At 30.1% G+C, this 72,089-nt stretch overlaps 3 protein-coding genes, 2 long non-coding RNA genes and 1 other non-coding gene across 9 annotated transcripts; 3 read left to right on the top strand and 3 right to left on the bottom strand.

The window, feature by feature from the left end:
- The first annotated feature begins 1,672 nt into the window (after positions 1-1,672).
- LOC100815051 (patatin-like protein 6) lies at positions 1,673-6,687 on the top strand. Its single transcript, XM_003556183.5, has 4 exons — positions 1,673-1,941; positions 2,067-3,315; positions 4,244-4,560; positions 6,350-6,687. Exons 1-3 carry the CDS (start codon positions 1,826-1,828, stop codon positions 4,511-4,513), a joined length of 1,635 nt encoding a protein of 544 aa, XP_003556231.2. The 5' UTR covers positions 1,673-1,825; the 3' UTR covers positions 4,514-4,560; positions 6,350-6,687.
- Positions 6,688-16,274: 9,587 nt separating this feature from the next.
- Positions 16,275-26,316, bottom strand: LOC100814518 (chorismate synthase, chloroplastic). Of its 4 annotated transcripts, XM_003556182.5 has the most exons (13): positions 25,983-26,316; positions 25,086-25,236; positions 24,782-24,858; positions 24,638-24,696; positions 24,459-24,542; positions 24,270-24,362; positions 22,985-23,065; positions 21,696-21,827; positions 20,232-20,334; positions 19,996-20,090; positions 19,827-19,892; positions 17,061-17,145; positions 16,275-16,779 (listed from the first exon to the last, which is right to left on the bottom strand). In XM_003556182.5, the coding sequence occupies exons 1-13, from the start codon at positions 26,116-26,118 to the stop codon at positions 16,634-16,636; spliced, it is 1,308 nt and encodes a 435-aa protein (XP_003556230.1). In that variant the 5' UTR covers positions 26,119-26,316; the 3' UTR covers positions 16,275-16,633. The 4 variants fall into 4 exon arrangements, with proteins under 4 accessions (XP_003556230.1, XP_040869306.1, XP_040869308.1 ...); XM_041013372.1 differs by having other exon boundaries at positions 24,270-24,542; XM_041013374.1 differs by lacking the exons at positions 16,275-16,779; positions 17,061-17,145 and adding an exon at positions 18,305-19,569.
- Positions 26,317-31,677: 5,361 nt separating this feature from the next.
- Positions 31,678-41,900, top strand: LOC100817174 (aminodeoxychorismate synthase, chloroplastic). The gene is made up of 14 exons (XM_003555386.5): positions 31,678-31,836; positions 32,304-32,656; positions 32,781-32,912; positions 34,240-34,307; positions 35,075-35,139; positions 35,300-35,370; positions 35,858-36,138; positions 36,239-36,362; positions 37,108-37,433; positions 37,674-37,753; positions 37,996-38,098; positions 38,961-39,043; positions 40,120-40,737; positions 41,150-41,900. The coding sequence occupies exons 1-14, from the start codon at positions 31,820-31,822 to the stop codon at positions 41,637-41,639; spliced, it is 2,811 nt and encodes a 936-aa protein (XP_003555434.2). The 5' UTR covers positions 31,678-31,819; the 3' UTR covers positions 41,640-41,900.
- Positions 41,901-45,570: 3,670 nt separating this feature from the next.
- On the bottom strand, positions 45,571-48,608 carry LOC106797541 (uncharacterized). The gene is made up of 2 exons (XR_001386762.3): positions 48,277-48,608; positions 45,571-47,484 (listed from the first exon to the last, which is right to left on the bottom strand). It is a non-coding gene; the product is annotated as an uncharacterized lncRNA (long non-coding RNA).
- A 540-nt stretch (positions 48,609-49,148) lies between these two features.
- On the bottom strand, positions 49,149-49,238 carry MIR160B (microRNA MIR160b). Its single transcript, NR_048768.1, has one exon. It is a non-coding gene; the product is annotated as a microRNA MIR160b (primary transcript).
- Positions 49,239-63,546: 14,308 nt separating this feature from the next.
- LOC121174308 (uncharacterized) lies at positions 63,547-65,264 on the top strand. Its single transcript, XR_005890309.1, has 2 exons — positions 63,547-64,616; positions 64,989-65,264. It is a non-coding gene; the product is annotated as an uncharacterized lncRNA (long non-coding RNA).
- The last annotated feature ends 6,825 nt before the right edge of the window (positions 65,265-72,089 follow it).

Here is a 72,089-nt window from a genome sequence, read left to right as displayed (position 1 = left end):
TCCTCTCTTCTTGCGGACTCAACCTAAATAACAAAAAACCATGGTCCCACACGTAATCACCACCAGAATTCTTCCCCTTACATATCAAAGTTTCTACACAATTTTTATTTTAAATTGTACTCCTATGGTCCTCTTAATTCTACTTTCTCGGATCATCCACTTGCTCTTAATTTTTTTGGGCTTGTATACTTGAAAGTGAGAAACTATATATCATTTGGTTTTTATTGAATCAATTTGTTCAAGATTCTTTGATTCGGATGCTGAATGAATCGATCCAAATAAATTTTTATTATATAATCTATATAAGACCTAAAAGATAAGAAATTATATTTTCATAGCTAAATGTTTTTGGACTATTTTTTTTTTCTTGAGGCAAATAGTTAGCAACAAAAACAAAAATAACAATATGTTATTTAATTGTCCGTTTAATGTAAAAAATATACTACTATACTAACAAATTTTATATCAGACTCAAAAGTAACCGTAAAGTGACATAATGTATGTTTGGATTGGTAATAAATTCAATTCATAATTATTATTTGATAAAAAAATATCTGATTTGTTTATTATATGCAAATTATGGTGAATTTAACTCATAAAAATTTAAATATAATTCAACATTGATTAATTTGAAGTTTGACTAGAAGTCAAGTAAAGTTTGATCAATAATTATTTTTATCAACGATCAAATTTGATATTATTTGAATGATTTAACTTTAACTTGAACATATTAATTATTAATGTTCGATCACCGGTTAATATAATTGTTATTTTAACTTTTCAATGCTATATTAATTATTTTTTTCACTTATATTTCTTACATATTAATATTTTCTTTTATTTATTTATTACTTTTTCTTGTTTTATGTAAAACAACCTAAATTGATTATTATTTTGAGATGAAGAAAGTATCTATCTTGAAAATGAAGTCATGATTGTAGATATCATTTTATTTAAAATCCTCATGATTAAAATTATTTTTTTACCAATAAATGGTTAGTTTAGATGTTTGTGGATTTGGTTCCTTAAGCATTCCACATCACACCAGATGTCACGAGTTAAAAAAAAAAAACTAATAATTTTGTTGTTGTTAGATATTCCTTTTGTTCCATAATATATGATGTTTTAGGAAAAAATTATTCTAAAATATGTCATTTTATAAAATCAATACTATATTAAGTACTTTTTTTTAAGATACCCTTAATAAATACTTAGTGAAAGTAATATACAGGAAAAATAAATGAATCATTAATAAAAAAAAATAATAAATTAAGAAGTTATCTAATATTTTTTAAATTCAATAAATTAATTATATTTTTTAATACTTAAAACATTCATATATTATAGAGGAGAGGGAGTACAATTTTAGTATTAAATAAAATTGTAAAATTGACTTTTGATTTGAATTAATAAGATAGGCGTTACATGGTTGCATTGGGATGAATATGAAGTGGAGGCGTTAGAAATTGGGAAATTGAAACGTTGATCACGGAGGAATAGTGGTGGTGCAATCTGAGCCATGGATGGCAAGCACCAAGATTGACGGTGTACAAGTGGCGGTTGCTCATTGGTGAGGATGCTCCAAACACAATTCCTGCTGTGGGACCCACATTTTTGTAATTCTCCGTAGTTGAGTTGAGGACGCCTATTTCATCACCACCTCTCTCTTTATTGTTTGTTATGAGAACTAGAGAGGCCTGCCCAACAGTAAATTATTATAATATGCATATGGTGCTGCAGCTGTGCTGATTTGGCATTTTCTGGTCTTGTTGCTTGCTTCCATTTCATGTTTACATAGAGGAGCAAGCTTAGCTACTTTCGGCAAATGAACTCAGAGACCCAAAGAAAGCGAGTGTTGTATGTTTTAGAACTGAGACAAATAGTATATATTTGTGTTTGGGATTTGTCATCTTGGTTGGTTGAGCATTCTTGTCAAATGAGGTATGTGTTTTCGAATGTTCTAATTCCTTTCAATCTTCTTCTAAACCAAAACCCCTTCTCCTCAAATTAAATTCATTTTCCTCTCACTTTTTTATTATAGGTAGGTGATTTATTTTGACACGCAGATTCAAACTGCATGCAATACACGCGCAAGATGTTTTAAAGACCACGCCAGAAAGAGAACAAAAGAAAAAGAAAAAAGCCTTGTTTCAAAAAAAATTCCCAATTTTCAAGGAAAAGAGAAAGAGAGAAAAAATGGATTGTAGTAACGAGTTGGAAATGCAAGAACCGAGCATTGAGACGGATAAGCTTAGTTACGAAATCTTCTCCATTCTCGAAAGCAAGTTCCTCTTCGGCTACGACGATCCAAAGCTCTGGTTCCCCAAACAAATACCTACGAAGCCGGAATCTCAAACTCCGGCGGCTACCGCCGCCGTGAACGGCGTCTCCTCCGTCAAGAACCAGCGCGGCAAGATATGCATTCTTGCCATCGACGGCGGCGGCATGCGCGGGATTCTCGCCGGAAAAGCCCTCGCCTACCTGGAAGCCGCGCTTAAGAAGAAATCCGGCGACCAGAGCGCCACCATCGCCGACTACTTCGACGTGGCCGCCGGCGCCGGGGTCGGCGGCATCTTCACCGCGATGCTCTTCGCGACCAAGGACCACCGCCGCCCGATTTTCTCCGCCGACGATACGTGGCGGTTTCTCGCCGAGAAAGGAAACAAATTCTACCGCGCGGGCGGCGGCGCCAGCAACCGCGGGTTCCTGAAGAAAATATTGTCCGGCGGCGACTCCGGCTCGGTGTCGTCGGCGACGGCAGGTTTGGAGAAAGCGGTGAAGGAAGCGTTCACGGCGGAGAAGGGTGGGAGTTTGACTCTAAAGGACACTATAAAACCGGTTTTGATTCCGTGCTACGACTTATCGAGTACGGCGCCGTTTTTGTTCTCACGTGCGGACGCGTTGGAAACGGATAGCTTCGACTTCCGGTTGTGGGAGGTGTGTCGTGCGACCTCGGCCGGACCGGGTTTGTTCGAACCGGTCCAGATGCGGTCCGTGGACGGTCAGACGAAGTGCGTGGCCGTGGACGGAGGGTTAGCGATGAGTAACCCAACGGGCGCGGCAATCACGCACGTGCTGCATAACAAGCAAGAGTTTCCGTTCGTTCGAGGCGTGGAGGACCTTCTTGTTCTGTCCCTCGGAACGGGTCAACTATTGGAGGTGAGTTACGACTTTGACCGAGTCAAACGCTGGAAGGCCAAGGATTGGGCCCGGCCCATGGCCCTCATTTCCGGCGACGGCTCCTCCGACCTCGTCGACCAGGCCGTCGCCATGGCCTTTGGTCAGTGCCGCAGCACCAATTATGTCCGCATTCAGGTATTTTATTATTATTATTATTGTGGGTCTTGTTGTCATTAGTTATCAAATTAAAAGAAAATATTTATTGTGAACAGAAGAGTGAAATTTTTTTTAATTTCTTAACCTAGAACATTAGTTGACATTTAGTTATTAATATTATTTATTTTGGATGGGTCAATTTTGTGGTTAGTCAAATTGTCAGTTGTCACAATTATGGTTTGAATAAATGGTAAAAAGGAAACTGATAATGGCTTTCAATTTTATTCTTTCTCATTTGTGGTAACTGGTTGAGTTTGTGAAATTCATAAACGTTAAGGGGATATTAAATGGAGTCAATTTCACACCAGCCGGAGGGTAAGGGGTGTGGGGTTTCTGTTGTGTGTTGTCTGGATGTAGCTAGCAAGTTGGATGAGTATGTATGGGGGTAGCAATAGCATAGCTGGATTTGGACTTGTTAGGGGGATATCCATTGATGGATGGGTGTTAATTAATGAAATGCTTTTTGTCGATTTTGTTTTGTGTATCAATGTTAAGGAAACCTTGCCATTCTTGATCAACTTAGTTTTCGTTATAGTTATACCATGGAAAATGGATACAAATGCTATTTGGCATTCTCAGTTGGATTGAATGAATGCCCATTTGTGACTCTTTCTTAATTAGAGCTGTGTCGTGTGTAGTATAGAAATACACCTCTTTTAATTTTTTAGGTATAACTAATAATAAAAGCCCATTCCATATCGGTTGGGATTGTGATCACCAAACGGGTTGGATTTAAATCGCGATTAATGCGTGTATCTCGTCTTTTAATTTCTTTCATTTTGTCCTTTTCATTTGAATTTATGATGCTGGCAGCTGGCTGGCATTGAAATCTTACTGACACCATTATAGAGCTGAGTGTAAGCAATATTTACTAGGGTATATTTTAGTTTTTACATTATTGTGACAGGCAAATGGGTCAAGTATGGGGCGATGTGGACCCAATGTGGATACAGATTCAAGTCCCGGCAATGTGAAGATGCTGATAGGAATAGCAGAGGAGATGTTGAAGCAGGAGAATGTAGAGTCTGTTCTGTTTGGAGGAAAGAGAATTGGGGAGCAGAGTAACTTCGAGAAACTTGACTGGTTTGCTGGAGAACTTGTTCAGGAGCATCAGAGGAGGAGCTGCAGAATAGCTCCCACTGTTGCTTTCAAGCAAGCTAACCCAAAAGCGACTTAGGCCATCCATGGCCAACAACAGTTCAAAGAATCAACCTAAAGAAAAAGGTAACCACTCTTTCAAAGAAAGCGTTTTCGGGGACCCCGCTGAATAAATTACCAAAGGGAAGGCATCTTAATTAAAATAATGATGGCAATAAAGTACTACTACTCAGGTGTTTTTGTTTTTACTGTTTAATTAATCATGCATGCCCTACATTACATTGCTCACAACTAATCCCATTTTCTAATAGCTTCATTTAATCAAATCACAAGCATTTATGTCGTCGATGTATGACAGTATAACATTCTTAAATTCTTTTTCCTGGTCAGGTATTTCGTTAGTTACTTGAAAGTATGTTTACCTACTGAACCCCTTCCTTTTTTTTGGGTTTATATTTATCTTTTTCTGTTCTCTGGGGAAACTTTGGTGATGGGGTGAAATGTTGAACATAGTATCGGTAAATTTAATTGGTGGGGGATGATCACTACTTGTGGATGTCTTGTAGTGAAATATCATACAGGTTCATCCTAACTACCCCAATTGAATTTCATTGACTAGCAAAGAATTGTTATCAAGAACAGGTGCTGAATTTGTCAGCTTCTGTGTATGCGTGGACGTGAATTTGTCAAAGTTGTCTCCTTATTAGCTCAGTATAGATTATCAAATCTTTTTGACAAGCAATTGTTGTTATATGTCGTATTGAAGGAAGATGAAAGAACATAGGTGATGTCGGGCCACCGACACTTATGTTAGTATTGGGAAAAGGGCATTGTGGTCAATTTATTTCAAAAGGGGAAAAGCAGGGTGGGAACTTGGAAGATGTTAAGAGGGTATTTGGATCATAAAGAATGAGATCATGGCGGGACACCCTTAAAAGTATTTCCGTAGTCCTGAAAAGGTGCCTCTTCATGTCATGATGCCAAGGGTGGCTGGTTGGTTTCATTTATAAAAAATTGGGGTGGTTGACTATTAAATTTGCTCTTCAGAGTAAATCAAATTATGTATTGAGATTCTTAACTACTAGTTAACTTGTAACTGCATGTGCAGAGGTCATTGAGGTAACTTGCTTGAAATTCTAGTATTCAGTAGTTGTAGGTCATACCCCTAATTAAGTAGGCTCCTTTTTCTGCGGTTTGTCGTATCTTGTTTCCTCATTCGATCCGTATATCTGGTTGCACATCTCTCTTATCTTTTTCCGACCTAAGATGGTAGTTTTCTAGGCCCTTGAATTAATTACTAGGCCCAATCAACTTTTTTGAATTTGTAGATTATTATTCGAACCACTTAATTTTCTGTGAGATTTCACAGAAACCAAATTTCCATACTTTAATTGAGTAAAATGCGGCTCTTTTTATAAGTATGTTTCTGGGGTATCATATGGGAAATTAACTTTATTACATACTATTGACTAAATAAAGAACATTTGGGCAGTCAGAGAGAAAGAAATTGGTTTGCTGGATTCGGGGAACTCTGACTATGAAGGGAACAAGAAATGGAGATTCCAAAGCATGAGTACTTGAGCGGGATTTTTTTTCTTAAAAAAAGAAAATAACTGAACAAAAGGTATTCACTATTAGATCACTGCTCACATGTCCCCTAGAAGAGAGAATGTTCAACACAGGCTCAAAAATCCAAACATATTCCTTTTTTCCTTTGAAACTCTCAAATGATTATGTTTGCCAACCCCAACAGCCAATGGGGTTCTAAGAAATTAAAATCTAAAGCATCTAATTATTTTCATTTTGACTAATTCTTGAAGTTTAAAGAATTTCATCTTGTCAATGGCAAAATTCTTGTTGTATCTCATGGGAATTGTATGTGAAAGATTTTGACGTCAGGTTTTATTTCTTGCAGTGAAAAACCGATATAGGAGGAAGCAGGAGCAAGGGAAAAAAAACAAGAAAAGAAAAAGGCAGATAGTAGTAGTATAGCAGCTTTTCTTTTCAGGATAGACAAAGAAGGTTAGGGAGTCGAGTGAAAAGGACAAGTGGTGTAAAAAGGGTGGAAAATCTTTGTGGGATACTTTGCCCTCTAGTGGACAGACATTGTGGTGTCCACTCTACCTTTCTATTAGGGTAAGAAACGAAGAAAGAAAAAGCCAGTGTCTGAGTTGAAGCTTTTTAGGGTCAAACATGAATCAAGTGTGAATGTTTTATTTTTAAAATGAGAATTCAGGGTGGTAAATTGGATTACATTCTTCCATTCCATTCTACTTTCTTCTTCTTAAGGATATTTTGTAAATCTCTTTTTCATATTAAAAATGTTTTTATCGATGCTTCAAAGAAACTATGGAGGTGGTGGGCTACGTTGTTATTATAAATTATAAATATGTGGCCACACTTGTCTCTGACCAAAGATTGTTTTTAATTGTTCTTACTGTTTTTTTATTTCTTAGCATGGTTATGTTGAGTGTGTATCTTTTTTTAATGATCATCACTGTCGCCCGTGACGATGGATGGCCAATCATATTCTTAGCTTTGAACTATCGGATAAGAAATCAAAAGTAACAAAATTTTTATTAACATTAACATATTAAATGTTGTATTACTGACCCACTAGGGTCGATCGATCTGGTGAAAGATTGAGATAAATACATGAGGTTATATGTTTAAATTTCAATAATCATCGTATACAAAATAAAAATAAAAATTATATCACTAAACGGTGGATTGATTGGCACATGATTCTATCTTAATAATAATCTCAAATTTTTAAATTTTGAGTATACAATTGTATTAAATATTTAATTTTTTTATTATTCATAATAATAATGTTATTCAACTTCGCAACAACTATTTCTCATATAGTAGTCTATTAAAAACATATGAAATGTTGTGACCAAGATCATATTAAATGTTGTGATCCTTTATAGAAGTTTTTATTTATTTTAGCTTTTAAGATCTGGTTACAGAGTCTAAATATATTGATTAAAAGATTAATAGAAAAAAATTATCAAAATTATAATGTGGTGTATTGAAAACATTATTTCATAAAATTTATTTATTTTTTTATCTATATTTTATATTTTATCTTGTAAGAATATAAATTAATTCCAAGGTCAATATGACCTTTTTTTATACTTTTTATGACATGTAAGGTTTTGATAAATGTATTTAGAAATGTAATTAATGTGTTGAATTTTTTAAAAAAAAGAGATAATTTTCTAATATAATAGTATTATTTATCTCTTTAATTTATAACTCATTTACTCTTTTTATATATTACTTGAATAAAGTATAGATTCAAGTAAATTTTCTTCTCTAAAACGTCATATATAATTTGATAGGGAGGGAGTAATTTGTAATGAGTTCTGATTTGAAATTTGGAAAAGTGAAATGGCGATGTTGTTTTGTTTATATTGTTATTTTTATCAAGTGTCCTCGGGGCTCTTCTCTATGCATTGTGTGGCTTATGGAAGAGTGTTATTTTTATGGTCCTTGTGCATGCTCAACTCATGAGATCTTCGTCTTCATGCGCTACGGCTGGTTCTATTTACAAAACAGAGGGAAAATAAGAATAATTGTTATAATGAGCTCAAATCGACATTATAGCTTTAAGCACTAAGGTTTTGTTTGAACAATTTTTTTTATATCAAAAACTACTTACCGGAGGAGATAAGAAAATCAGATATTCAACTTTTTTATAAACTAATGTCAATTCATGTAATATATGTTTCCTAATTATTTTGGAGAAGTTAAATGAGAAGAGTTTTGAAAATTTAATATTATAAAAGAATTGAAACTAAATATCTAAAATTATAAAATTATGAAATAGTTATTTTTTTATTAAAAAATAAACTTAATTAAGACTCACAATAAAATCAAATAAATTCCTACTAATTAAGTGCCTGATTGAGTAGTCAATGAAACAATTTGATTTGTATTAAAACGAGTTTTATAAAGCTAAGGCTGTGTTTCGTTTATTATTTGATGGCTTTTAGTGTGTTTGTCTTCCTGTGTCAATCCCCTCAAACGAACGTTCAGATAAAAGCAAAAAATTGTTATTTTTCAGAAAATGGTTTTTTATATATGCAACAATAGTCATCTCAAAATTTATATTTAATGATGTTTGAAAAGTAATTAGACATTTTTTTAGTTCTTATAATTTAATGTTTTTTTATTTTTAGTTTTCACAAATTATATTTGTTTTATTTTTTATCTGTATGATATTTTAGATAATGTTTTTTTTTCATAATCTAAACGTTAATCTAAAATATTTTAAAGACTAAAAATAAAATAAATATAATTTACTGAAACTAAAATAAAAAATAATTTTACAAAAAGACAGACACAAAATACTAAACTATAAAAATTAAAAAAATATTTAACCCTTCTCATAATTGATAGTGTAGATTCCATTTACACTTACTAGATACAAATTAAACTCTCAATTTTGTTGTGTCTTTGAATCGACAGTGGGTTTCTAACAATCAAAACATTGTGAGGCAATAGGATTCAAAGCTGACAGATAAAAAAACAGGAAGTGAAAGCATAATAAGAAGATGATCTGGTGGCCATTACTTTTCTTTGCAATCCCTGTAATTGAGGGTAACGTACGTTTTAACTTTTAGGACTTGTTGTTGGACCCTTTGATTTGTTGACATTTCGGCTTTTGGATAGAAATTTTACTTTGTAGTGGACACATTCTGGAGGGTACAAATTTAGCAACGAGAGAAGTTCATTAACCTCAACGACGATTTGATAATGATCTATCAACGAGAGATTACAAAATATAATTGAACCCAATGCCATTTATAGATGTTGGATGATCCTATTTATTTAGTTAAACGATCAATCCTATATCCTTATTAAGTAAACGTAATTCAAAAGTCTAACAAAGAAATTGACAATAACGAGCACATCTATTTATTACTTAACCCATGCATGTCATGAATCACCCTTAGTCCTCTTCTCCAAGAGAATTATAGAAAAAATGAATATTCCAAAGACGAAACTATGTGTGAGTTAAATAAATAATATTCTACAAGTGTCCTTTTTCTTAATTATGTAATCATGTATTTGTTATTTCATTATGTGACGATTCAAATTAATAATCTTTTTAATTAGTTATACAATAAAATAAATTTTATTTTCTTAATTACTTAATTAATATTTTGTTTTTTCAATCAATATTAAACATAACGAGATGTTTGTAAATAAATAATAAGAGAATCTTTTATATATCAACTAAACTAATTTTAAAAAAACTTCAAAATTTTAAGATTCTTCAAAATTTTAAATGCATGTATTTTTATATTTTAATTTATATATATATATATATATATATTAAAAAGCATACATTACAAACGTATGACTTAATCCTATATTTATTCAAAAGTATTTTATTTAATGAAACGTCTCAATTAGTACAGATGTTATTTTTCAGGATAATAAATTAAACCTCTAGGATTTAATTTGGACGAATATATCAATCTGCCTAAGCTGCCGTAAAAGACTAAACCATGACCCATTGTTTCACATGCATGAGCAGACAAGAAATATGTTCTACTATTCCAGTGAAAAAAGTTAGGTTAATATATATAGTGTTTATACCAACTATTCAATTAATTGTTTTTGCAATTTCTGAGTAATCATGTATCAAAAATCTTACACCACTGTTTGATCCTTTCAGTCCTATCTTACAGAAAGATACTTTTCCCTTGATCATTTTCCCACCCATAATTAAATAGCCCTCTACTAATCAAACAAACATAAAGATAAATTGATTGATTCTTGTCAATTGTTGCTTTGTTGACATTTTTGTCTTGCTTTGATCACATTTAGCATCTCATAATAGGATGCTTTGCCCATCTTTTCCACTATTCAATATGTGAAAGATACCATATAATATATTCAGATAAAGCGGCTTATATGGTCTTTACTAATTTCAGATTAAGCCTACTAGGTTTAACGAAAAAGAGCCTCAAGAATATTGTTCATACATGATTAAAAAAATGTTACCATCTAATTAACCAATCGGTGGAACACTGTGAGTCACGAGGTTAGAAAAGAAAGTAGCTATATTGGAGGAAGTCCTAACTTATAAATTTCCTGTTTGGAAAGTGGAAAATTTCTTTTCTTTTGGGGGAGAAAGTGAGGGAAGGATATCCTATAAATTAAAGAGATAATGAAGTTAATATGGACCTAGAATTATAGGTGATAGCTATTAGCTAGTGGGAGGGCAATCTGTTCACGAATAAGTCATTTTTAAAGTCATTGTAGCTGGTGCTAAGTCATTGTTTTAAGAAAAATAATAGTGGGTAGTTCCCTTTTTGTCATGTTCTTTAGGGCTATTCATCTTTTCCGTGTATATGCCTATTGTCTAGATAACCTACTTATATCTTCATATATATTAATTTTGATGCTCTTTTGTTTGGTACTGCCTACAACCACAGGGCTAATTATCTTTAATTTGTCATTTGGGGTCACCCTTTCCCCTTACTTTGCATATATAAATTAAAGGAACTATAAGTAATATACTAATGATATTGATTAAAAAATTAAAAATTATAAGAGAACACAAAAAAATTATTAACAATACAATTTCAAGCATTTTAATAAAAATCCTAAAGACACTGGTTAACATATATTTAAATTAAATATCATTATGGTCTTTATGGATGACAACTTCATAATGGGATCTTTCTTTTGTTATTCAAAATTATTGGCTTATCCTTCTTCCATTTGGGCATTTTTGCTATCTTCACACCCGTTATCATTATTAATGGGATTAGCACGCTCATAGGGCCACCATACACGACCTCCTACTAAACTCAATTAAATTAGATTATAATAACAGTGAAAATGATCACGATGATAATGACAAAAGGTGCCTCATTAGAGCTCTATCCTCCGCACAAAATAATTCCATTTAGTGTTCAAATAACAAACAATTTACATTACTAATTGCTCGGTCTCGCTTTTTTCTCTCTTCAGTCATCATATGTGAGCTGAAATATAATTAATGAAAAGGCAATCAATCATATATATGGCTGGCTCTAGCTTGTTGATATTGGATTTGAAGGGTTGCTAACTGAAAGTGATGACACAAAAAATAATTAAGAATAATGTGAGAGATTAAGTCCCTATTTAAGTGCCGTGCTTGCAAAAAACTTCTTATTGGGTTGATTAGAGAGTTCAACTTCAACATGAAGTGAAGTTCTGCACGCTGAATCTTTTAAGAATATATGATAAAGTGATGTTTCGCTTTCACAACACAATATAAAAGAATGAATTGGAATGATACGTGGACTTGGTACGGTGGTTTAATTTACCAGTAATAAAGTCACTGAAATTTGCAACAGACAAGGACCGAATTAACTAGGTATAAATATTGAAGGATGTGCACGATTCAATTGTGAATTTATTTGTTGGGAGGAAAAGCGTGTAGAATTAATCCATACCATGATTAATTATGCATTCAAACATTTGTTAAGTATTTCTCAATTGTCTTGCATACTTATGTGCTAATTAATTAAGATATGCATTTAATTTGAGTTTAAATCTAGACATCTGGTTGTCGTCTTAATATGCTTGGTAATTTGATAAGGAAAATTCCGATTTGTTATTAAACACACAATAAACTTAACACAAATACAGGTTTGTTTAATACTACAATAATATTAACATTTTTATCCGTAGTACGATAATATTCATATATACTAGTTATTTTACAAAATATAAAATCCAGAATTCTAAGATTTATTAGCAGAATAACAGATGTTAAATTCAAGTCGAGATCTAGATAACAACCCTTTATTTTGATTAATTACTCTTCTCGTGTATATTTTATGTTTACTATGTATGGCCTACAACCTTCATAAAACAACTAAACCTGAATTACGAAAGTACCTCAATATATATATATATATATATATAAAAAAAAAGAGATTCATTAGATGTTTAAATTTCTGAACTGTAAACCAAGAGTCAATATATTGGTCAAATAGAATATCCCTCCCTCTTTCTTTAGCCTTATACAATTTTGTTGGTAAAAATATAATGTACTACATTTTATGACAGAAAAAAAAATGCAGTGCAATATTATATTGCACTGCATAAAACATGCTACATAATTATTTTTTTTCTTAGACCGGTACGTAACCATATTAGATTATGACTAAATATGAATATCTTTTTTAGCGAAGAGTTAAATTGTTATTCATCACACTATAATCTCATTGGTTAAACTAAAAATCTTGTTGATGATGAATAGACCCATTTAATACCACTGATTTGCCATAAAAATTATCTGTCAATTTAACCATAACTAATTGTGTTTTTATCATAAACTCGATATAAAGATATGTCGCTCGATTGAAAAATATGAATGACCTAAAAATTCACTGCTCTCCGCACATGATAATATTCTAAGGTGATTTATTAACATATCCTTTTTATTGAATAATTTATTTTGGTCTTATATAATGGAAGAAACTAGAAAGGTTCCGTTAACCAAAATATTAAGAAAGGAATAGTTTAGTTGTATATAATTTCAATAAATAAATAAAAGCTGTCATTAGGCATATCTTATCAGATATTCCGATGCAGATCCTTCAGTTGTAACGACCGGATTAGTTAGAAAATAAACATTAATTGTAATGTGACATGTGATTAATTGTAATGAGAAATTTGATAAACTTCTAATATAAAACACACCATATGGTGAATATAACTATCTAAAACCGACCAGACATGGTTCTAACAAAAGTCAGTAACAATTAATATTAATATTATTAAAGATAAAACAATATTATCATAAAGAAAATATTATTTAAGGTAGGTTCCTATGTACTAGTGCTAGATGTTATAAAGTCAATTCGTGCAAATACGACATTTCACAAAAATATAAGCTGTCGTCTCAACGAGTCATCATTATGGATAGTAACAAAAACTACAATTTGAGAGCCATTATCTGACTGAAAGCAATTCGATGACATTTAATTTCTTCATTATGTATATTTCTTCTACTAAACATTATTGGTCGTTATCTTGAAGAGTTGAATGTGATAGAAAGAAAGTGACTGAAGTGTGTTGGATAGATTTTGAAATTTTTATTTTTTTTAGGATTGATTATGTTTTTAGTATTTATAATATATCCATTTTATATGGTTTTAGTTCTCATAAAAAAATATCGACTTTTATTTCTATAAAATTTTGTTTTGCAGTTAGTTTTTATTACTACAATTTACTGATAACAATCATATATTGAATTACAGACATGATGCTTATTAAATATCAATATAAATTAAAATGAATATTTTTTAATATAAGAAAGATTTATATAAATTTTTTTATAATCTTATAAAGACTAAAAAATAATTCTATGAATTAAAATCGTAAAGAAAATTACAAGCATCAAAATATAAAGACTAAAAATAAAATAAAAAAGTATATTATAGATCTAACAGACATATTTAAGATTTTTATAGGGTTTTTAGAAGTTATTCTTTCTAGTTTCTGATAAAAACATTAAAAAACTATTTTTTTTGTTTTTAATTATCAAATATAAACATATTTTGAAGTTAAAATTGCCGTTTTATTGGGAAAAAAAAGGCACAAACAAACAAACTTGGTGATGAATTTCATATATCACTTAGCGAGAAAAGGATTCAATTATCATCTAATCTAATTAAAGGCAAACTAAGATACTTTAACAACCTGGACTATATTAGGTTGGCTGACTTTTTAGGATTGACAAAGTTTGAATAGTTAGTCATAGTCTTAATCAAGTTTTAACCCAAATGATTGTATTAATTATTTAATATTTGACTAAGACACTTGTATTAGATCAGAGATTCACACATAGCACATGGAGAGCAGGGGTCAGGACTAGGGAGTATCTCTCCTTTCCCCGTTGCTGCAATTCGGATATTCTCCCATTTGTCTCCATTTCTAGCCTATTTGTTTTTCCTATTCCTATTCTTTATTTCCCACAATCTTTGTAACTAGGATCACAACATTGAAATAAGGATAAATTGATAGTGCTATTTTTTTCACTATTAAGTAATAAAATATGTTATATAGTAGTTGATCTTTAACTTTTTGTAGTTATTATTTTTAAAATCCTACTAAGAATACAATTATTTAATAATATAAAAACTTTTATTATGACAACGTATAAGTCTGTTAAACTCTTAAAATAATAACAACAACAACATTATCAATGATAAAAAAAATAACTGTATACATTTAATAAATTGAAGTCTCTTTTAATAAATTTAAATTTATATAAAGAATAATAATGAAAATAAGAAAATATTAAAAATACATTTATATGTGTAAACAATATTGTTCTAATAGTGGTTCTTCATTTCTCATTTATTATTATTTAATTTAGACACTCCACAAAAGAAATGTTTATTTATATATAGTTAAAAATTAGAATAAATAAACATTTTCAATGTACAATTATATTATAATTAAAATTCATAATAAATAAATGTCTTTGAATATAAAAAATATATTTTAGATTTACAATGCATAACTCAAGTTGTGATCTTTTAAAAAATACCATTGAAATTTAATTTAGAGATAAAGGTAAAAAAGAGTAGATTGAAAACAATAGACAACTAAACAGAGCAAATACAAAGATAATGATAAAAGAAAAGAAGTTCACGATGATTGAGAGAAATTTTTTGATTAGTTACAGTATTAGTGTTAGAAGTGCACATCTAAATAAAAGAGAGAGAAAATATTAAGAATGTTTAATAGAGAAAGTGATGAGAATAAGAGACTTAAGAGTTTTATTCTTCAAGTTGTATATCCCAATTTATAATATACTAGATACTAGATTACAAATTACCTATAGAGAAAAAAAAAAAAAGACAATATACTACAAAATGAGGCTAGGAACTCTTTCCCAAAGGGCTAAAAAGTGAATAGAAGACATGCTAAATCGCATACTACTCCCGCAACAATCCAAAAGAATTCTCACAATCTTTTCAAATTACTCCTTTTATCTTTATCTTTATATTTGATAAAAGAAATCATTTCTTAATCGTCCATCTCTTTCAATCTACTTTTATCTTTGTCTCTAAATTGAATTCTAATAATTTTTTTAAAAAAACGTCAATAATTAAAAATAATTTTCTCTCAATTTATTTTTATTATGAATTCAAAATATAACTTATACATTCAAAGACATTTATTTATTATAAATTTTAATTATATAAAATTAAAAAGTATCACAATAGATATGCTGATATACTAATTTAAAAATAAATGACAAAAATTTGTACAATTTATTTTTTTAATTGATAAATTACAAAATGTTAAATAGAATCATGAATAAACTTTCTCATATAACATACAAAACAATTGATAAATAAGTGACTTTCTTAAATATATTGACAGAAATTTGATTCTTTAGTTGTACATATAAAAAAAAACTTCATTGAAGAGAAAATTCATTTTAGTGATTTCTAGGTGTCAAAAGATATCAGCGGTTCAAGTTTGGCTTGTTCGCTTATCTCCAACTCTTGACTTAGTCGATACAATGTTATATATTTTAAAACCCACTTCCGTTAGTTACCAATTACCACTATTCATGTCCACATTTCAGACAACGTGAAAGAGTACGATTTTGTAAAATATTGTGTTGTGTGGTGCGCAGTTACAGTGGATTTCTTTTTGTTACATGCTAAATAAGTCTAAATATTGTATCCGAAGTGTATTTAACAATTTGAAGAACCTGTCACCGCTACTAACTTCGCTAGAAATTTATGTTGATTTATGCACATACAAACAAGAAAGGCATAATGCATAATGTGAACAGCCAGTTAAAGTTGCCAAAGCTTTCATTTATTGCAAAGCAGAGCAACACTTATTAAGACCAAAAACTGATACGTTTCTTACAATTTTTAATATCAGTTCACTTTAAGAATACATCTATCTCTGCTTTTGCAACAAGGTTTACTAGAAACAATGTTCACCCTCAGAATGAAAATAGAAGAAGAGAGGAAAAGAAAACATAGTTTAACTTACATTAATACAAAACGATAGATTGCACCCGCAAAAATATCTGCCACAATGTTCACTTGGACTTGTCATCAAAGTGAATTAACCGTGTCAATTAAACACTAGCCATAAGGAAGATTTTATCAAAGGCCAATTACTGATTTATGGACCCCCTTCCTCTTCAGAGGAGCGCTTCTTCTGGCCGTAGTATGGGCACCAAGGGTTCTTGCAAATCTGAGTTTACGGGAAAAAGATTACACTGCGCATATTGTGCCATCAATTGGTCCACAAGAACCAAAGCTACCATTGCTTCTACCATAGGTACAGCTGCAAACATCAAATTTTGTCATGATAGAAAACCCTGCATAGACACATAATAAACAAATTCTCCTTTGTTTCTGACATTAGTTTTAGATGTCCTCAAGAAAAAGTTGTGTTACTCATGTAACAAATCATCTTGCCATTCAAGTCATTGTTAACACTTAACAGTTCTAAAGGCTTGTCTTCTGAGAAACTTAGATGAATTATTAGATCAAACAATTTTGAAAAAAAAAATTGAACTGAGGGATAATTCAAACAGCACTCTAAAACAAGGCAGGGTTATTAACCTCTTGGGACAACACAAGGATCATGGCGACCACGGGCTATAAACTCTGTTTCTTTTTTATCTCGAGTCACAGTCTTTTGCTTCTTCTGCACAAGTGTAATACCATCTTCATATCAAATACATATGGTAGTGCAAAGTAATCGTAATGTGTAATTAAATATGCCATAAACCACCTGATCAGCTAAAAATGGATGAACATATACATGCCTAAGAATGGGTGGAGGACAAACACCCAAGGTTCCCTCAATTGCCACCCCAAACCAAAAATCCTTTGTTTTTTGAAAAATAATGAATAACCATATATCCTCATATATACCTCTCAAATAGGGAAAAAGGAAATCAAAGAAGCAGCTTCAGCATGGTAGCAGTAATACTATTTCCTAAAGAGTCATACTAAGGTTTGATAAATGCATAGGACATTTATTTACCGTATTCTATGTATAGAGTTAAAGATTAAAGCATAAGTATAAGTCTAACCATCATCCGCTTCAAAAATATGGTGAGCAACCGCTATCTTTTTATGGATAGGGGTGAATTAGGAAGAAAGGTCAACAAAATGAACCAAATAATGCATTATAAGCATTTCCTACTGAAAACAGGCATATTCTGTTCTCAAGGTCTCCCACTTGTGAGGTTTGCAAAGTTTTATACTCAGTCTACCAAATGAAAAATTACACAGGGAAATAAGGAGATATATCATTCCATACGGGTCAATTTACATACATGGAAATATGTAATCATTGTTACACTGGTAGTTTCATTCTTTCATTTTTTATAACCTTAAAATTGAGGAAGTTATGGTTGATTTTTTATTTTTATTTTTTGGGGGATTTTTTTATGTTTAACTCCTTAGGTATAAATATTTTTCATAGCATAAATAATGTTTCTCCCATACAGGGAAAAATGTTAATACAATACTTCAAAGTTCAAACACATTACACTTAAAGGAGAAAAGATGTGAGTGTGTGTAAGAAGATTTTAAGATAGATAGAAGATGATTACAAATAGTTAGGAGGGATCCTTTTTAACATATAAAGAAAACAAACAGAAAAGAATGAAGAAAAACAACACTGCATGAATGTATATGCATGAGTAAATCAACATATATTGGCAACATTATCGGTTCTGGCATGAACATAAAAAGTCATATCGTAAATAAGTAGATAAAGAATCAAGATCACATTTGATGTTGCAATTCCCCAAAGCTAGTCAAATTATATGGTGTTATCATTGAGTAATTTTTTATTTTAATCAGCAAAAGTATAATAGTATTATATATGTAACAGTACAAGTTGTACTGGATGATTACAGAGAGACCAATTTAGGTAAGACTATGGTGACCTAATACATAGTTTACAACATGAATTAAGAAACCATAGTATCAGCCTTCTGCTAGTGTCACCATTACCCCCACTATAATTATTATCCCCCCCTCATCCTGTAAAAGCCTCCTTCATGTTGCTGGACCAGTGATTAAAAGGCATGTCAAAACCTTTAACCAGATTTTTAAACCAGGTCCAGCAGGGGAATATGGCATCCTTCAAGATCTTACTAGCATTAAACCTTTCTTCTTCAAAAACAATCTTATTCCTATGCTGCCAGATACTCCATGTCAAGGAAGTCCACCAGCATTGCCATTTTTGATAGCTAGTGTCTTTTCCATTTCGAAGCACTTGCTGGAGGAAGTGCATATGGGGGTTCTCTGGAAATGGGGCTGTGGTATTTGTCCACGATAATGATGCCCACCAAAGTGGCATGATCTTGCTGCAAGTAAAAAAGAGGTGTGCTGCATCCTCTTCCTTATTTTTGCAAAATGGGCATGTAAGATCATGAATTTCCACATGCCTCCTGTGCAAATTGGTTTTAGTGGGTAATCTGTCCCTGATAAGTCTCCACACAAAGAAGGCAGCTTTACTAGGGACCTTGACCTTCCACAGCTCCGTGAAAGCGCCATCCTGATTTTCATTAATTTGATCTGCCATGAGCAACCTGTACCCGTTCCTAGCCGTGTACATGCCCGAGACGTCCTCTTTCCAAATCCACTTATCTTGTCTTTCCGGATGAATGCTGGTACCTTGTAAATCTTCCAGAAACCTCACCGCCATATCCAGCTCACTGTCAAAAAGTTCGCGTCTCCATTTGAGATCCCACTCCCAACCTACATTTGATAAAGTACCCATATACTGAATAGATTGATTTTGCTGTTTCGAAATAGTGAAAAGTAGGGTTAAAGTAGGATTGATTTCGCGTCTCCATTTTGCTGTTTCGTTATCATTGAGTAATAAAACTGTTGAAATTAAGGGAGTAGGGTTGAGGTAGAAAAGTAGGAAAAGAATGACAAAACGTGCAGCTCAGTAGATGAACATTCGGCATGTGACAATGTTGCAGCTCCAGTGGTGGGAAACGTCAGGGGAAAGGGTCCAAGGCAGATCCATTGGCCCAAAAACTAGCCAAGGCACCCATTTGGAAGGTGTACACTAGGCAGCATGGGAAACAACTGGAGTAACTGCCTGGTTTAGATAGAGGAGGAAAAGAGGGATAGAAGAGATCAGATAACACTCTTATGTATATAGATGTGATGTAATATGTTATTATTCACAATCTCTTCCCATTCGTCTACCTAAATCCTAAAATTTCAGCAGAAGTAATGAAATATAAGATAATGAAATACAAAAACCCCTCTTGACATATCTGAGTGGCTAGTATCTGTGTGTGCTGAGTGAATGAGATAGTGATGAAGACAGAAAGAGAAGAGATTAAGACTTACTCCAATTGTTGATGTTGGCTTGAAAGCTATTCTCATATTAATGATTTCCCCATTGGAAATTCCACCCTGATTGTCAATACAGATAATATAAGTAAAACAAATATAGAAATGTGACTGTCAGTGCATATCTAGAAAAAACTAATTAGTAATTATAGAACAGCACAAATACCTGTATCCCACCAGAGCGATTTGTTCTTGTTCTTGTGTTTCCATGTTCATCTATATAGAACTCATCATTGTGTTCACTCCCAGTCAAAAAGGTGCCTATAATGATTTCACTAAGCCATCAGAACACACCTCAGATATAAGTGATCAAGAAAATAACATTGTTCAATTGATCCCTGTTTAGTCAGTCAAAATCATAGACAAAGGCACTCAGATGTATAAATAAGCAAGTTTTAGTACCTGCAAACCCACTACCAAACTGAAAGCCCTTGGTTGCAGGCAATGACATTGCAGCTTTAGCCAGCTCAGCTTCAAGTTTGTCAAATACTGGTGAACCGAGACCCTGAGAAATAACAATGTCAACTTTTCTATGTGGAAAAGTACATGAAAAATCTGAATAATACAAATAAAAATTATATGGTGTTAGAATAAGAACTGAGAAGTGCCTTACAAGATATCAGAAATGCAAGTAGATATATTAATGGAGATTCAAAATTGCAGAACAACAAGCATGGTTTCAAAGCAGAGTGTTCTTTTCTTCCCTTTTTCTTTCTCATGTTAATTATTTAAATATCAAATAACATGGTTAAAAGACCTCAAAGAGCAATCTAATATTGGACCCGCTTGTTTAAGTTTAAAAAAAAATGCTTTTTTAAATAAAATAAACAGTTTTTTGCTTTTTTGATGTATTTGTCTCAATTGTTTTTCTAAGAAAAAACAGTTTTCTGCTTTTTTTAAGAAGCACAATTTTTATTTTTATTTTTAAATCACTTTTTTAAGTTTAAACCAACTGGCCCATTAATTGGCAGAGCCATAACTTAATTGTTCTAAAAGTAAATATATGCTATACATGGAAGGGAAGCTATAAAACTCAAATGACTAAAGAGTACAGCTTGTCCAAGTCTAGTAATGGCCAAATTTCCACAGCTTTCTAGAGTTTCAACAAAATTTAATGTCATGTGTATTTATTATATTAATTTGAGTATCATTACGCGCTATTACAGGTACGGGCATAGCTAAAAGTTATTGTTAGAAGAGAAAAAAAATGAGGCTCAAATATGTTTTTCTTGCCTGAAAATTAACTAATTTTGTTTTTGGCCCCAAAATTATTTTTTTCCCACTTGATCCCCCGATTTGTTTAAATATGTGTTTTTAATCTCTATGATTAGATTTACTCCATTTACTGATGATGATATGACAAACAGATCATTGACATGTGGCACAACCTGATTATGTCCCATCGTCACTTAAAAAAGCAAATTTAATGACATGGACTAAAATTAAAAACATGTATTTTAATAAAATTAAGTATCAAATAGGGAGAAAAAAAGGAACAAAATCCAAATTGACTAATTTTTTTAGGGACAAAAAACATATTAAGCCAAAAAAAAAATAAACAATAATGTTTAGGGGGACCAAACCAATACATTAAAATACATGTAAAAAGTATAGTTTTTGGAAATTGGAGAGGGGATACACTTACCTTTCCCCTGATTACAGGAGATTTAATTTATTTTTTAAAATTTTGGTTTTTGAACTGTTTCCACTATAGTTGTATTTCTATTTAAAGCCATGTGATAGTTGAGTTTCCTAATAAAAGCCCTTGCAGTTGTTATCACTTTTATAATTTAATTTGAAACCTAAACTCTACTTGCTATCTTGCCCAATTATTTGTGCTTAATAGAGGCATATGGAAAGACTTACTCGTGGACAGTTCCTCACAATGCATGTCACAACACCACCAACAGAATCACCTCTCACTCGCACAGCATCAATTGCAGATATCATCTTCTCTGCATACTCCGGGTCTGGACATCGAACAATGTTACTCTCAATCTGGATAAATTCCAAAAAAAATGGTAAGAACATCAATAGAAAGTATTATCAATATAAGTTATAACAATAATTAGTCAATTTGAAACATTGCATTGTAAATGTCTGAACAGAACAGCATGATGACACCGGTTCAATAAAAGAAATAATAGGGTATTCACACATTATTAATAATTTAAATCAACATTAATTTACTTAGTTTCCTTTCAAGCATGAAACAAATTGGATATGGCACTGAATGAATTCCAGGCAAAGTTAGCAGCAAATAGACAATTATGTGGTAAATATACAAAAGTCTAGTGCAGATTAAATTCATTAAATATTTTAGTTAAATGCATTAGCCATGTTTCATGACAATGAACATTTGTCCATTTTATATGAATGTTGCACCCCTTTACTATCAATAACTCATCATCAGTTAAAAATAAATAGATTTTGGCATGTTTATTCATGCACTCATGTATTCTGTAATCTGTACAAATTGTAAGATCAAATTTAAGAGAACAATAAAGATGCATATGCACATTGGCCTGAAATTCAGCTTTGTGCCTGAATGCCCAGGGGAGAACGTTGGGCATGGGATGATAAAAGTATTCATTACTCATTTCCTTAGTAATGGTAAAAGTCATTTTTTTAGTAATATTCATTGGTAATGTTGAAGTTTCAATTATGGATTGCTATGAGATTTCTTTGGCAAAAATCACAAGGGTGAGAGTAGCATTTAGACAAATGTATTTGGAGAAATCAGTTTTAGTTTTAGAAATGAGGGTTAAAGGTATGTGAACTAAAACTTTTTTTTCTCAATTCAGTAAAACTTACTGGTGGTGGAGGGAGAGAAATTATGCGTCTGGTTTAAATCAAACAAGAAGTCAAGAACAAATGTAATTTAGTCATATTATTATTTAGGAATGCCAATCTCTTTTTCTAACAAGAAGAAAGTTGCAAGCGTAATTTGCAAAATGCATTCCATTGTCAATAAATGGGCTAGATCAAAAAATTTGTTAGTTAGTGATATCCAAAATCCATTAAAGGAAATATTAAAAAAATAAAACAGATAGTCATCTCCATGTTTAGAATACATGAAATTCACTTCAAACAGCTTTACAAAGGAACCCCTGTGCTGCCTGTACATACATAAATATGAATATTAACTTTAATACCTGATCAAGAGTCAGAGTGTCATGATCAATAAGGTCCTCTGGAAGAACAATCTTATGAACTTGAGAGACATAGGCCAGAATCTGAAAAATAAGAGGGAATGTTTCTTTCTTAGAGGCTTTGGACACCTTTATCATCTGTATTCCATACATAAATCAACCATTAAGAACTTTTATTTTATTCAGGGTCCAAATTTACTTGGAACTTTCATTTTAGCAGAAACTTCAGTGATAATTTAACTCGTGAAATCAAATCCCTTAAACTTTTACCTGAATCTACTCATCTCTCTAATAATCCAGATGGAAGGGATAGGGACTTCGGGTTCTTCTAGTGTTATTTTAAATCTTTTTAGTTTCTAGCTCAAAATCATGAAAGTTTCCTTCTTGACAAATTCATTTGCATGACAAGATGTCCCTTTAAAGTCAAGTCTTTCACTTCAACAGCAGTATTAAATAGGATCAGCACACATGGCATATGCAGCTAATAGGCCTCACAAAGACATGTTATGTGCAATCTAATTTATAAATAGAATGCTGTTTATTTTTGAATTGGACGCGGAAATTCATATGAAAGGTTCTTGCTGATCATTGGGTGCATCCTCTAACTTTGGAGCAATTATATCATGATAGATATTAAAGGCTAAAACTTGTAGCAATCTGTGGTTTATACTTTATGCAGGTTTCCAATAGAACAATGTATTTAGTTAAGGAAGAAAGGTCACATCTCTTTGGTGCTCTGCTTTAGGCTATTTCAAGGAGCTCGCCAATTTGGATATACAGAGATAATGGATAGGTTTGATCATGTTTTCCTTTTTAAAGGTCCTTGCTGCTTGTCTATTCTGTTTAGGAGGATTCCTTATCCTCACCCTGGTTGTACTTTTCCTCTTTTCTCTTTCATAAAATTTCTCTTTATATCAAGAACAAGAAAATATGCACCCTTTACATATATTTTCAAAAGGTGAGAATTAATAAAAGAACAATAGAAGAGGGGCAAACATGTAGCATAAAAGAAAAAGAAAAAGGAGGGCAGAATGGGACTTTAGGAATTTTTTGTCTTTTTGTATCATTAGTTTAATACATTTTTTTCTAAAAGCAAACAAATGAACCAAAAACCAAGAAGCAAAAATATGAATATGTAAACAATTACAGTATATATGTGGATTTAGAAAAGCTAACACATTCCCAAAATAATAAATCATTCTTGGCCAGTTATAACAACAACAAAAAAACACAAAGAAACTACTACAAAAAAGAATAATAACCTAAACTCATGAGACAAGTAACCCACCTCAGTTCCAGAAAATTCTTTAAGGATTTTCTTAGCAACAGCACCAGAAGCAACCCTTCCAATTGTTTCTCTTGCAGAAGATCTACCACCACCCTTAAACATAAGAAAATGAAGATGTATGAGCATAATACATATACATATCACATTGAATAAAAATGTTAGACTCATTACACTAAAAAAACTTAGTACCTGAACTGATCTGACACCATACTTCATGTCATAGGTAGCATCTGCATGGGAGGGCCTATAAGCTACTGCCATCTCGCTATAGTCCTGAAAAAGTTTCCCAGAGTACAATATTTTATCAGCATCCCTAAATTAAGATAATGGTTGCTTGTCATAAACAAGCTCTAGTATCAGATACTCACATGTCCTCTTTGATCAGTATTGGGTACAGATACATGAATTGGAGTTCCAGTAGTGATTCCTGCAATTAACAGATTATACTTCAAACCTTTTTTCTCAAGAAAGATATAATTTAACAGCTAATAATAGTCGGAAGAAATATTGACCTTCGGAAACTCCTGAAAATATTTTACATGTATCAGTCTCCTTTCTAGGAGTTGTAATTCGGCTCTGACCTGGCCTCCTATACATAAGAACTTATGCAGTTAATCTTTGAAGACAAGTTGCATCAGAAGCAAACATTACCGATCATTCATAAATGTCATATTCCCTTACTGGCAGTTTAGCACACATTTCAATAATTCAATCAAAACTATCCTATAAAGTATTTCTCTTCAACGTCCAAAGTGTTTTTCTCCCACAATACAAGTAGTTCAATGAAGATAAAGAGATGATTTCAGAGGCAAACACCTTCTGTCAAGATCCACTTGCATATCAGCTTCAGAGAGAGGAAGGCGAGGAGGACATCCATCAATAACACAACCAACACCTCCTCCATGTGATTCCCCATATGTTGTAACACGAAAGTGATTTCCATAGGTACTCCCAGCCGCCTGTATGTCTGTAATATGTCAACAGTGTCATTAAGTTAAAAACCGAGCTATCTCAATTCCATTAATTTAGAATTCTTGACATGTAATGTAACTGGCACAAGAACCAAGTATTTCCTTTAATTCACCGACATTGTGTTCATCATAGACTCCAATCCTACTTATTGAATTTGAAGTTATATAGAAAGTCGAAAAAAAGCTATTAACCGTGGTTTCTGAAAATTTTCAAAAGAAGATGCGGCAAACATGTTTTTCAGATTAAGCCTACATCAACCAGTGAGGTGGTTTCAGGAATATTAGCAATAGCAGCCGTGAGTCCGTGCCTAAAGGAATGCAATGCAAACGACGGTGATGTAGGGAACGTGAAATCCAATTTCCACTTAATATGATATACGAAGTTTTTCTCAGAAATTCTTACACGAATTACATAATAACAATACAATGCATTCATTTACAACAAGTAACAATCGATAGAGAAAACCTAGATGTACCAGAACTAAGAAGAACAGCAAATTCAGCGAACGATTTGAGATATTTAGGGGACAAATTCGATTCAGCGAAGCAAAGAAATAAATAGATGAGATAAGCATGGAAAGACAACAAGGAGCAGATTCTAGTAGCTGATATTTCTCAAATTAATTACAAGTAATAGCATAAAAACAAACAATAATTCACACATATGCGATGAAGAAGAAACAGATAAAAATAAGGATTGATTGAAAATGAAAGAAGTAACAGAGAGAGGGAGAGGACTAACGAAGTCTCTTGGGAAGACGAGGACGGAGTGAGAGTCGGAGGTAGGCGGGGGAGAGGGATCCGAGATCGGAATTGAGAGAAGCGAAGGCGGAGAGAGCGTCGGCTGAGAATGGTTTGGTGGAAAGAGAAGACGCCATTGGAAGAGAAATGGGAGAATTAGATTGATTGAGGAACAAAAACACTCACAGTATCTATCAAGTTCGGTTGTTGAGTTGAGACTTGAGAGAGAAAAAGGAAAAAGGTTGGTTGGTGGCAATGAGTGTAAATTATGTACAATTTGGCTACCACCTACCACCTACCACCATTCTCTCTAGTCTTCCATATAATCAAAGATATTATCAAGTGACCTTCAGCGGTACATATGGTATATTTCTACTTACTTCACCATTTCTAACTATTAATTTATTGCTTATTCTGGTTACTATAATGTAAAAAACTAGTTCATGTTTGATAAAGAATTTTTTCAGTAAAACAACTAATATTTAAAACATTAAAAACAGAATATAAATGATTAGTTTTTTAAAATCTCGGGTTGATACTTTTAATAATACATTTAAGAGATATGTTTGATTATTGCTTAATATTTTTATAAAATAGTTTGGTTTAAAAAAGTTAAAATAAATAAACATGATAAGAAAAAAGTGGATGTGAAATTAATATTCTGTGAGTTTCAAAATAACCTCCATATTAAAAAAAATTATATATAAACATCAAAAAATAATTTTATGTTTTGTTTAAACGTACTAAATTTACTGTAGTTATTTTATTACTAAAATGCAATTATGATAAAATGTCGGTAAATTCATTGTATCTATCTCTTCTATTTTCTTTCCTTTCAATTGTCATGCAAATTTCTTATTTCTCTTTATTTTTTTAGGTAATTGTCAATTTTCTTTTTAATTCTAATGCTTTTTATTTGACTTCTCTCTAATGGATAAGCATAATTTTGAAACCCAAATCCACTTGACCAATCCGACCCTAAATCCAATGTTTGATCCAATCATGTTACTCATTAAATTAGTCATGTAATTGATTAATTCATCTTGGTCTAGTATATTTTATGATTGAATTAGTGAGCGATATTTTATTGTTCTCCTTGTTTTGTTTTTCCATTTCATTTTCTTTCCATTTTTTCTTCCTCTTAATTCTCCGTCATTTTTCTAGTTTAATTTTGGTTTATTATACTTCTTAACATTCAACTTATTTTCTCATATTTGTCTACTCCGTTTTTTTTCTTTATATTTTTTGTCAACTCTCCTCATATTTTGGTGTTTAATCTATCTTTTTTATACATTTTTTGTTTTCCTTAATTTCCTATCATTTTTAATGTAACTCATTTTGCTAAATGCATACTGCAAATTACTGACTTTCAAATGTAAGAAAACTATTTTCTTTATCCTTTTTTTTTACTATAATAATATTTATAAAAAAAATCAATTTTCAACTTTCCATTCTCATTGACTCCTTACCTTGTTGGTATAATTCCTTTTGGCTATACTTTTTGCATAAGACTATCTCTCATAAGTAAGAAATAAGATTTTTTTATTTTATTTTGGTTTGATTGGAGTGGAAACAGAGACCAGATGAAACAAATTATGTTGGACCCAGAAGAAAATGTTTTCCCCCTAATATTCATGAAACGGAATGGAATTTGCTTGTCCATGGTAAACAAATAGTGTATGTGTTAAAGTATCTATTAATTACACTTTTTAAAATTGAATACATTTTTTGTAACATAAAAAAATAAATATTATTTTATACTTGAAAAAGTAACATGTTAAAAAAATGACAGATAAGATGGTAAAAATTTAATAATTTTTCAAATATAAAAAAATTATGTTAAGAACAAAATAATGAAATAAAAAAATATTTTTTATTTAATAGATTTATTTCTTTCCGCTCTCTTCTCCACTTCTTTCGTTTTTATTTCTATTAATCCAAACAATACCTATTTTTCATCCCACTTTTCTTTTATTTCCACCCTTCCTTTTCCTCTCCTCCCTAATTATTTTCTCTCAATTTCACTCTAAGTTATTCTACTTTGTACTATGCATTCATTAGAATAATATCCATTGTGCACATTGAGGGCATCTCCAATACTAGTTTTTTTTAAGTTATATTTTATGATTTCTACTATTTTTGGTGATCCTCCAAGTGTAATGTCATTCTTAAAAAATCCACACTCAATTTTACTCAAATGGTAAAAAATTCACACTTTCATTTTTTTTATTTTCACTTAATCACGGTTCAAATAAAATTAATAATTCAAATTTTGAATTATTACATTTAATAATGCTAAATATTTAAAATTGATGAAAATTTATTCTATTAATTTTTTTTATAATAATTTAATTTAAAAAAAATCAAAATACATAATAATATTAATATATAATTATAGGAAGTGCTAAAATTGAACCCATATTTATAAAAATTCTCAAGAGACGGTAAATTTTTGAAGTAGTTCTCCAAAGACATTTAGATTTGACAATTGATGAAAAATTTACTTTTGTTTTTTTATTGCAAACAGTAAATTTAGTCATTTGATCGGCAACGGTAACAAAAAATTTATGTCATTAAAATTGAATGAAAATTTTTATAAAATTAAAATACAATTTTTTTTCAATCTCTCTCTATATATATATAGTGAACCCCTTTCGCTCTGCTTTTCTTCTACTCAGATCGATCATACGTCTCCATCATGGCGGTCATCACGGATATATATATATATATATATATATATATATATATATATATATATATATATATATATATATATATATATATATATATATATATATATATATATATATATATATATATATATATATATATATATATATATATATATATATATAGATATATATATATATATATATTTTTTAATTTGGAGATACAGTTTCTTATATAAGAAATTGGAATTTACAGTGAAAGAACAAGTTTGCCTCATAGATACTCTTCAATGGGGGTTTCTTGTAAGAAACGATTTCTTAGAGTTAAACACTTGGGAAGAAACTCCCATTGAAGATGGCCTGAATAATTAGTGATGAGATGTCCAACAGTAATGGAGCAAACATGCTAAATTGTACAAAGAATTTTATTGTACAAAAATTAAATCTAAAAATAGAAATTCATCACACTGAATAAAACACAATTCTTTTACAAAAAATAATCTAAATGAAATGTGGAGAAGGTAAAAGAATGGGTGGACATGGATGAGATCACAACCTTAACATAAGAGTGTACAAAGTGTAAGTGAGAGGAAAATTTAGAAATTCAAATCAAACATTTTTTAATTTCATTCATAAGAATCGTTGTCATGGAAGATTGGTACCAATTGTACAAGAGAAAAATAATAAGAATAGAGATGAATGAGCCGCTACGGGAGGAGAAGAACTTTATCTATAACTATTAATAATAAAAATTATTCTATTTGATGTACACATTTTTTTTTAGATAGTTTTATTTTCTATCAATTTATTTTTAACAACTGTCCTACTACTTTTAGTTTGTTAATTTTTCTCCTCACTTTTTTTTTAACTTTTAAATCTTTTTTCTTTATTTTAAAAAAAAAAAATATAGTAGTAAGAATGAGAAAGATAGATAAAAATGAGGATTTTTTTTTTCCGCATTACAAAATTCATTATTATCTTCATTATCATCACCCTTATTGTTATTATCGCCTTGATCATCATGAATGTTGCCCTCGATTAATTTCTTTAAGCTCACTGCAACATCATTAATAAACGAGACAAAAAGTGAATAAAAGATAGTTTGTACAAAGGCTAAAGGTTGGAGGTGTATTCCTCACTCTCTTATTTAGTTCTTTTGGCTATTAACAATATGCTTCGTGTGACAGGTGTGTTATTTTAAAAGAAAAATATATATTTTTGCCAATAAATTATATTGGACAACTTATGAAAACAAGCTCAAAACATCTTATAAATTACTATAAGATATTTCTTAAGTTCCCACAAACACTGTCATAAACATCTATGATAAAATTAAGTATAAGGAATTCATTTGAATGGTCCATGTGTAGGCCATCGTTCTTAATCATTAGATATATTAATAAAAAGTATAAAAAATAAGATTAAAGATAGGAAACTTCATAATATTTTGGTTAGGAATTTGTAATTCAGTCTCTTATAAAACTTTTTTTTGTGTTAGTTTTATAAAGGAATATTCAGAAAAAAAAAGTTTTATAAAGGACTGAATTGCTAATTCCTAACCAAAATATTAGTAAGTATTCTATCTTTAATCCATATATATATATATATATATATGCCCTGGTAGAGAGATGCGACCCAAGGTAGAAGACAAAGACCAACTCCTCCTCCCCTTACATCTCAAAATGTAATAATCAAAGAAAAGCAAAAGAAAGATTTCTTTTATATGAATTCAGAAAGTAGGAGAAAGGAGGAAAATGCATAGACTTGGATGATTGAGCTTTGGAAACTATTTTACAATTTTAAAAATTTCTCTTGAACACTGCACTGAACCGATTGTGTCCTCTTTTTCTTCCTTTTTAGCCAGCAAATATATTTTCTTTTATAACATCTTATAAATTTTGGTGATCCACTGGTGGACCATATATAGTGTTAGCCCACTGTATAATCTACTAAAAAACTCATAATACAAAGTTGTTCATAAACTCTTTTAATTCTTTCAAGGGCCACCATTTCTCATCCTTTAACCTTTAATCTCAATTATTATTAAATAAATTCAACGATCCCAAAACAACTGGAAAAGAGGTTATCCAAAGACTTATCGGCAAAAATCTAGACGCATCGAGGTAAATATTTGTTAAATGTATTTTTAATAGATATTTGTCAATGATTTTGAAAAACAGAACACTGCAATACATACATTACATTTAGTATTTCTAAATTAATCCTCCTAATTTATCTTTGTAAAAATCTTTTTACTATCTTTTACAGTAAGTTTTAATTTTTTTTATATTTTCAAGACAATAAATATATTTAATTTTCATCCAATACTTATCATAAAAAAATAGTAAAAGGATTTGTAACAGGATCAACATGCAACCTCTAAAGTCTAAAGAGGAAAGTTGATTAGATATTCAAGTCCAAGGTATATGAATGACAAGAGTAGTATTTGTTTTTTGGGGTACATATATAATAAAAGTACTGGAGTTTTTATTTTAAAAATACTAAAAATAATTGTCAATATAAGACTAGAATGTCAGTAAATTATTTTTTGTTCAAATCTAAAGAATTATTATTGATTTTTAGAAACATTACAAATCAATATCACCTACATTTGATGAGATTTTTTTCTTCTCCTTTTGACTCTTGTGTACGTGCATAAGATGGTATGAAGTGAGGAAGAGGTATCACTGTTATCACTGTTGATGAAATAAAGTGAAAGTGAACGTCGATTGGAGTTGGTGGAGGGAGGGGATACTCATGAGAGACCAGTGATGACCAATTAGATGGAAGGAAGTTCTCCCTGACTACACGCATGCTTTATTATTACTATTTTTTTTTTATTTTTTGAAAATCTGTTTTAACAAAAACTTTTTAGTAGTAAAATTTGTATTATAAACAGGAATTCAAATAAAATAAAAACTTATTATACAAATAGGAGAAGTTCAAAGATAAACATATAATTATTTTACATTAGATAGTCATATTCGTATTGTTTTTTACATGAAAATTATTTGTTGATAAATAATTCAAGTTACTCAAAGATAAACAAAATTGTGGCAAATATATATGTATTTTTCTGAAAGATAGTGGAGATACCTTTGCATCCAAAAAAGTCTGAATTGGAATTGGAATCTAATCCATGCATGAAGCAGGATGTGGCAACTAATCAATGCATGAAGGGAAGATGTGAGTAACTCTCCCTCAATCTGCAACTAAAAGGAATCAAATGAAATACTTGTAAGCGTACATGTGCCTCTGTTTAATTTCTTTGCTCATCTCCTTTTTTCCTTCCCCCCTTGAATTTGCTTTTCCATGCATGGTTTGTTCTTTGGTGTATTATAGCCACACGTCTCACAATGGCCACAATCACCATGCCCCACACAGCCTCAATCAACTCTCGAGCACACACAATCATACCCCACAAGACTGATGAGTGCAGTAACTCCATGTCTCAGATCTATCTAAGCGTCTGATTAGAGATTACCAAGCTGCCAACACTGGTGTGGTGATGGTGAAACTTTACATTTTTTCTATTTGCGTTTCAAATGCGGTTTTTTTTTTTTTTTTTTAGTTTGCATCTGATTAATTACGAGCTAGAAACCTGCCAACCAACAATTATCAATTAATTAATTATATGCGTAATTTATGTGCAGAACACTTTTCCTTGCGAAAATGAATTCGCCTTTGCGTTTGTTTTCTTCCGAGCTCACATGTCCTGCGAGTGAATCCATGCAATACACGAATTCGTCATTAAGGGTTTCTTGTTTCATTAAGAAAGGTGGTGGTGTTCGAGTAAGTAATCGCAATGGAAGGAACGCGAAGGCGGTGGTTTGTTGCCAATTGATGCATAGCCACAAGGAGGAGGAGTCGAATGAAAGAAAGAGAAAGCTGCAGGAGCCTGTGCTTGTGCCTGTGCAGAAGGCAGATTTTGTGAGGACATTGTTGATTGACAACTATGACAGTTACACATACAATGTATACCAGGAACTCTCTATTATTAATGGTGGTAAGTTCTCTCTCTTTCTTTCTCGTTTGAATGTGGTCCAGGATGTGTACAACTGGAAAAGGGAAAGCAAAAAATGTTGATTCTTTTTAAAGAATTTTTTTGGTTTGGTTTACCATTTTGCCAGTCCCTCCTGTGGTGATCCAAAATGATGATTGGACATGGGAAGAACTTTGCCATTACTTATACGAAGAAAATGCTTTTGATAACATTGTAATATCACCTGGACCCGGCTCTCCAGCATGCCCGGAAGATATAGGTGAGGATCTCAGAATGCCCTTGTGGATTGATAATTTCACTACATTTGCTTCATGCTTCAAATGATGCTACAGAAAAATAAGTGGCTGCTATTATAGGTTTAAATAAATATTTGTGTTAAAATGTCCCATATTAGTTAGGAATATGGCTAAAATACTCCTTTTAAGGACTGGACAATCCTTCTCCGGTGAGCCTGGATTTTGGGATTGAGTTAAGCTCACTCCATTGTAACATGGTATCAGAACCTATCCAATCTTGATGTGGGGCTACCCATAGATGTCCAATCATGCAAATTTTGCGCTCCAAATGTCTATTATTGGGCGTGAGGTGAGGGTGTTAATATGTCCTACGCCAACTAGGAATGTGATTAAAATACTAAGGTTTGGACAATCCTCATTCCTCGAGTTAGCTTTGTGGTTGAGTTTGATGTAAGTGGATATCTAGTCCTTGTTTTTGTTATATTCGAAGACCTCTTTCATTGTATGATTTATTCATGGTAAAACTACACGTGCAGCCACTGTGGGTTATGTGGCCCTATGGATATTTCACTTACAATTGTAAAATATTTTGGAACGCTGATATCCCTGGTAGCAATGTGGCTCGAGAAGTTGGTTAAAGAGTTACTCTGCTAACAGAGCATTCATGTAAGAGTCACACACGACAACCTCTGTTATTTCTTATGATCAAATTTGACCCCCATTCATAGTTACCCAGATGCAAAATATAAGAGATTTTAAGGGAAGATATGCTGATTTGGAAAAGTAAAAATATTGAAACATGGGATTGGGTAAATTGATCAATCAACATCATTAGGTTCTATCAAAACCTAAATTTTCATTAGATCCAATTAGAGAGAGTAAGGTTGTTTTTAATTGTTTATCCTAAAGTCCTGTTTGTTTAATCTTCCTCCTTTTAATTGCATCATCTACCATTTGATTCCGTTTTCTCACCAGCACCTTGATTGGTCTTCTCTACTTGACCAAACCATCTTTCGCTAGTTTTTGTCATCTCTTCAAAAGGTGCTACTCCAACTTTCTTCTTTACACACATTTGTTCCAAATTTTATATTTCCATATATGTCCACACATACTCCTTAACATTTTCATCTCTATTGCAATTGAAGGGGGGTATAACTGTATTAGTGAAACACCCCTCAAACCACAGTTTGTAAGTCTACCTATGCCTGTATTTGTTTTAAAAGGACACCTAATTTAATTTGCAGAATTTAATATTATTATTTAATTTGATATGTTATCCTGATCTTTATTTCATGAAGTGTGGAAGATTCTTTGCTTTAATTTTTTTGGAAACGATTCTGTATGGTCCAGGCATTTGTCTTCAGCTGTTGCTTAAGTGCTGGGATATTCCTATTCTGGGTGTTTGCCTAGGACACCAGGTATTTTCTTTTCTTTTCTGCAAGATTGTTGCCTCCCCCCTGTCTAATTTAACCGCTTTCTTTCTGCGCAAACGTTCAATGGACCATGCTTCCTTCATTTCTAGAACATTATGTAAACCTTTTAAGGTTTTCAACTTGTACTGTTAATACCGTGCCCAAGTTTCAATAGTGTGCGCCTCATTTCTTGAATTCCAGTTGCACCTCAGTGTTTGCCCTTTCTCTTGTTTCTTCCTTTCTTCTGGAGAAGATAAATTGGTTGTACTAATGTTACATTTAATACTATTCAATGTTTTTTGATGGAATGAGGATTGGACAGCTTGGAATGGAATAAGCATCTTGTTAATGTGATTTGTGTGTGGAAATGAGATGAAAATCTTATTCCATCCACAGATTTGTTATGCTAGAACTAGAATCAAGAAGGAAATGGAGAAAACAACACTTTGATGATCATACAATTGGGTTAAAATATATTAAGATGACACTCTTTTTATTTTGAAATAAATTGTAGTTTTACCCCATATATATTGATATATGGTACTCTAGGCAGTAAAGCAGTAAACAATGTACTAACTGTATTATGCTTGATGTTGGTCAATGATTTGATAATCTTATGTTTTCATGTCTTGGCTGCTATCAAGTATTATACCAAACTTAATCCTTTTGTAATTCACCCTTTTGGTTCATAATATCAGATATTATACTTCTGCCTTTCACAACTGTTGTTTACATTATGTTCTTGTTTAATTGGTTAATCTTTGATTTGATAGGCATTAGGTTATGTGCATGGAGCTCAAATTGTCCACGCATCTGAACCAATCCATGGTCGTTTGAGGTATGGTTAGACATTTCAAAACCATATCAGTTGTTTTTCCAGTACTTATTATGAAATTACAACATTCAAGAAAATAAATATACCTAAAAAAAAAATATCATTTGAAGGTCTCGTATCCTTTCCTTTCCCCTTGTTTTAACTATCTCTTTGTACTTTACAGTGAAGTTGAGCACAACGGCTGTCAGCTTTTTCATGATATACCTTCTGGTAAAAATTATGGGTTCAAGGTTTGTTCTCCACTACATACTTGAAAGAACACAAATTCGATTCCTTTAAAATAATTTTTAGTAATATCGGTTGAAATTCTTATGAATGTTTGATTGATGTGTTTGGTTGAATTGCACATTCACAGTAACCTTCGCCATTTCCCAAAATCACCTATGTTCAATTCAATTTAATCAAAAGAGGGAGCCATTCCTAGCAATTCTAAAACATTTTCCATACTAAAAGCCCTTTATATAGATTTGCAGTCCATTTCTATAATTTGTATTTCAGAACACTTGGTTTAATAAGTAAATAACTAGTTGATATTATCTGAAAAGATTGATGCAGTGATGCAATCCTTTATCTAAATTTACAAAATGCAAAATGTGCTCTTGTAAATATGTTTGTTTATCTTTTTTCCCCTCTTATATTTCTTCTTTTCTTGTCAAAATTTAATTAAAAAGTATCTGATCTGCCATCCTAGTTATAATTGTTGTTTGTCACATGTTTCAAGTGGTTCGATATCATTCACTGGTTATAGATTCTGAATCACTTCCTGAAGAGCTCATTCCAATAGCATGGACCTCTTCCACTAGCACACTTCCATTTATTGGATCCAAAGATTTTGGCAAGTTCAATACTCATGAAGTTCAGCCAGATCAAAGCATTTTCATTGATCCTTTTTTAGCTAAAGTAGGAAGTGGAAGTTCAAACCAGTTTGATTATGGAAAAACTAGAAGTGCAAGAGTTCTTATGGGAATCAAGCATTCTACAAGACCACACTATGGTGTGCAGGTGTCAAGTGCATAAATGATCTGCCTATAATATTTCCTTTGTGTTTATATTTATTTATTAATTTGTTAAATATGTTCAACTCAACAATTTTGATCTTCAGTTTCATCCAGAAAGTGTTGCAACCTGCTACGGGAATCAAATATTCAAGAATTTTAGAGAGATTACAGATGATTATTGGCTGAGATTTAGGTCATCATTCAAGGAAACACATGCACATTCTAATGGTAAACTGAAGAACTTTCTTATTAGAATTTACTCTCTGTTGTACATGCATGCAGCATCTTGTTTGATTACTTCACACTTTACTATTAGTTTTTCCACTTTTCCAGCAGCAGTGGGCTGTCTCAATATTTATTGTTGTCTACTGAAGTGCCCTTTCATTGTTGGGAACCAAAAATTCAGATTTTTGGGTTTGAATGAAATTTTCAAATTGAAAATATTTTTTTAATTAAAAAGGTATTGAGAGGAGAATATTTTTCTAGACAACGTAAATCATTATTTAGTGAGGAGTTAATAAGATTATTAAGGTGGAGAAAGAAATTAATATAATTGGTGAATTTTTAAATAAGGGTTATTTTAGAAAGTTTACATCATTTTTACTAATTTATCACAATTAATTTTAACAAACTTTCTTAATTTGTGTTAATGTTAAATGTTAAAAGTGACTTATTATAAGGAATTGGAGGGGGGGGGGGGGGTATTTGCCTGGATACTAATTTTGAAGTAATGTTTGCTTAATTATTAGGGATTCAACTTTCCATTTTCTGCTATTTTTTATTCTTTTGAGAAAGAAATTGTCTGATACCAATATTATGTTGTATCTTGTGTCCCAATCTTTGTTCCTGAACTAGAGTAAGATCCTTTTAACATTGTTTACAGGCTCTATTATTCTATTTTCAAATTCCATTGGCCTTCAAATATATATGTTAGCTCTCTATAATTTACCCAAACAGTAAACTCTCTCTTTAGCATGCATGCAGATTTCAAGTGCTAATAGACTCTACAGAGAGGTTTGCAGAAGTATTAGTGCAGAGAATAATGCAGTGGATCAGTTAAAAAAAATAGTTCATGCAGATAGACATTTGGAATATAATAAAGCTGAGATGAAGCATTTAGAAATGTTCAACATGGTAAATACTCCTCATGCAACCACTGGTTCTAAATGTTTGAAGTTGAAATGGAGGAAATTTGGTCACTTGGCTGGTCAAGTTGGTGGAGCAAAAAGTATATTTTGTGGGTTGTTTGGGCATGAAGCTGAAAACACCTTTTGGTTGGATAGTTCCTCCACAGAGAAGGTATTCTATGCTTTCAAGTTTAGTAATATTTGATTGTTTATACATAAGCTGAAAACACCTTTTTTTTAATCTCAAACTCATTTGTGAACTGTCTTTATAATACACAATACATAGATCTTTTCTTGTTTGGATCTTTAAACTATAATAATCAAGCAGCATAGCATCTCTTCATATTGAAATAAAATGCTTCATCATATACTACTTATAATCCTATATTTATTGTTCTTTCCATCTAATTAGGGAAGAGCACGCTTTTCATTTATGGGAGGAAAAGGCGGATCACTATGGAAGCACTTAATGTTCAGATTGTCTCATCAAAGGTTTGAAATCAATCCTCTTGACTGTTAATTTTTTTTTCTTTCTTTTCTTCAATTCTCTTTTTTATGTATTAGATTCTTTTCTTTTTTAATTATGTTATTTTATGTGAGGTGTTGGTGAATTGGATTCTTCAAAATAATTGGTCTGCTTGGGTTCTGTTGTATGCTTGAGTTGTATTAGTTATCTTTATTGATGCATGAACATGATAAAAAATATTTTTATCACATCACTTAACTTTTTCCAGTGATGGGAGTTCAAAAGGAGGTGGTTATTTGTCAACTGAAGATTCTCAAGGTTCTGCTGAAACAATATTTTTGGAAGAAGGTTTTCTTGATTTTTTGAACAAGGTACATACAGACTGAAACCGTGTTGGCCTTATGATTTATTCTTGTATATCACACTCCTCAAAGGATATACCTTATTGTTAGACTTAACATATAAGAACATTCCTGGGCTTCTTCCTAATAATTAAAGCTTCTAGGAGAATTGGTCCTTGACATCAATGACATGATATTAGAACCTTTGTTATGAGTTTTATCCTTGTTATCCCCATTCTTAATAATTCAGTTGAATTAACACAAGGTAAAAATGGACCCATTCTTGTCTATGCTTCAAGCCTAAAAGGCTCCTGCATGAAAGGACTCTTCGGAGATATAAAATAATTATTGGGCTTCTACATAAAAGGTCAAATTTTTGAGAGACTTAATTCTTAATATTTGTTATATCTAGTTTCTATAGTTTGGAGGATATCTTATCCTTCCCAAGCTATGCTGCCCTCGTTTTTCTCATGATTTTTTTTAATCCAAAATGGTTTATCCTAAACAGGACATATGCTAGTAGAACAAATATTCTGATACATTAAAAAAGATCCTTATTGCCCATTCTCTTGTGATTTAAACCAATATAATGCCATCTATCACTTTGAATGTTGTATGCTTTGATTAGAGATGAAGTTAAGAAATGAAAGAAGGTGGGGTAGGATTCAGGATAAAGTAAACAGGATTAAGAATTCGATTTTTTGTGTGTATTGAAACTCCATCATTTATATATTTTTCTTGGTGCATGTTTGAATTATTTCTTAATATACTTGGATCTTCCCAATCATGATAAACCTTATATTCATTTTTCTAACAACCATACTTAAATATATATTTTTTCTCCTGTTATTGTTTTCTCCTATTTAAAAATGTTGCCTTCATAATGTTGCAGGAGCTTCAATCATATCATTATGGTAAAAATGAATGTGAAGGCTTGCCATTTGACTTTCATGGTGGATATGTCGGTTACATTGGGTAGGTGGGAAAGTCAAGCAATTATATGTCTACATTGAATCAACCTAAATGCTTAAGCCAACGTCAAATAATTACATTGTTTCCTAATTGTATCTTTATTTATGATGCTTTGACTTCTGCTTTGTGGGTATTATAACTACTTTTTCTCGTCCTCCCTTCTTTCTCTGATTTTATTAGTTAGTTTGAATCTTATATCAAGTTAGATGATCATCACTAATTGTCATAGTATGACAAGCCTACATTTATACTGTTTGAAATATTGAGGATCTTCATTTTGATATTTTGGATGTCACCCATCCCCTTGCTAAGTATGTTTAGTTGTATGATGTTGTTATATAAATTTTTTGGTATTGATTCTATAGATGAAAGATATCCAATAATATATTGATTTTGTATCTTAAGAATAATTTAGAGTATCTTAGATTATCTCTCAGAATTAGTTTTAATATTTCTTTATTATCTTTTAATTTCTTTCCTTGTTTAATAAGGACTATACTTTAGTATTAATATAAATAAGGGCAAGTGCTTTATGTTTTGTATCTCATGTAACATCATATCTTACTATTAGCACCCACTAGGTTTGGCTTAGTGGTGGGGAGTTGGGGTAGATGCATGAGGTCTCAGGTTCAATCCTCATTGCCGCTATTGTACACTAAAAAAAATTCTTAATATTAGTGTTAAAATATTTAGTCTTTATTCTCTAAATTTCTTCAATATCTAAAACCCTATAATTTCAACAGAGTATTAGAGTGGTATCATCTTTCGTAACTTGCCTTGTCACTATTCTGTTGCCTCATCAACATTCAACTAGAATCACTGGCCTGCCAGGGTTTTATGTCCTAGATGCATTCTGGCCACACTGGTTTTTTGCTTCACGAGCTGATTTTGTGGGAGTGAGTTGGACCCTAAGCCCAAATTCTAAGACCTCATTATCTTGTGATCTGTTTTTATTTATTTATTTATTTATTAATACAAATTGAGGTTAGTGTTTTATGTAGTCTATCAATTATCTATTCTCTAAATTTCCTCCTTCAATGAAACTATACTAGACAAATAATTGGTTTCTTGTGTTGCAGGTATGACCTCAAAGTTGAATGTGGTGTCAAATCTAACCGTCACAAATCTAAAACTCCAGATGCATGTTTTTTCTTTGCTGATAATCTTGTAGCTATTGACCACAAAAATGATGATGTTTATATATTGGCTATACATGAAGAAAGTTCAAGTATTACACAGTGGTTGGATGACACAGAGGAGAAACTTCTGAGCTTAAATGGCTCTGTGAGAGTGGCTTTGGAAATACAGAACTCTCATCCTTTAACTTTTTACTCATGTAAGGCTGGTTTGGCCGCTGAAAAATCTAGAGAGCAGTACATTGAGGATGTTAAGAAGTGTCTGAACTACATTAAAGATGGAGAAAGCTATGAGTTATGCCTCACAACTCAGATAAGGAAACCTATTGAGGAATTGAATTCTCTTGGACTTTATCTGCATTTGAGAGAAAGGAATCCGGCACCTTATGCTGCTTGGCTTAATTTTTCAAAGGAGAATCTGAGTATTTGCTGTTCTTCTCCTGAGAGGTTCCTGCAGCTGGATAGGAAGAATATACTAGAAGATAAGCCCATCAAGGGTACGATAGCTCGTGGTGCTACCAAAGAGGAAAATGAGCTACTCAAATTAAAATTACAGTTCAGGTGACCTATATTTATTATTTTATTTATACACATCACTATTTTAACAAATGTTTCTACCACATTAGTTTAAATTTTAGCATTATTTCTCTAAGGATTTATTTTTGCTTCTATCATGTGATGCATTGAATTTCAAGTATATTTAATGCTTTAATAATTTGAAAACTATTACGACTCATTAAAATGTGTGATACTCCTATTTGGTTGCAAATATAGTTGTGAAAAGTTTATTATGAATCTGTTATCTAAACTTTAGATGCTCCGGAGAATTTAAGATCAAATTTACAATGTGCTTTTCTAACTCAAAATTGATACAAATATTGAATACCCAGAATTGTAACGTGTTAGAGCAAAGCACTCTAACTTGCTTTCAGTGGGGTGAATCTGTTGTGAACTAACTTGCTTTCTCTTTCAGCGAAAAGGATCAGGCTGAAAACTTGATGATTGTTGACCTTCTAAGGAATGACCTTGGCCGTGTCTGTGATCCTGGATCTGTTCATGTGCCACGTCTCATGGATGTGGAGTCATATGCAACTGTTCACACAATGGTGAGTACAATTCGTGGGAAGAAGCGGTCAGATGTCAGTGCTATAAACTGTGTCAAAGCTGCATTTCCTGGTGGTTCTATGACAGGTGCACCTAAGTTGAGATCAATGGAACTTCTTGATTCTATTGAAAGTTGTTCTCGAGGTATCTACTCCGGCTGTATTGGTTTTTTCTCGTATAATCAAAGATTTGATCTAAATATTGTCATAAGAACAGTCATTATACATGAGGGTGAAGCTTCAATAGGAGCTGGAGGGGCAATTGTTGCTCTGTCAAACCCCGAAGATGAGTACGAAGAGATGGTCTTGAAGTTTTGCTTAGAGCTCATATGCCAAAGAAATAGTTTTTTCCTTTCATAGAATAGTAAGGAATGTTGTAGTATATCAAGGCTTAATAGTTTTAGGGTTAGAAGTCAATTGGTTTTCTTTTCACACAGGAGGGTTCCTTTTCAATTTTTAGAAGCATAGATGAATTGTATTAGTAATATTTATGCATAGATGAGCATGGCCACAATTTAGGCTTGCTGGGTTGTACTTCTCTGCTTCAGGTTTTTCTATAATGTGATTCGAGTTGCATGAATTCCCGGTGTTCTTATTGTATTCATTCATTTCCTTGTGATATTTGTGACCTTTTTGTTCAATGATATTCTTTCTGCTATTATGTTGTTGCACTATCGAGGTATCTATTTGTTTAGACGGTCTGTGTGTATTTGTTTAGACTGGAGTATTAAAGTTACTATGCAGGTATGAGTCTAAATAAGAGACTTTTTTTTTAAGCACAAGAGCTATCCATTGTCACCCCTATTATTAACCATTTTTCTAATATTGTATTTTTAAAATTTTACACAGTACAACTTAGAGTATTTTTGTTGCTTGTTAAGTTTTCAATATTAATGTCTGTACGAAAAAATCACCCACTGTGTTCTTACAGTAATCTTGTATAAATTACAAGTATTCGATTAAAATTTGAATTCCTAACTAACTTATTAAACAACTGGAATATGCATCTCCGTTACAAAAATATCATGATACCATTCAAAATCCGTATCTCAGCTTTTGTTTCCATTAAACATCATGGTCAACAAATTTCGTATAGATTATTATAAACCATCACATCAACGAACTATTATAGATTCTATGTATTTGACAAGCCTATTATATACAGGTTATTTATATTGTACACATGATTCTTCATTGTCATATCATTTTATTGGCCGTCGTTAAGTATTTTTTTTTAGTAATCATCGCCAACATTTCACTAATATATATATATATATATATATATATATATTATTGCATCATAAATTTTATTATATTTTTTTCTCTTTCTAGATGTCTCATAGTAATGAGTATTCATGAAAAATTATTCATTTTTTTTAAAAGTAATTTATGAGTATTTATTAATTAACCTAGTTCTAAATGAATTTCATTTTTTTTTGGGAGAGTGAATGGATTTCATTTTATAAAATTAATTTAGTAATATACAATTTAAAATTGAAATTACTTGTGTAAAAATTTCTATCCTAAGAACACATTTATAATAGAAATTCAAAACTCAACTTAGTGCAACAATTATTTTCTTAAATTTTTTAATTTTACGTTCATTCAAAGGTAAAATTAGGTTTGATTACCTAAGATGTTTTTCTTTCCTTAAAAATCATATTGGATGCAAACACTGTGATCTTCATATAATGAAGTAGAAAAATAAATAAAAAATAACAAAAGCTTATGAAAAGTATGAATGCAAATATATTGGAATGAAGTGCATATGCATCTAAAAGACGATCTATTATTAAAAGATAAACATATGCTGCAGATGACAACTAAGAGTGAAGTGACACTTGCCTATTAGTGCTCCCTTGTGCATCCGATCGACGTCTCTTCCTAAAACAAGACAAATAACAAATAGCAGAGAGCCAGAGACACCAAAAAGACAAAAAAAAAAAAAAAAGAAGGAAAATATAAAAAGTCATCTTGTCTCTGTAGTCGCCATCCAATTATTAAGATAGTATTTTTATTATTGAGAAGTTTTTTTAATATAATAATTTTACAATTTTTTACGATTATAAAAGAAATAAGAAGAGAATAGACAAAAATATAAAATAAGATAAATGATTTGATAAAGAGAAAAAAAAAGTAAGTTATAAAAAATTATTATATGAACCTCCCCAGTCCCCACAAAACAAGTGTGTTTATTTGATATGGTATATTTCTCTAACCAATTTCTTCTCTTTTCGAATACCCATCTAATTATCTTTTTTTAATAAACAACTCGATCAATTAATCTTAAAAGGTTGGTTTAACAACTTGTTATTTCCAACAGCAATTACATGAGTATATAATGGTTTATCGTGTAATGCACGTAATATTCCTTCTCAAAGGAGGAAATGTTGTTTAGTATATATCCATTTTAGGATGTAAGGAAGTGGAAGAAAGAGAGAGAAAGAAAAAAAAAAGGAAAAACTGATAAGTATAATAAGTAATATGATAAGAAAGAAAGAATAATATAAGAAAAAAGTGAAGTGAAAAAGAAGATGAAAGAGAAATTAAGTATATAACAAAATTAAGGTCGTTTGAATGGAGAGAAATTAAGTTTTTTTTTAAGAATTTTGGATTGAAAATCTTAATTTTTCATATTTGATATTTGTTTTTAAAAAATAAGATTCATCACTCATGAGAAATAATGAATTTTTTTAACAAGTTTTTCACAAAAACTTTCATATGGAAAATGTAGGAATTTTATTTTTTTTCAAGTTTAATTTTTCTTTTATCACAGTAAAAATATCATATTGTTCTTATTAATGTGATAAATAATTAAAATAATTGATAAAAATATTATGTATTTTTTCAATTTTTAGAAAAATTATCTAAATTTTTTCGATAAATAACTAAATAGATTTTACTCGTTTCTAGGAAATATGATTGTTAGGTATTACAAAGTTTTGGCCTTCTTCAACTTAGAGAGTATAATTTCATTCTTTTTTAAATTTTTTTTAAAGATAATGTAAATGAATTTTATCTGAAATATAAAATTATAAAGTGCATGTATTATATATGAAGCGTGTGTTTGTTTGCACGTCAAAATAGCACAGAAGCGTTTTAATTTGATGTAGAATGTAGATCAATAAGCTTGACGTAGATCAATGATGTCAAACGCTAGCTAAACCAAATAAACAAATAAATATTTATGACTTGACATAAACAAAGTCTCTCTCTCTATTGCAGTAAATAAATATCCTATTTGGTTTGAGAAAATACTTTTTTTTTCTACAAGTAATCCTAAAAGTATCATCATTCATTTTTTTTAGAAAGGATTATTAAAAATACTGAAAACGCTTCTTAGAAGATAAAAAAACAAAGTATTTCTCAAACCATAAGATGACAACACCTTCCCCCGTATGTACATTTAAAGATAATTAGTTTTTTTAATTAATTGGGACTGCTATTTTTAAAATAAAAAAAATATAATAACAGGAACCTTATGAACAATAATAAAAACGAATAATGTTGTGTGCTAAAATTGCAATATTTGGCTCCCAATTCCCATTGCCACGCACTGTGTGGGATGAATTGTTGCAGTTAACCTGAGTTTGTAAATCTCTTGGTGGTTATGTCCATTTGATCAATCTGCTTGCTTGAAAAAAGAAAAGGAAAGAATCTGGAAGAGTCTTATTCTACCATTTAGCTAGCAACATAATAATGATACTTCCTACGTAACAAGACAGGGGGCCAGATACTACAGTTTGCAAAAATATAGCAACGAAGAATCTTACAAAATTTTCTATATCTGGTGAGTTTTTAGCGTCATACATGATGCAAATATATTTTCTACTTCAAGAATTTACAGAAACCTTTTTTTCTGCACAATCATCATACCCATTTAAAACTTAAAAGGACAACAACACCACGATGCTTCGGCAAACTAAACTGCTTTCCCTTTAGTGATAAGAATAAAGACTTCATGAAGAAAAAACTTACATGAAATTAAATTTAAAACTAAAACACAACATACTTTGTTGTGCATCATTCTTGTCCATATATAAATGAACTTCAACGTGAAACTGAAATCTCTCTCTTAATTAAAACTAGAAGGTAAGAAATTAAAATGTGAACAAAAAAATTACTCATTCTTGTCCACACTTTGTTGTGCATCATTCATTTGAATGGTTGAACCTGACATGGGGCATGATCGATGATATAAAAAAATATGAACAAAAAAATTACAAATTCTTAAGGCCAGGTAGCTAGGAAAACTTATTAAACTGAGAAGAATCATAGAGAAAGGAAGATGTAAAGTGAAATTCATTATTATTCATCCTTGGACATAAGAAAAAAGCAAATGATATTCCCATGGCGAAAGTGAGACAGGAATAGTATAGAATCTACTTTCTCAGACTTGAAGAGTACACCCCAGCAGAGGCATCAAACACTGAGGAAGCGGGCCTAGCCAGCACCTTACATCATATGATTACTCTAATAATTTTATTCTCTGTCTCTCTATCTCCATCTCTTTCTTTCTCCAATATAAGTGCAGTTTATTTTGCAGTTCCTACCTTAATTAATTGCCCAAGCTTTTCTAATTGGTTAAGGAAATTAAGGTTAATGTTAACTAATTAGTGTTCTAAGATACTTATAATTAACAAAGATCCTTTTACATATTACTTGTATGAATTGTTCACATGAGAAAGGAAAATGCCAATTAAAAGTTAATTATACGAAATGAAATTATACTTTATTTTTAAACATTTAGAAAGAAAATATTGGGTTGATTGCAATGGTTATAGTAGTAATAAAAAAAGATTGCAATTAAGTGCAGTGAAATGTTGTTGAGGGGGAAGAAGAAGAGAAAAACACAAAATCCCAGAATTGATTTCCCCAGGAGGGTGTTAGGCTGTGGGTGGTCCCACATGCAATAGCCTGACCAATGATGTCCTTTTGTAAGCTTTTGACCTGCTTTGACCGTATACCATATTCCCTACAAGCCAATTGAAAGCAGAGAGAGATAGAGATAGAGAGAGAGAGAGAGAGAGAGAGAGAGAGAGAGTGGTCCATTCCTTTTTGTTGTATGAGATTCCCCAGTGGCTATATTAATGATAATCCTTCAGCTGCTACAATCATGCTTTTACTTTTCCCAGGATCCTTCCCTTTTTTACTTTCTTCAAGCCCTGGCCAGACATGCGTGTGTGTATTCACAGACCACCTACCTTAGCTCAAAGAGTGAAATTCAGTTTCTTCATTAGTGTGAAATGAATCATATATGTTCATCACTGAGCCAAACCTCAATACTATAATGTCTCACTCTTATACGTGCACTTCCAGCTGAGGCCCATAACTATACCTACACCACTGGATATATGGTCCATTACACATTACACAGATAAGGCTAAGCAACTAGAATAATAGTTATATTAGTACCTTTCATTTACCTCTCTTCAGCTAACTATTTTATCCATACACACCCTTACAGATTTTGTGGCTAGCATCAACAGTTTGATTGGTCTTCATTTCCATATCTTAATTAGACTCAATCCCCATATATAATTAAATAATTGTGATTATTTTTAGTTAAAATAGCTAACACCCTCTTCTTTAATCCAGATTCTACAAGCATATGAAGGATATGATATACGTAGTCTTCTCATAACTCCAAGGGTTCATTGAATTGGTGACCAATGTTTGAGCCGGTAAAAAGTATCCAAGAACAGAATAATAATAAATAAATTACTGTTGCAAAACAATAATTATGCAAATGACCAATTAATGGTAGAGGTGTTTTCGATCTAACTGTGTAAGTGTGTATGAAAGCATGAGCTAGCTACAACTCCAAAGGGTTGTTCATCAATTGATAACCAATGTTTGAGCGGCGTTAATTAAAATAAACAAATAAATAGATTACTGCTGCAAAACAATATTGATCATGCAAATCAAATGACCAATTAACCGTGAAATGTGTTCGTTAATTCTTACACTATGCTAGTGGTAAGCATATTAAATATGTTATGACATAATGTTCCTTCAGTTTAGCCTGTAGTTACTTAATCATAGGTCATTTTAGTGAAATTTCCATGAGAAATAAGTGTAAATGAAAGTTTATTATGTCAATCAAAGCACTAATTTCATGTAGGACTAATTGCGTATCCATTAAATATACTTACAAGTCATAAACGGGCATTAATTTAGGAAACTATTAATTAAGGAGTTTACCCTGAAAGAGAAGAAAAAATTAAGAAATTGTTATTCACAGGAGAATGAGCATATTATGATAGAATATTGCTTACTTTTAAGCCATTATTAATCTTATTAAGGAGTCATATTTCAAATGAAAATGTCATGAGAATTACCTTTAAAATATGTAATAATTTATATTGGTGCATGATATATGCAATTAATTAATAATGTTCAGAACAAAATAATAAAAAGAAATTGTTTTCTTCCAGGCTAACAATGATTAACCTAAAAAAAAACTAACAGAGATTATGTAGCTAGCAAATTACATCGGTATATAAATAAAATATTTAATGACTAACGATCGAGTCTAAAAATAAAATACTAACCATCACTAAATGCCTGTATATATAAACTGTATACTATATGACACAGTATTGCTTCTTTTTAGGCTATTGTTGCTATAATCAGAGGTCATATGAAATGTCCATGAGACAGACAAGCATGGTAACAAGAAGGGTGAGCTAGTAATTTTCTTTTATCACTTCATGATAATTGTCAGGAATAGTTCTAATTTACGGTAACTTGGGGTTTCTTGCTGTTTTCCCATGCCCTCGTTTCAAGTGTAGTGAAATGATTATCAAATTGAAGCTAAACAAACAAACAAACAAAAAAAATCCACACCCACATGTGAGCCCCCAGCTGGTAAATAAAGGAATATGTTCCCCCAGTGAACTCTCTGCAGATCACATAAAGAACCCTAGAAAAAAATGCCTTCCATTCAAGACTTTTGCAATGATGAAAAAGGAAGATAAAAAAAAAACAGATGTACCTTTGTTCAGTCTTGAGGAAGCACAATCTGTGCCTTTGAAAATGACAATGCCGTGCTTTGTTGAATAATTGGCCTATATATATATATACATATATATATATATATATATATATATATATATATATATATATATATATATATATATATATATATATACACACACACACAGACTGTAGATGACCTCCAATAGTCGGTACAATTCATAATTAATACTATAACAAACTGAAGAAATTTTAAAAGAATTATCAAACAAAAATAATCAAGTCTTATATTCATACATACATATACATGGGGTTAATTACGGAAATTGTTAAAATTTTAAAAAAAATTATCATAATAAATATTTTTAAAAAAATTACAAAAATGAGCAAATCATATTTTGATATTCGATTTCACAATAAAAAATCATATATCAAAATAAGATTTCACTTTTCATTTGTTTAAAATATTTTTTTCTAAAAATTAAAATTATATGTTAAAATATGATTTTAGTTTTTTTCTAATGAGATGGTATGTTAAAATATGATTTCTGAAATAATTAAAAAAATATGTTGAAATCGTATTTTAACATGATTGATTTCAATTCTTAATAATAAAAAAATTAAAAAAACTACAATCGTATGTGCATATATAATTTCAGTATAATAATTTTTTGAAAACCAAAATGATCTAAACATGAGTTTTCATAGTGAAATCATATTTCAAAGCACAATTTATTTATTTTCGTAATTTTTTAAAAATATATCTATTATGATAATTCTTTTAAAAAACCTACACCATTATAGTGCAAGAGCCTACTTACATACTCTTTAATTTACTCACATATATAAATTAAAATTCGATCATGATCATCTCCATGAATGTACATGGAATATGCTTGGCTCCTCATACGCCATTCACAAAGATCATTGATGCTCAATGAACTATGCAAATGGCATACAGGGAGCCAGGCACATACACATATGTATGCATGATGTGACACAATTAAAAAAGTAATTAACTAAGCATGAGTGTAATTAGACATACATGTACAACATCAAGTTTTTTTTCTCTCTCTATATATTCTAATTAGCTACAACTAATCCTAAGGATATATAAGTTATCAATGATGCATGACTATATGATGTGTACTTTTTAAACAATGTATATATAAAAGTGATGAGTGCAAGGAATAATAGACCTAGCTACTATATGGTTAACATGAAAAAGATGATGGATGATCAAACCTAGATGTATAGATAGATAGTCCTTGATGGGGACGAAGATGAAGGTGGAGATAGGTAGAGGGGGGGAAAGGAGAGAAAGGGACAAAAGAAAGAATTGCTAAGAGGTAGAAGGGGATGGAGAGTAAGAGTGAAGGAGGAGATGGAGGTAGTATATATTGAGTTGAGGGTGGGGGAAGCACAGGCTTCAGGGAGATCTATAGAGAATGGAACTTAGTCATAATCAAATGGGTTTGAAAGCCCCACACAAACCCTACTGAATTGGCATAAAACAAGCAAACCAGTGGGCTAAGCGTAGGGGGATTAAGGTCTGGCTAATAATAGTGGGGTTTGTGTGAGGGAAAGGAGGAAGATGTGGGGTTGTGGTTGCACCCTGAAGCCAAGGTTCCCCCCAATAAATATAGACACCAACACAAGGTAAGGGTAAGGGTAAGAGAGAGAAATATGAATTGAATTGGGTTAGTAACCACGCAATTTCCTAAGCTAGCCTTATGTTGTTTGAAATCTCCTTTTCTGGGTCATAAAGCTAAGTGTGCTTTTGCTCTTCTCTGAAGCTCATTTTGTCTGGGAGTGCTTGGAGGACATGGATTCCTCATCACTCAACTTTCTTTAAATAAAAATAAAGCTAAAGAAAGATAAAGGAGGGGAAGTATTACCAAAATGTGCCTTCTTTTTCTTTTCCCCCCCATCACCTCTTTCTTTATCTACTTTATTTATTTATTTATTTTCCTTTGCTTTATATGCAATCATATTTTATTACCAATTGATTATACTACTACTTCCTTCCAGGGACAGCTTTGCACTAACCCTTTTTTGTTAATTTACATTTTAGAATGGAATAATCCAATCCTGACCTTGTCACCAAATTCCACCACTCAGATTTTTAGCTACTCATATTAGTGCCTTTAATTGCGTGTTTTCTTTTCCTTTTTTGCTCTAACATGCTACGTTTGTTTATACATGTGTTTTATTAGGGGGAGTTGTTGGGAATATAGCTTGGAAAACTTCAACTTTTGAATTAATTCTTGATTTCCTTTTCCTTCATTAAATTATAAAAACCTATATAAATATTCAATTATTAATTGGCTTATTTTATATTTTATATTTAATAAAAATATATCTCAATGATCACATGAATCTCAACTTAATTAGTAATTTTATATTTGAGCTGAACATACATGCAACTACGTTAAAATATTTAAAGAAAAAACTTGTTGTTCAATATAGTTTTACTTGACTTGAACATTACTGTGATCTTTATTAAAAAAAATATTACAGCTAAATATGAGAAAGAAAACAAATATAAAAACTTTCCTTTCAAAAACAACAAATATAGAAGCTTCAAGTAATTAGATATGTAAAAAGCCGAAAAAGAAATTGTGTGTGTGCACACTTTTATAAAAAAAAATTTGACCGAAATATTGATGGCTATAATCAATAATAAATATTATCTACAAATGCCGATTTTAAGACAATTATTTTGCTTTAGTTAGTTAGACATTGTAGAATATTGATGTTTGAGGAAAATTGAAATGAAAAGTTAGGTTATGACTTAAGAAAATGGGGGACACAAAGGACTTTATGATTTGATTTATAGATCGATTATATATTTTGTCCATTGTAATTTTGCTACTGCTTTATAAAAGCAATAATGTGTATGTATAACGTTGATGGACACATTCTACAATTTTTGACAAATTATCTCTTTGACTGACTTTTGTTCTGGAAAAGTAAAACATTCAACCCATGAGCGCAATCATATCACCCTGCTCAGAATACGGGAAATTTATAAATAAATAAAAATCAATGAAAAATCATGGCATGATGTTAGACCCCACCCTAATTTTTAGTAGTGGCACTGCACTGTTAATAACAACAAAAATTACGGCAAAAAGCATATAAAGTCACGCAATATCAATGAAATGATAAAACGTTACAAGTACAGATAGAAATGAAATAGTAAAATGTTTGTTCTTATATTTTTACATTTACAAAAAAATTATTAATATTTTGTGAAATATTATATCCAATTCATCCACCATACATGCATTTTACTCTAAATATAATTGTCTACACAATATTTTTCATATCAATGCTATAAATATGTTTTACGTGATTAATTTGAAAGAAAGAAAATAAATATTAATAAAATATAAGGTTAAATTATAAATTTTATCTTATTATAATTGTTCATATTTTTTTATAAAGGATAATAAAGATGACCCAATGATTGATCACAAATAGTTAAGGTTAAATTGTTCAGATAATATATGATGGAGTTCGATTGACAAAAATAATTTTTTGTATGTGAAATTTTTTAATTACAATTAATTTGTATTAATTAAAATTTAAATACCACTGGAGTCCGCTTTATGATGAAGTTTGAATAATATACACATAAGGTCCTAATTTCTAACATTGTTTCTGTCATTGCAAAATTAAAAAATGCTAGAATTAGAAGGTTATTTTTATTTTCCCCCATCATGCATGAAGATTGTTGGGGAAAAAAAAAAAGCCTTTTCACAGCCTTGCCATGTGAAACAGAAAACTATATATAAAAAATAGACGTGTATGTCTTTAACACCAACACTATGTGTATGAAGGACTATGAATTGTTATAACCTAATCTTTTTGCGCCCCCAATGCTGAGCCCTTCCTGTGATAGATTTTTTTTTTTCTTTCTTTGAACGATATCTTACAAGGCATAAATATGAGATTAACCATCCGTTAAAAATAGACGTTGGGTAAAGTCTTCTTTTAAAATGAACAACTCTATGATTCAAACTTTTAGCATTGAATTTAATCTATATATATACTTTTTTTAGGAGGATAATTTATATATACTAAATCGGTGAAAAATATGACATCCTATACAAATTTACTTTATCAATGTTATATCAAGAACAAGAGATTCAACAACAACCAAAAAAAAAAAGTGTAGGTCATCTAAACTCAAACTTTTGTTCTTGGTGTATATCTAATTAAACACTAACTTTGTTGACTTTTATAATAAATTATTCTAAAAGTTATATAAAAAATATTTTTTATTGATAGATTATATAAAAAATATTTATATTAATAGTGCATTCCTGTTAAATTCTAAAAATAAATAATATATGAGTTTAATAGACATTCACTAAAATTATAAAATTATTTTATATTATCTTCCTATCACAAATTATTATTGTCATGACTAATAAGATAACTATTTTAAAAATTAAAAAATTTATGGTATTGTTAGATTTTTTTCATAATATATAGAGACATTGACTTTTGACATTAATGATTTATTATGCTATCATTTTATTACAAATTTTTATATATAATTACTACCTTTAAAATTATATTAATGATGGTTTTCAATTGATTAATAGTATAATATTTTTTCTCTATTGACGGAACATGTTTATATTAAACTTTTAGGCTATGTTTGATTTGCTAAAAAATATGATATTGAACATGATAAATATTTTTGTTTCACTTTTGATTTGAATTTGAGATAACACATATTAAACACATCTGGATATGACAAAAGCTCAACTTTTATTAACTAGAAAATCATGAGACAACTTTTGTCTTAGGTATAAAGTATTTAAAAAACACGCATATCTTGTCGTCTATTAGCTAGTTGTAACAACCTTATTATGTCGTGTATTTTTTAATTTGATCACATTATTTACTAGTTAGCTTACTTGTATATATTTTGTATTTTGAATTTACATAATATATAACAATAATATAAATTATATTGAGAAGGATATTTTAATAAATTTTATACTATTTTGATCAAACAATGTACATGATAAAAAGTTGCTCAAGTATTTGTATGTGTTGTTCCCTCTATCCTGCATAATGTGTATCAAGTTCACCCTTATATATTGATTAATAGATGACATGATAATTATTATTTTTTGTTTAGACCACAGGTATAATTTATTGAAGGTGATGTTTGAACTGAGTAGAATCATTAAGATTATGTTTGATAAAATTAGTTGAAAAATTAGTTAAAAGCGGTAAAATTATCTAAAAGCTGAAAAATTATTTTTATTTGACAACTGAAAGTTAGAAATTGAAAATTGAAAAACTAACTTATTAAATAATAAATATTAAGTAAAACTAGTTGTTAAAATAGTTGAAAAGTGTAAAATAATAAAAAATATTAAAATCATAATTTATTAAAAAGGATAACTAAAAATTTAGATAAATCTATTGAGGATAAAAATGATAAAAAAATATACAAATGTAAAAGATAAAAGTTGTCGTTTTAAAAACACCAAAAATTATTAAGAATTTTTTTTACCGAACAATCAAGTAAACTTTTTAACTAATAAAAAAATTAAAAACTAACTCAAATATTTTGTGAAACATAATCTAATTACATATTATTTTATTTACACAGTTGCAACCGAATTCATAATAAATATAATTTTTAATTAAAACAATTACAAAAATCAATAATTTTGACATACGTGACAAATACATTCATTCAATTTCATTGCAATAAACTATATTTAGGTTTCTTGTAATAATATTTTTTTTTATTGATTACACTTTTCTTCCACGAGACACAATCATATTAAGATGAATATAATTATTATGAATGCAAAAAAAAAAAAAAAAAATACATAACACAATTGTATATGTCCAAACCTCAAACTCAAAATTACTTATTAATAAAGTTGAAATAACTTTATATTGGTTGATCCATGCATTTAATTTAGTATGAATTTTAATCTACCTTATCCAACTCATTGGACATAAAAACTATTCCTTTTGTTTCCCTTTTTCTCTTTGTTTCTTTCTTTTGTTTTTTGTTTGGAAATGTGGGATTGGTTATCTTTTTGAGTGAAATTTCTAAAGAGGGTTGCACGAATTAGTTTAAATAATAATAATAATAAAAGTGTTACTGAAATAGCAAGCTAAGCTACATAGCAGAGGGTGTCCTGTGGCCAAAATTACCCTGTGTGATTGATCAACGAATGGTCGATATCTTTAAGAGAATCTTTGCCTGTCAAAATATGGCCACCAATAGAATGTTAGGGTTGACAACGAAAACAACAGGTGTCAGGTTCATCTTCCATTTTCAACCTTTTTGTTTACTTCTCACACTTTACACAGCTAGCTGTGAATAATTAGTTTCGTTGTAAAGAAATTAGAACAGAAGAACGTGATGATAAGAGATCTTCAATTTTGTTTCTGCTTAAGATTTGGATTTGAATTTAGCTGTCCCAAAATATAAACAAGACGGGTTTTTATTTATTTAATTTATTTTTAAAAAATAAGGGATGTGACATTTTATGACATTAGATTGAGAATCCCAAACTAGTTATATCTGCTTTCCTTTTCTTCCCTCTCTTTCTTTGTATATATTCGCTGTCTTTCAACTGCATTGCTACATAACTTGATATCACTTTCAAATTCACACCTTTCATACAGATACAAATTGTTGCAATTATTTGTGAACTTGTAAAGTTTTGAACAATACAAACAAATCTGATGTGATTTTTTCTTAGTAAGGGGGCAGGAAAATATATGTTACTAAATCATTTTTAATTAGTTGGGCGGTAGTATGATACCTTTATTTTCAACACAAGAATAATTAAGTATTAGATTCTGTAGTCTAATGTTGAAGTTTCTGGTCAAAAAGGTAATAGCTTTAAGGACACTTTAAATAATTAAATGTAGAGTCACATTATTTTAATATTAAAAATTAACATTTCAAAGATCACATGAGCAGTAGTACAGTGAGAGTGTGAGACACACGCACGGACTATAACAGGAAGCGTATAAGCAAACCCTCAGATACGTACGTGGCCTATAGAAAATCAAGTGAGAAAAAAAAAAGTGAAAAACAGGAAACAAAAGGAGATTTGCATAAAGCAAAATAATGTGAAAGATAGAAAAGTAATGAAAAAGTTAATTCTTTTCTTTCTTGGAAAATTAATTTAATAAATGGAGGAATGAAAGTCACCTCTACCTTCCTCAACGGTTTGGGAGACAAACTTTTTGAAGGAAATAAAAGGCGATTTATTTTTTAAAAACCTATTTTCCATCTTTACCCCCATCTTTTATACTTTTTTTTTTGTTTATAAATAAATATGCTTATTTCTTACAAAAGTTTTGCAATGTATCTGTCAAGCCTAAAGATAACTTTTTCACGTTCGATCTCTTGCTTTCTCCTTTCTTTGAAACATGTTGACACTCATAAGTTAGATTTTGTTTCTTAAGAAAATTACTTTATATATATAAATGCACTAGAGGTGCTGAAATAATTACAAAAAAGTTTGAAGGCAGCCACCATGGCTATATAGTATTAACGATAAAAGTGGGAAATGCATGTATATGACCCACCCCGTTACAAATCTTCAGTTTAAAGCGATTTGATGGATGTAGTAAATGAGTTACTGATCAATTCTTTTAATGCTTTGTAATTGGTTATATATAAACTATCGGGAGACAAATAACCAACTAACTTTCTCTCCAAAATGTTTATACATACATAATTAATTACTCACTACATGCACGAGTAATTTAACTAACTCAATTATAAAAATAAAATAAAATTGGACTTTTTTTTTATCAAGTTACATTTCATTTGCCTTATTATTTGGTGAATATTCTAAAATGACAAATAATGTAATTAAAATACTATATTTTATTGTGTATAATTTTCCGTTTATGAACTAATTTTTAGAATTAAATTATTTGAGACTTAAATATTAAGAGGATATTATAGTATGTCATATAGCTATTGTCTTTGTGACGATTAAATCATGGTCACTTGATATCAGATAATTATTGAATTATTTAGAGATGTTTAATTCTTGATGTAAAATAATATATTAAGGATTTTACATTGACTAGTATTGTCAGCAAAATAATTTATACAAGTGAGACAACTCTTATTGTATGAGTTAATTTTTAGGATTAAGTTATACTTAAATCCTAAATTCTAAAATTATTTACCTTTTCTTCAAATGAAGAATATATATATATATCATCAAAGCTTATCCTAATTAATTTTATTGGACCTATATCAAACTACCTGTTATTAAGTCATTATTAAACCACCACAGGTCCGATGTTGTGGAGAGATATAGTTGAGATCTCATATTGAGTAAAGCTCATTCAGAAAGTTTTTCATTATGCTCTCTGAAGGAGAATTCGATGAGTTGAAAACCCCATCAGAAAAATAAATTGGTGTTAAATGTTGCTTACAGCCGAGAACATCATGTATGCAATGTTAAATATCTTATTTTACATTGCTCCTAATTCAAGTTACTCTCAAGCTTTCTAAATTTGCTAACCATTTTTGGGTCACTTTTTGAATGCTAAGTTTATTTCTTAATATCTTTCGAGTTGGACAAATGTTTAAAGGGTACCAATTCGACTCCCTTTTTTTAAAACTAAACTCGTCATTTTATTGATATCAATGCTTAACCTTTTGGGTGGAGTACACTTAACATTGTTAGAGCATTTGAGCTGCCAGTGAAGCTAAAATAAAAATTCTTTTAGCAGTGACACTATCAGATGTATTAAGCGGAAATCGAATTCTTCTATACAAACTTGTGTCACTAATTGAGTTATTCCAACTGATTTATTTTTTTTACTTAATATGCCCTGCATAAAATATGCATCGCGCTTATAATGTTCTTTGCTACATTTTCAATCATGAAGCTTTATAAGAGATGGTTCCGTGGTTGGTTGTCTTATCCTTCGAAGGTGCACGTAATCTAGTCAGATTATGTTAAATTCAAAGTTTTATTCCTTTCAAAAAGGGCCTGACTAATTTTGATGGGGTCTTGCTGATGAAAAATATTCTGCCAACTAACTTGTCCTACAGGAAAACAATTATGAAGAAGGAACATGTTCTAGTCTTAATTAAAATTATTGTGTGTGTTTTAGTTATATAATTATTGTGTGTTTTAATTGATTTTTTTAAATATATTTTTACAATATTTCAAAATATATTAGAATACACCTACTTATCTAAAACCCAATTTCAGCTAAACATTCATAGATACACTTAATACTTATAAAACGCAGTGATACTCTTGTACGATTAAGGGTTCATTTTTCTTACAGCTTCTTTTGAAAAAAATAATTCTTTTTAAAAATAATCACTATTTTAGTAGAAATTAATATATTTATTAAATATAACATACTTATTGAATTCGATAAATGAAATGACTCTATATTATATTAAAATGTAACTTTTTAACTGGATATATATATATATATATATATATATATATATATATATATATATATATATATATATATATATATTAAAAAATATTATTTAACAAAAGTAGTTATATCAAAATTTAATGCGTACTTGTGCGCGTGTGTGTATATATATATTTCATGATTTCTATTTGACTGATTTAAATTTGATTGAAACTTTTAATTTTTATATTTCGATTGTGAAAAAACTAAAGCACAAAATTATAATTATAAATTGAATTCCAATTTTCATTAGAGTGGTGGTAACGCAAGTATTAAGATAATATTTAATTAATTTTATTAATACAATATCTAGAGAAATAGACAATTTATTAAGTAAATTATACTCACGTATTTTTTGCAAATTGTATTTAATACCTCTCAGTTAACAGTACAGTCGTTAACGGCATTATAGCAAAGGGTAGTACTAAATAGGCCTAAGTGGTCGAAATGAAAGATTGAATTTTGCAAAAATGTAGTTTTTTGTTATATTTTTTTTATTCATGTATTGTAATTTAGGTTTAAATCGGTATTTCTCAATGAAGAAAAAATTGTAATGATTTTTACACTCTGCAATTGAGTGGTAGGAGGGTTTGTGCCCTTTACCATATATTATTTTTCGCGTGAAATGATTATCGAAAGAAATGATGAGAACACACTTTATACCGAATGTAATGATTTAATCTCATAACACATTTATGTGTCTAAAGTAATGAAATAGTGAAGGAATCGTACTTGCACACCCCTGCACCTCTTGTGCTCTTGGAAGACTATTTCAAAAGCTACCCTTGAATTTGATTGCGTGGTGGGCTAGGGTTTCCGCGACCATTTGTCATTTGATTTCTTTTTGGAAAGATAAGTGATTGTCCTTGCTCCTTTGAATCACCTTATTGGTCCTATTCTCATGGAAGAGGGGGATTCAAGGGTCAATGATGTTTACCATAATTACATTAGGAATTTTAACAATCTGAAAAGGCCTGTCACATTGTAGAGCATTTGTTTTCTCCTGTTCCCATCCCAAATATATGGTAGTTGATCTTAAAGGAGTTATATATAGAGTGTTTAACATAATTCAAACTAATATTTAAAGTTTATAAAATAATCCCTTATTATATTAATTAGTGTATGATGTAATTGAATAAATTATTTTATTTCTTAAATATATTATTAAGAGTTTGATCTTTTTTTTGGATGTGCGTATGAAATTTTTTTTTATTAAGATAAATAAATCTTAATATTTCAAGTGATTAGTTCTTGATTCCCATTTGAGGATATCACTGACTCGGATCACCCAAAAACAAAAACAATTGCTTATTTTAAGAACCTTTTAAATTAAACTATATTAAATACGCACCAAATCTTCGAACAAAAAGGTTTTGTTGCTAATAGCAAGCCTGTTCAGATTAAGTTCAGATATTATTTTAGGACCCAACAAGGCACTGGAAAAATAAATGTCCTATCGAAGAGGCTTTTCTCTTTTTAGACATACTTTTCTATAATTTATTTTTGGTGGATATATATTTTTCTATAATTATTTTCATAATTATCAAAATGAATTGAGCTAGCTATTCTTAAAATTTAAATTTAAATTTAACTATAAGGTGCTTACGTTAATTTTAACTTTGAAGAAAATATGAATTTATTTTACTTGGTTTCTTCTTTTACAAGTATTTACAGGGGAAAAAAATCCAAACAAGTTAGCTATGTTTGGTGATCAGTAGTAGGGTTTCAAACTCTCTCCAACTGGTTCTGGAACCAAGAAAATAACAAAGCTTCAGCTTACTACCTTCGGGATTAATTATTATGTTAATTTCAAGTGCATTTTTGTTTTATGAGGTGGAATATAACGAGGGAGTAAGTGAATATTCGTATGGTTGTTAGAATTGGAGTGCCCTGTGGGACTTTCTTTCAGTTGTAAGGTCGATCTGTTAACAATAGTAAGAATTTAATCAGAGATATACGATTGGTCCAATAGTAAAAAAAAGAAAGATAAAATTATCACAAATTTAAATTAATAATAATAATAATTAACATTTAATAATAAAAAAATTAAAAATTTAACAAACTCTACTAGGTTATCTTGTTCTCTAGTCAAATCTTACAACACGCACTCCTCTCCTTTCCATATGTATATAGCTATTTTGGATTAACATTCATAATCAACTTTATGTGTGTAGAAATAACATGTTTAGTTCAACTTCTTTAATTCATTCCATTCCATATCTAAAGTACTTTGGTTGGGGTTTCGTACCAGACTCTGACTCGTTGCGATTGCTGTTGGTAAGTAGTACTTTGTTTCGAAAGTTTTAATGAAAATAAAAAATACAGACTAAGTATGATGTATCTTTATAATTATTTTTATCTCATAACTATTTTTTAATTTTGAATCAAATAATATAAAGATATATAAATACTACGCGATATTTAGAGTTTCAATATTAACCACGGGAAAAATTAATATTTGGGAAAAAATCTCAACAATTATCCATTAGTTGAGACACTGTTCTCCATCAACTACATGTCATAGATGATTTGTTGGTCCAAAAAGGCATCACCCCATCACCCATCAGTCATCACCCATCAATACAACAAAGCCAAATTACAAGTCATTACTTAACTTGCAAAATAAGAAGCAAAACTTTTATAGGACGTGAAATAAAGCATCATGATATGCGCTAAATGATATTGATTAATTTAATTAATTTTACGTGACAAATATTCACCGACTCTTGAGTATAAGATATCTCTCATAATGTCACTTCAGCTTAAGATATGCATATGAATGATAAAAGAAGGGGCAAATTGTTCCTTTTGATTGTTTTTCTCCTTTATGGGGCATAGTGCTTAGTGCTTAGTCAGTTTTTTGTCCCCGCCATGTTGTATGGCTATTCAACACTAAGTCTTGTAACTGAACCCCTATAAAAATTAGTAAACAACTAACGTCCCCACCCCTACTACTCTACAATATTCCTTTTCCCACATATTAATAATTGTTTATATTATTGTAAAAGATTTTCCTCTTTTATTTTTTAATCTTTAATTACTTGTTTCGAAATAAATTAATAAACTCATAATACATTTTATTACTGGATTAAATATTCACATATCATTTAAAATAAAAATATATTAAAGTTAGAAATATTTTATCTCACTCTTTAAATACTTTTAAATTTTGCATTCCATAATTGTAATTCACTTTAACTATTATTCATTATTTTTACTATCTTCAAAATTAAAAAATACAACTTTGCAATAGGTAATGTTAATCAATACAATATGACTTTTTTATGAGTTTTTTTTTTTTTGGTATACAATAATCATGTTGAGGTTTGAATCCATGATCTTATGTGTATTACATTAACTCTATATCATTAGACTGATCCCAGTAGGTAATTAGGTATAACAATAAGTTCTTTAATGCCTTAATTTTTTAATGCTATCCAAAATGAACAAAAATGGGCAATCAATGAAAATATTTTTTTTAATCTAGAGAGATTTTAATTCTCATTAGACGACAAAAAGTCACTTTACTTAAATTTAATTAATTTAATTTATATCTACTTAATTTTTTTTACATATACAAATTTAATATGATTTGATCTTTATACCACATTATCTCGTTAATTAATATGATGTGGTATTAGGGTAAATTCACATTAGATGTATGCGTAAAATGTTTTGCCTTCACAATACATATAAATTAAACTAAAAAAACAATTATATTTGGACTTCACATTTTTTTTAAAATAAAAACATGAAAATCTTAATATAAAATGTAATTGTTGTTATTGAACTGATATTAAATTGTTTTAAAATGTAGCTAACAAAAACTTTTTAAAACTTTATAGATAACAATAAGGGTTAAATATTGTGGTGGTAAGCAAGTACTTCCTTATAAAGAGGTGTGAACCTGGGATATGACAATTGTCGGGAGCAATTCGCAATGAATATTTCTCTTTTGAAAAAAAAAAGTCAGACAACTCAATCAATAATAAGAAAAATTAAAGGATTTTTTGTTTTAAAAAAATCATGTATACACATTATATCGATTGGTGATTACTCATTATTTATTGAAATTCCTTAAATTTTTCTTTAAAGTAAATAATCATTTTAACTCTTAGTCTTGACTGTGGTTAATGAGTTAGTCTTACAGTACTTTAAATGAAAATTTATTAATCAAAGAATATTAGCCCTGGCTAGAAATAAAAGGCCAACGATTATAAAGAAAAAAAAAAGGTTGGACTGCGTGAAAAAAAGAATGGTAGAGAATGTGTATGCGTGTGAAAGATAATTGGAGGATGGAGTAAAAACTTTGTTTGTTATAGCTGGTATGTGTTAAGGAGAAATATGTCAAAGAAAAAAGGTAGATATATACAACGGTTTTTGGTGACAATAGTTAATAGAAATGAATGGTTCTATATAACTCAAGATATAACAAAATGTCTTTGCGGTTTATTATTTGTAAAGACAGTTTACACTTTAGACTATTTTTATATACATAATACTATCTCATTTTAAGATAATTTTCAATTGGTTGGAAAAAAAATTTCGGTAGTAAGATAATAAATTGATAATACTCACATTGTCACACACCGATTTTTCAAAAGGAAAAAATAATAAAAAAGTAATAAAATTTGGGCATAGATCTTTTGCACTTTGAATTAGGGGTGTAAGTGACATAAGTTGAGTTGAATTTGATATATTTTTCAACCTAATCCAATTAAATAATTGGATTGGTGGATTTTTTTTATTTTTTTTATTTTGTCAATCAAATCCAATATAATCTAACTTTAATTTTATTGGTTATTAAAAAATGTCACCTTTTTAAAGTCTTGAAAAAAATTAAAGAATTTTTTAAATTAAAAAATAATAAGGATATTTTTCTATTCATAAAATATATTGTATCTCATGTGATAAACAAAAAAGAAAATAAATCATAAATATATAATTACAATATCTTTTATAAAAAAATACATTACCTTAAAATAAATAAATAAAATAAACTCCAAAATAATGTATTATCTTAAAATAAAAAATATTTTTATTGAGAATGAAATGTGTTTAATTTAAGATTTTTATATTTTTAATTTAATTATATACGGATTTGATTGATTGAGTTGAGTTTTGATCGAATAAAAAATTTTAAATCTATCATCCAATCTACTCTTAGTTGAGTTCATTATAATAAAATTAAATTAATTCAATGAGTCAATCTAATACACAAAAATTTAATTAGATTAAATTAAATTAAGCGGGTTTGGGATTGGATTCCATTCACTTGCATCCCTCTACTTTGAATCTACTTTGAATGTATGCCTTAAATTGTGTTTTAGGACCAATTAAACAATTGATCTACTTAGTGATTGAAGGTTTAAAACACACACACACAAAAGCAAGCTACATTTGACAAAGAATATCCAACAAAAAAATCTTTGAAAAAGAATAGCTAAACATGTTCAATGAATATGTTAGGCTATAGTATCTGACAAAATCTGACTTCAAAAGTGCTAGCTAGTAGCGAGCACGTTTTGTATCCTACATATTATTGGTTATAGATTTGGCTTTTAAATTAATTTAATTGCAATATTATGGGTGACCGTAAAAAGCCACCGAAGCACATAAACCAAAACTGATTACCAAGACATTTTAAAAAAGAACAGTCGCATTAGCCTTAGAAGCATTGAACGGGTAGACACAGCAGAGCTTTGAAGGATTATATATATATATATATATATATATATATATATATATATATATATATATATATATATATATATATAAATCTATGAATGTAACTATAGTATACTATAGACTATAGAGCTGGTACTATATATTTAAATTTTTGTAAGCTGATCCACAGCTGTCTCTTGTGTGTCAAGTAATTCTTTTAATAGTTACGGAATCACTAACTTACATACTATAAGGGGATAGAAAGAAGAAGCAGCTAGCATTCTACATGTTTCTTGTACATGTAAGAACATCAGAAAAGTTAAATTCCACGGACAATATATTATTGGTAGCAGATGCCAGAGGGGAGAACATGGCACTGGGGACAATAAGGAGGAGGAGGAACAAGACAAACTAATTAGGTTTATAAAATTTATATATATTTGTGTGTATCTGAAATATATACTTAGTAGGTCTTGCTAACTAGGGTCTAAGCATATTGATTAAAGAATTAAAAAAAAATATTTACTATATAAATCATAAAAGTATGAAAAAAATTATAAATAATATAATTTTTAACTTTTCAATAAAAAAGCATTTTCGTTTTAAATTTTTTAACAAATGTGCTCCTGAGGACATGGGTTATCATCTGCGATAATTAATTAGTACTAGTACTAATAATTAACTAATGCGTGTGCTGATCTGCATGTTTCAGTGAAAAAGTACAAATTAATATTAAATGTTAAACACTTGCAACTAATTAACACCCATTTGCCCATTTGAAATGCACCAATTAAAAGGCTAACAAAAATCTGTGTGAGTGTGTGTGAAGAACGAGAGATGAGTCAAAACAGGAGGACTAGTTAGTTGGGTGTGAGAATTAATGGAGTGGTTCTAGAAAAAGCTGGTGCATAAGCTAAGCTAGGCCCGGATTTGGGTATGTAGAAATTGGCAAAGGATTAAGAAGGGAAAGAGAAAAGCAGGGATTAAAAATGGTTAGAGATGGGAAGCTGCTTTATCGTGTAGAGTGTTGGAAGCAACAAGTGTGGGAATCCTGGTGTCAGATTTTATTGGACCCTCCTCTTTCTTCCCCCCTTGGTTTTGTGCACTCATCAGTACTGCCTCTGGCTGCAGTTGCAGTCTTGTGTGTTGTTATATATGCTTCTTCTGCCTCACTAGCTAGCTACCCTCTCTCTTCCTGTTTGTATGCAAGTGTCTCTCACGGTTAGATTCAACTCCATCACACTTCATTAATATTCCTTCCTTCAAATTGTGCAACCCCTTTAAATTTCATCATCATCATTTTATTATATACTACTATACGCTAGTACTTAATTAAGAAGACGTAACATATGTCTTCTTTTTACTTAATTAATTCAATTTTGCTTTAATTTTTTGTAATCTAGTTAGCTATATTCAGTTTGGATTGGGCACCTTATAAGTTATAACTTCACACACATATAATAGTATATATATAAGGTTAATTATTTTATTGTAAAGACAAGTTTGAATTGAAGTTGATTATTTATCGGGAGTGTGTAACTATATAGTGTCATTTTAGCATATATATGACCCCCCCTCCTTTTTATGTTAAAGGAAACTTTCTCTGCTTCTATAAGCTAATGCCTCGAATAGCACGTAAACTCTTTCAAGAACACAGCTATTGAATTGGTATTGGTTTTGGTATGTGGATGGTGAGAGTACTGCAGACAAGCATGTGCTGTGCAGCTAGCACTCTCTCAAGCAGGCATGTAGAGAGAGAGAGAGAGAGAGTGCAATAATGTGCTTACTAGCTAGAAGGGTTTGTTTTGTTTTGTTGGTGATTAGTTCTTGGATTTAACACAAGCAAACACGCATGTTATAGTTATACTATATTGTTTGTTCCCTTCCCATAACGGCAATGGAAAAAGGATTTTATATATATATATATATATATATATATATAAAATCCTTTTTCCATTCTTTTGCTCCCCTTTTAAGGAGAAAGGAAATGTTGGTTTGGTAACATTATTATTATTCCGCCGTTTATTTTTTTCTTTTTTCAGCTGCATCAATACAAAACATTCAAACACACTTTGATAAAATATCTCTCTGATGTGGTTCATACTAATAGGTTTTTGTCATGTGTGATACATGTGAGAATGTTTCACAACATTTTATTTTATTTGTTTATTCGTAATTTTGGAAGTTCTAATGTGGTGGTACCCGGGGTCTTCAGACTTTGGCTGACAAATTATTTAAGATCTATATGTATATCCTTCAAGAATTTAAAGAGAAATTCTTATATTATATATATACTCTTATGATCACATGACATATTTTAAGATTATTTTGATTAATTTACATTGACCTTCACTTAACATTACTTCACTGGACACAAGAAAATTCAAACTTACGACAAGTCTAATCTTGCTTTACACAAACTAATCCTGGCAAGTATTAATGTATTATTGTAGGTTATTAATGGAATACCTTTGTTCCTGATTTTCTATTGATTGTGACTTATTCTACTATGAGAAAGTTAGAGACTATAGGAGTACGAAAAAAGCTACGTGAGTTTGAAGCTTGACAAAGACTTTGATAGCCTATGAGGTGTGATCTTTTTTGTTTGTGTTGATTCATCTCGTGTTTTTTGAAAAATGATTAATGAGTGATTATGCAAGCTCTGCATCATTTTCCTTTTAAACCACAGGAAGTTTGCCATCCACAAAAGAGACTTAAAAAAAAGGGCAATGTGAGCTGTATCACCTTATGTTATAGTATACAATTTGCGTAGTCTTTATGAATATATATAATTAAATTAAATTTTAATCATCAAAATAATATTGCTTATTGTACTCATTATTTATTTTTTAAAAATATTATCATCACTTAATTGTGAATAATAAACATTTAGGCATGCCAATTAGTAATCATAATGAGACAACATAATTAAGTGAGAGTTGCCTTCCTATTATACATAACGGTCCGATAAGGAATAGTTTGATACACTCAACAACTCTTCAGATAAATTTTGATACTTTTTTATACTCTATTTTAAGTAATTTAATTTCAAAAATTAACTCATATAAAGTGATTCCTTATTCATATATATTATTTTAATCCTAATATTCTAACATGACATATCTACAAGTACTTCACATTAATAATAAGTGATGATATGAATCAATTTTATAAATTTTAGAATTTGAGAACTAAAATAATAAAAAAATAGAAAACTAAAATTAATTTGAGTTATATTTTTTATTTATAATGATATTGATATGAAATATTTATTAATTTGATTAATAATTAATTTTTGTTAAAAAATCTGACAATCTTTAATATAAAATCTTTTCAATAATATATTTTTTTATTTACAATACTCCAATTAGAATCGTGCTTAAAAAATTTAAATCCGTACATTTGGTTGGATCAATGACATGTTAATTAGTCAATTTCAAATTAACATGTCATGTTATGATTAGTAATTGGCATGAGCTGCTGTAGTTCTTATAACATGAAACACCAATGGATAAGGTCAAATTAATTAATTGACTCTATATTTATTAGTGTATACGTAGCTCAAAAGTCCATATATATGATCCCTACATGAATTTCAGGCCAATAAAAAGAAACCGGTAATTGCCAGAAGCATATATATAAATGGCCTCCCTGTAGTCAGAGAATATGCGAAAACTGAATTCTGAGAAATAATTAATATCCACAGAAGGAATTATGAATCTTATTTTGTCGAATGCAATTGTTGCTCCAAACCGAAAATTCAATTCGTCTATAGTCCATGTTAGGTGCACGCGCACACAAAACTTTGCAGCTCATGCCATGCCATGCCATGAATTTGGTCAAACATATAACCCAAAGTAATTTGGATTGAGGAATCACCCCAAGTTAAACTTCATAACTACTTTCACTTTTCAAGTTTAATTTGTTAGTACTTTCTAATAATAATAATAATAATTTAACAGCTCATGAACTTTCTTATATATATTGATCCATGACAAAAAGAGAGCCAAAAAAATGCAAATAAGTATAATCTGAGGAGGAAAAAAGAAATTCAATTCCTTTTAGCAACATCTTCATCTTGTTAACTTTCCTGAAACTCCTTCAATTAATTCTTTAATTTAACGTTTCCTAACATTAAAGCTAACAATTTTAATTTTTTTTAAAATTAAATGTTTTTTACATGTAATATTTTATATTTGTATGTATCAATTAGTAGGGAAAACATTTTTTGTAATAAAATATATTATTTTTATTTAAACTGTGTCTATTTTGTTTATAAAATATATATTTATCATACTTGTACACAAAAGACCATTGACTTATTTTTGAATGATAAAAAAGGGATCTCTAACTATTATTTCAGCATGAGTTCATAAAATATGAGGACCTTGACTGATTCAATACTTATTTTGTTTTACTTTTACTTATATGACGTAAAAAAAAATTAAATTACTTATTTAGTTCTTATAGTTTCATAATTCTTACTTTTTTAATTTTTATAGTTTAAAAGTGATTTTTTTAGTTTTTATAATTTATATTTTAATTCTTTTTTTGTTCATGTAGTTTGAAAATATTTTTTTAATTTTTATAATTTGTATTTCAATTCTCTTTTAGTTCATATAGTTTGAAAGTAGTCATTTTAGTTTTTATACTTTATATTTTAATTCTGTTTTAATCCTTACCATCAAAATATGAATAATATTATCAATTACAATTAACTATAAAAATATTAGTAAGTAATTCGTAACTAATTTATTGTAAGATAATTTGTAACATAAAAAATAGTTAATAATTTATAGTTAATTTGTAGCTAATTATTTTTATATTTTTTTTGTAGTAAAGACTAAAAGATAATTAAAATACAAATTATAGGAACTAAAAAGATCACCTTCAAACTATAAAGACTAAAAAGAATATTTTTAAACTATAGGGATTAAAAGATAATTAAAATGTAAATTATATGAATTAAAAAAAATCACTTTCAAACCATAAGAACTAAAAAGATAAAAATCGTGAACTATAGAGATCAAATGAATAATTTTAAAAAAAAATACTTAAGTGGCTAAAGATACAACAATTTAAGCACACTTGTTACCATTCCAATTGGTATAAACACACTTTGAAAAATAAGTAAGAGATGCACAAAGTCACAAAATTAATAAAAATAAATAAATTTTAAAAAATGACTAAGTTATTATGGTATATATATATATATATATATATATATATATATATATATATATATATATATATATATATATATATATATATATCTAATGATAAATATTAAGTGTGTGAGGTAAGTTTTCACCTTTCTTTATATAAGCACCTCTTTGAGATAGAAATTATCAGAAGGATTTTTTTATTTTATTTCAATGAGCTCTTTCAATTTGTCTGTTTCAACAATTTTGTGTATACATACAGTCATCATTATTATAACATAAAAACGGATAATATTGTGGTTATAACTTTGTAAGATCCCACTGAAGTCAAACAACAAGAAAGGGGAAATTTGCATGTGGTGGGAGCAACTATAAAGCTTTCCATTCGATTCAAAATACCAAATGTTGAGAGGCCCAAGCACAGGAAAAGGAAACGTAATTATAATAATTCTTAATTATGGACCTTGTGCTTGATATAACAGAAAACCTTACTTATACCATAATCATGCCATAACTGCAGAAGGCTCCACCTAAGAAGGTAGTTGCTAATAGTAAGATTTTTGTATGGAAACAAAAAAATTAAAATAATTAGTATAAACGTACTTTATTGGTAGCACACGTAGAAGATCAAGGTTTATTCGCAATTCTTTGTGAGCACAATAACATTTGACAAAGATGTTTACTCTATAAAAAGATATAGAAAATAATGAGACTTAGGGTTCATTTGATATGATAGAAATGAGAGAGATAAAATAGGTAAGAAATAGAAAGAAAAAAAAAAACATTTGGTAGAGAAAAAATTAATGGTGGGGAGAAGATATAAAGAGGTGTGGACCCAACACATTTTTATTTCTTTGCAGATTTGTGCGAAAATTCATTAGTAATTACGCTTTTCTTCCCTCGTAATTGATTAGTATGAATATTTCATAATCGATTATGTTTTTTTTATGTTAAATTAATCCTATATTTTCTGCTAGACAATCGATTATCAAAGAATCATAATATTTTAATTTTTTATATAGATTATCAGGGTTCATTAATTTTTTTTATTTCTTTTAAACCAAATAGGATTAAAATTGGTGACTGCCCGGATGCCTCTCACTAACATTTTGGTCACCTCTTAATAGGGGACAAACTTAGCAATAATAATAGATGTTACATGGGTGGAACTGTGGAAGGAGGTGGTTGAAGAGAGAAAAACTAATAGATAATACAAATGATATGAGAATAAAAGGAGGAGAAAAAATGAGATGAAAATGTGTTATAAGAGAAAGTAAACGTTTGAATATAATAAAGAACCGTACCATAAAAACAATTTAGCATTAGTATGATCAGTGTAACACGTTCATTTGATCAATATACATGTACTTGAATGGGAGTGTAATTGAAACGTTGAACGATGCGCCTTTTATATTGTATTGAGTTGAGTCTAGTCAATTGCAGTGTTTAGAGAAAAGAGATATGGAATTTGTTGGCCAAAGGGGAAGAGGTGGACATAGTTTGAAGCCAAATCCATCCCCAAGGAAAGGGCAAAGTACCATAGGCATATGCCTGCACTGTCGGGGGGGATTAAGCTTTGTTTGTGAGTCAGTCCCATCTCTCACGTTTCATCTTACTTGGTTATTGCTCATCTCATACGGTTACATTATATTATTTCATCACTCTTTCTCTGTGTCGGTGTAATATTCCTTTCACATTCTCATCTCTCTCTCTCTCTCTCTCATATACATCTATATGCCACACATTCTTTCTTCAATCATTGTTATTGTTATGTTGAGGATAGATGAAAAGATAGAGAGGGGAAGAAACTTAAGGTGGGGATTGAGAGAACGTGACATGCATCTGTGAAGAAATGAGAATCCGGTAATATAATTACCGATTTGTCTAGCTTGAGAGATGTACATGCATCAGTACATGTAGTTATATACTGATCATGCATATATATTAATATTTCTCTCACGTAATTTACATAAATAAATTACTGTTGTATTTTGACTATTTTTTTTTTGAAGGGTCACTAAGCACTAGTTAAGTAATAATTTACCGAAAATTAATAATTAACTATGCATATATATAATATATTCTGCAAGTTTTAAAATGATATATTAGTACCCAATAATAATAAAATATATAAATAAGGGTTTTGCTTTCATTAAGAGTGCTATATAATCTTTGTTTTTTAAGACTTGAATTCAATGTTATGAAAGTCAATTCGATCCAGTTGATCAAACGGGTCGAACCAAAATCCGGTGGTCTAATCGGATCAATTTTATTATTAAACTATTTATGTATGTAACCCAGAATGATCCGGCCAGTTTCGAGGAAACTCGACAACCCGATTCGGTTTCTTAAATCCGGATTGGAGTACGCACACACACAAAAATATGTCACATTTATGATACCGTTTTAATGTCTCATTATTATTGATTGTTATTTTAGATTTTAGAATATGGATGAACATTTTTTAATCAAATAACATTAGTTATATACTTATATATAATAGATATATATAATTTTAAATTTTGAATTTATATCGATTCAAATCGAATCAATTACTGACTCACTGGTTAAATTACTGAATTACTATCTCGATTGGGTCAATGACCAAACTAATTTTATAACACTCCTTAAAGTCACTAATAATTAAAATTATTTTTTTTTTAAATTTCGTTTTCAATCTTATTCATCTTTATTAACAAAGTCAAATACTTAGATTTTCTAATCATGCCAACTAAGATTTAATTATTGAGCATGAATATAAAAAAAGGACTTTATTAAAAAATATAAAATTTACTTTTAATAATTTTTAATATCTCAGAAGAGAGTAGTCTCTTCTCTTCTGATGAGTTGGAGATACTCTCGGAACACCCTAAATCTTATTTTTCTTTTCTATTTATTTAACTGAATAGATTACTTAAGTTATTGGTGTTACTTGCATGCCCGTAATAATTTAACAATATACTCTAATAAACTGACCAAATACTGCACGACAAAAAAGAATGGGAGAAAACTAAACTTACTGTACAAACTTTTTTACTCCTAAAGTACGACTCTCTCTCAATAAGAGAAGAAGTAACACATCTCAAATACAATACAAATACAAATAGGATACATACGGTTACCCAGAGCTCGTACTCGTACGTTTTAATTCTTTTCAAACCATTTGAACCAGTCATACAGCTGCTTCATTGAAAGACAACAGTTTCCTCCCTTCTTTTATCCTCCTGTAACAATTTAAAGCATTAACTACTGTAAGCATTAACTACGTTAATCATGTACATTTCCCGTTTTTACTTAGTTTGTATTTCCTATAGCAAAGATGTTGGAATGGGATTTGGCAGGGGTATTGAAAATATATGCTTATTGCCTCATTGGTAGCATCTACCTAGCTAGCTAGATCTGACTCTGAGTAATGGAACTCATATAATGTTATATATTTCAATACCTAATAAATAGATTTGAAAAGCAACTAATTTCTTCTTTAAAAGGCCCCGCTAGGTGTCTATACATATATACACACACTGTACCATTT

The sequence above is a fragment of the Glycine max genome, chromosome 20 (assembly GCF_000004515.6).
Source record: "Glycine max cultivar Williams 82 chromosome 20, Glycine_max_v4.0, whole genome shotgun sequence".
In the NCBI taxonomy this organism is placed as follows: domain Eukaryota; kingdom Viridiplantae; phylum Streptophyta; class Magnoliopsida; order Fabales; family Fabaceae; genus Glycine; species Glycine max.
The sequence above is the reverse complement of the archived record's forward strand: the minus strand, read 5'-3'. Positions and strand labels throughout refer to the sequence as shown.

Excerpts from the sequence above, each read along its gene's own strand:
- LOC100814518 (XM_041013372.1), bottom strand. The coding sequence starts at position 26,118 with ATGGCGTCTTCTCTTTCCACCAAACCATTCTCAGCCGACGCTCTCTCC. Across the intron at positions 24,543-24,637 it reads ATACTGATCAAAGAGGACAT|GACTATAGCGAGATGGCAGT; the intron begins GTGAGTATCTGA and ends AAACTTTTTCAG. Across the intron at positions 16,780-17,060 it reads TCCTTGTGTTGTCCCAAGAG|CTGTACCTATGGTAGAAGCA; the intron begins GTTAATAACCCT and ends TGATGTTTGCAG.
- LOC100817174 (XM_003555386.5), top strand. Across the intron at positions 32,913-34,239 it reads AGCATGCCCGGAAGATATAG|GCATTTGTCTTCAGCTGTTG; the intron begins GTGAGGATCTCA and ends TGTATGGTCCAG. Across the intron at positions 39,044-40,119 it reads GGATATGTCGGTTACATTGG|GTATGACCTCAAAGTTGAAT; the intron begins GTAGGTGGGAAA and ends CTTGTGTTGCAG.
- LOC100815051 (XM_003556183.5), top strand. The coding sequence starts at position 1,826 with ATGAACTCAGAGACCCAAAGAAAGCGAGTGTTGTATGTTTTAGAACTG. Across the intron at positions 1,942-2,066 it reads GAGCATTCTTGTCAAATGAG|ATTCAAACTGCATGCAATAC; the intron begins GTATGTGTTTTC and ends TTTGACACGCAG. Across the intron at positions 3,316-4,243 it reads CCAATTATGTCCGCATTCAG|GCAAATGGGTCAAGTATGGG; the intron begins GTATTTTATTAT and ends TTATTGTGACAG.